Below are 72,089 nucleotides of genomic sequence, written 5' to 3' on the forward strand. Positions count from 1 at the left end.
TCATGTAGTCTCCCTGTAACCTCTGCCTCCCAGATTAAAACAATTCTCCTTCCTCAGCCTCCTGAGTAGCAGGGATTACAGGTGCCCGCCACCACACCCGGCTAATTTTTGTATTTTTAGTAGAGACGTGGTTTTGCAATATTGGTCAGGCAAAAGTCCTGACCAGGTCTCAAACTCCTGACCTTGTGATCCACCCACTTCAGCCTCCCAAAGTTCTGGGATTACAGGCATCACTCACTATGCCCAGTCCATGAAATCTTATTAGTGAAATTTTTGATGATAATTCACTTCATTTTCACTATGGCAATGTCATACATAATTCTTTACAAAGATAAAGAATGATTCTGCTGGATTGAATGTTGAGTTCAGCAGATTAATGTTACAAAAGTATGTTTGTTTTGTATGTGTGTATGTGTATGTAGTGTATGCATATGTAGGTGTATAGATATATATATACATATTATCACATGTACACATTTTCTCTCTTTTGCACATATGCATGCATTTATATATTGTTTTCTGATATTTTATAAGCTGATCAATACTTATTGGAGTGCATCTTTTGTATTCAATAATACATGCAAAAGCACCTAAAGGGTTTTAATATACATTTTATTTGGTACATGTATTGTAGTGGATTTGGAGAAAGATAAATCTCTGCATCACTAGTCTAGGGCAATTTCAGCTCTGCTACATTCCCTCTCACTCAGCTGCCTATTAAATTTATTTCTTGCTATCAGCAGGGTATGGTTAATGAGTGTTAACCAAAGAATACTTTAAAAAATAAGAAAGCTCCAGTAAGCTATAGAATTTGAAAAGACTCAGTATGAAGCTTAGCACATGAATATGTTCATTATTCTTCTCTAACATCTCTTTTACTTTTTTTGAGAGAATTTGATGAAACTTTAAAAAAAAGTGGCCTTTGACACCGTAAGAACAAAAATGTCTCATTTAACGTATTTTCCAGTCTTTCATCAATAAAGTCTCAAAAGGTCTGCAAAATTATAACAACATTGCTTACTTTAGCAAGCTTTCAATATATTTTGGCTACTTAAGTAAATAAGAATTTCTTCATCATTGACTTAAAATGATCATTTCAAACTTGTAGTAAATCTCTTGATTTGGGTTCTTCCTTTAGAGAAGGAGAATAAAGATCATAGAGTTATACACACAATATGACTTTGTCACACATAATATACATATAAAAGGATATGCAAAGAGACTGAATGATTTTGTTAGCAAATATTAAAATGGTAAGTCAAATTTTGTTGGCGAGGGTATCTGAGTCAATCTTGTTAATGAGAAATAATGAAAAGTCTAGAGCTGAAACGTGCAGATGTAACACTTTTTACAGTTGAAACATTTTAGGCAAACACAAGGTTAAAACCACATACATTATTTATATCAGAACATTATTAATCATAACTGTACCATAGTGTTAAGTTTCTCAAACTAAGAGCATTGTTTTGTTATAACAATCTACATAAATTTTCAGATAAATAATTTTCTAGAGCAGTGCTTTTAAAAATCAGTGGGAAAGGGCCCCTCCCTCTCCTGGTTCCTTTCTTCTGTCTCTCCCTCCCTCTCTTCTGCTCTTTCTCTCCCTTTCTGTCTAATACTTGTAACCCATTATAGATGAATACTTTTGTAAAATATCATCTATTTGCTATAAATCCCCTGACTTCTACTGAATCCCCTTATTTGGCCCAAAAGACCCTCATCTTCCTTTTTGCCAAAAGCATTCTCTGTAATTTCAGCCTTCTAATGAATAATGTAAAGAACTATGAAAAGTCTGAAGTTTTACACCGTTTGTAAGCTAACAATTTAACCTAGCACAATTTCATAGATCAGAGAGGAGACGGAACTCCTGTGTCAGAGACAAAGGACTTTACTTTTGGTACAGTAAGAAGCAGAGCAGCATGTTTGCATGTTTCCCTTGTCCAAAGTTCCACAGAGATGTGTAAATAGATCCAGGTGGTTGCATTACAGAGAGGAACCTTCACCTTAGGAAACTCAGAATTTTTACAAAGGAGAATAGGCATGCCTATCCTTTTACCAAAGGGAGTCATTATCTTATACTAGACAATCAGCATGCCTGCTCTTTGCTCTAGAGGAAGATGCCACCTTTAATTTCCAGGGCTTTTTGCTATACAAACACTCTTAAAATGACAGTTTTGAACAAAGGCAGTCAGGACTCTGTCTCAGAAAATGTAAAGAAATATGAGAACAGTGGAGAATTAGCTGTCAGCAGTGGGTTTTGTCTCAGATCTTTTTATATAACACCTGTGTTATGGGTGTTCTTGACATCCTGCCTTACTCTTCAAACTTAACATAATGCTTTATGCACTTTGAATTCTAAGTGACTGAGTTTTACCTATTGTTTATATCCTTTCTACTGTCAGTAAACATATCCATTTATAAAATTTAGTGTACCTGGAACATTTTTAGGGAATGGTCAGTTCTGTTTGCCTGACTCTGTCCTGCAGAGAAGGTGAAATGGTGTTTGTGCGTTTACATTGTGGGATATTTTTGTAAGTTAATTTGGTTTTGTTAAAGAATGGACATACTCACCCTATTTCCTTATGTAAGAATCAGTCATTTAATATGAGATCTTTATGTGTCCTGATAAAATCTGTATGTCTTTTTTTACACATTTAGTTTGACCTCATTTGTTCTCTTTTCTATAAACATAAGTTTGGCTCTTTCTGTGGCCATTCCAGTCCTAGTGATGAGAATTTTGCAGAGGTGTGTATTTAATTGTACGATGTTTACTTTTCCTATTGCTTTAGCTTGTTACACAGCCCTTTATATTTGACTACAGTTTATTATTAATGTGTTTTTATTAGTTTCTAAGCAGCAGGGATAAAGTGATAATGGCTGCTTAATTTCTTTTGTACCTTGGCTTGTAGAGCACTGGTATATTACAATGGCAAATAAACATTGTTGGATTATTTGATTATATTTCAGTGCTTTGTAATAATATTCAGAGAAAGAAGAGAAACTTGAAATAGAAAAAAACGTTTTTTACAGAAGCGATGCTGCAATTCTTGTTTCTTTAAAAGAAATTGCTCTTGTGTTTGTCTTAGCCACCAAAGGGCTACATATCCTAAGTCATTTTAGGACTCTGTGGGGCATAAACTATACACTTGAGATGTTTTAAGCTTGAATTCAAATTGAGATTCCATGGATCACAGAAATTTGCAAATAAAAAACTCATGATGAACGTGATTATAAAAGAGCAAGTTTGGAAATGAGACAATAGCTAGAGAACACTACAGCTACAGAAGTAATAAAAACATTTTCTTCTGCAAATTGAGGAACATCATTATATTTATTCTGTAAAAATAATATGAAAGTAGTACATGCATATTGAAGCTAACAAATCAGTCCCAAGTGTAAGGCAAATATGCTTAAACTTTTCCACCATACTGAATTAACCAATAATAACAGCATTGACTTGTATTTTTCTATACCTTTACGAATTGTCATATAAATATGCATAAAATATGCACACTTCCGTGAAGGTTTATGGTTATCCTTTTATGATAAAGGCTGTTATACACACTTATACATATATTTATAATTTATATAATGATTTGCTCGGTATAAAATTATAATGGCTCTGTTTTTCAACAAATGACTATTCCTTTACTTCGTTAAATATCAGCTAGTATTTCAATAGTACAGATTTGATACAACTATCAAACAACACCCTTATTGTTTCATTTTCTGCTATAAGCAAATATAATAAAATGTTTGCCCATAAAATCTCTTGTATTAAAAATTTCTGCACATAAGTTCTTACATGCTGGATATTTTATTACCTTAAGGCCGTTTCACAGGAAAGGATTTCCAAGTCAAAGATTATTTATCTTAAATTTCAGCAACTACTGTGATTTTCTTTTAATGCCAATTCCCAGGATATTTCCAAAAATCTCCCAAATTTCTACTGTAACCATCGATATGAGAAGTCTACCTATCACTAGTGGCTATTTCTTTTTCAAATAATGTTTCAAATATTTATTTAACTTGCATTTATCTGACTCTGATTACTAAGATTAAGCATCTCTTTATACGTTATTAGCCGTCTGGGATCTCCTTATGTGAAACGCTATGTACTTTGGCCACTGTTATTGATTATTTATCTTTTAATTAGTTTGTATTGGTCATTTGTATAGTGAGCATATCAATCCCATGTCTGCTATTTGTGCCGAAAATATTTTTCAAGATGAAATTTTCCATATACTAGTTATTGATATCTTTTGCCATACAACTAAACAATTTATGTGTAATGCCATATACCTTTCATTTTGCTTATGGCAGCTGAGATTTCTATATTGTTTAGAATGACCTACTGAGCTACCTATTTGTAATACTTCAAAGGTTTTTTTTCCCCCTTGGTAAATGCTTGTAACCTTACAAATGTGAGGCAATTAAATATATGAAAGACCCTGTAAGTCTGGAATTGGAGCTGAGCAGATGTGTGAGTTTGTGGAAGACTTAGAGCTGCTTTGTAATACACTTTTTTCTACCTATATTTCCAGAACTTTGAATTTACAATATGGCAAAGTAGGTTCATATTTTAGAAGTTAAATATTATATTTTATCCTATTCTTCCAAGGAAAGCCGTGATAATACATTTATTTGTCTTTGTAGCTTTCCAAGGCCTTGACTGATCTGGTTAGTTATCTGTGAAATGGGACTAATGCACAAATAGTAGGTTTCTCTGTATTATTTGAGTTTTTTTTTTTTTTTGAGGAATGAACACTATAAATCAATGTAAAATTGAAGATGTTATAATCACATTCTCAGTTTACATTCAATTTGAGTTTTCAAATTACCTTGTAGCTGGATGCAGTGGTTCATGCTTGTAATCTCAGCATTTTGGGAGACAGAGACAGGAGAATCATGGGCAGTCAAAAGTTCAAGACCAGCCTGGCCAATGTGGCAAAACCTGTCTCTACTAAAAATACAAAAATTAGATGGGCCTGGTGGCACACGCCTGTAGTCTCAGCTTTTGGGAGGCTGAGGTAGGAGAATTGCTTGAACACAGGAGGTGCAGGTTTCAGTGAGCCAAGATTGCACCACTGCACTCCAGCCTGAGCAAGAGTAAGACTCCGTCTCAAAAACAGCAACAAACTAACATAACTTTTATTATGATAAAATAAAGATGCAAGAAATACAAAAAGAATTCAATAAAATATTGGGCATTCTCTATCTATATTTCTATATTTACATCTATACCTAAAACAGCTGCTGTGTTCCAAATATTGTACTGGGTGTTACACATTGGACCTTTTAGCAATCACAAAGCAAATAAGGGAAATCCCTTGATGGTTCACAAGAGTTCTCTAAATTATTTGTTAATGAGTGGGGTGAGGATTCCCACCAACACTGGGGCAGGAAGACTAGGTGCAATCTTCCAATCTTAATCCATAAATGCAGTAGATGATAGAGAAGAACCCATTAGAATTGAATAGCAGAATTGAATGCTTTAGATGCTTATCTATAATCGAGTTCAGTTTTTATTTGTCTTTCTCTTGATAGAAAAGCAACGTCTGAATATCCAGTCTTGTTCTTTCTCAAGTATTTCAAATTTACAGTTAAATGAGATCCAGCTTTCTATGTAGACTCCTTGATTAATTCCTGCTATGTTACATACATATCAGGTATAAGTATTTAAAAGTATAAATAAGGCTCTACTGTTTCTAGTTCAAAACTTCTCCATGACTTTCTATTGCAAAAAGAAAAAAGTACGGACTATTTTCAAAGCTCTGCATCTTCCACCATCTGCTTACCTCTCTGACCATGTTATACGACTCTCCTATCTGTTCAATCTTCTCCAGACATACAGGCTTTCTGTCAATTCATCAATAATACCAAGCTTGTTCCCTTTGACTGACCTGGGATTATCTTTTCAGCACTCTTCATGTGACCAGCTCCTCTTCGTGTATCCGCCCAAACAAGTACCCTACCCTCCTGACACATACACTAACCCAATATGAAGTAGCCACCAGTCACTTTCCATTGCTTCTTCTTTTTATTTTTTTAGTTTATTTATTTATTTATCTTTTAGAGACAGGGTCTCACTATGTTGGTCAGGTTGGTCTTCAACTCTTGACCTCAAGCAATGCTCCTGCCTTGGCCTCCCAAAGTGCTAGGATTATAGGAGTAAACCACCATATCAGGCCTGCTTCTTATTTTTAATTCCCTGCTTGCAAACATGTTTTTATATATGCGTCTTTTGTCTTCCCTAATAGATCTATATGAATTTTCAAAAGAAAGAATTTAAAACATTGCCCAGAGTTTCACAATTAAGAGATGGAACTGGTGGCTGGGGTGGTAACTCATGCCTGTAATCTCAGCATTTTGGGAGGCTGAGGCGGTAGATCATGAGGTTAAGAGATTGAGACTATGCTGGCCAACATGTTGAAACCCCAACCCTGCTAAAATTACAAAAATTAGCCAGGCATGGTGGTGGGTGCCTATAGTCCCAGCTGCTTAGAAGGCTGAGGCAGGAGAATTGCTCAAATTCAGGAGGCGGAGGTTGCAGTGAGCTGAGATCATGCCATTTCACTCCAACCTGGCCACAGAGCAAGATTCCATCTCAAAAAAAAAAAAGATACGGAATTGGGATATTGGGATTTAAATACATGTGGAGTAAATTCAATGCTTATGCATTAAGCACTGTTTGGTATGTTTGAGAACAGTGTGGTAGAGTGTGAAATACTGCCTAGAAGAATACTCGAAAGTCAAATAGGATAACTAGAGTTTACATGGTTTAGTAAAAAAGTCATTGTTTGAAGTTTGCAGAACCTGCTTATTTTCCTGGAGTGATGGGTCAGATACCAAATTGTATTCAACTGCAGGTTGAGAAGGAAACCAGTTTTGATAAAATATATGTAGTGACAATATGTCTGAGAATGAAAGGAGACTTCTGAGGGAGGGAAAACTTGGCTCCTAGATATCGATGAGAAATCAGAAGATTATGAGTTTAGAAGAGTGGAGCGGTGAGAGGGATATTCCACAGAGCCAGGTTCCATGAGGATGAAAAGAATGAAATGTGACGTGTCAAAGAACAAATTTACAATAATTTGAGAAAAAGAAGGTAGTTAATGTAGCAATTAACACTAAGTAATTTGAAGTTAGAGCAAATTTAAACTTTGATTATCATAAAAGTTGCTTTCACCGTGAAACAGAAGACCCCATAGCTTCTTTAAAGAGTCATACAGATTTGAGAAAATCAGAGTGAAATACTTATTGGTGTGGTTAGTATGTAGCAGGAACTCAATAAACGTTAGCTATCATATGTAATGGTTGAGCAGCTTATCCAAAGATATTCTTCTGGTAGGTACTGACCAAGACTTGAACTCTGAATACAAAGCTCAGTGAGTTAGTACAAAGCTCTAGGATGAAGTGCTCCTTAGATATCTTCATGTGGCTTTACCTCGAAAGGGAGCATGTTTTCTCTTGCTTACAAACACAGGCATAGCAACCCTTCCAATATTGCCGGTACAACATTTTACCTGAGATGTGGGAAGGGAAAAGCAAACACCAGCAAAGATGTGCTGGGAATGAATCATTGAGGGTTAAATTAATAGTATTATTGTAATGAATGCTGAACTCTTATTTATCTATACCACAGGATTAATTGAGGCCACCTAATCTGAGGGCACCTGTGTCACTCTTCAGGAAACAATTCAGTTGCAGACTGTCATATTCTTTCCTGCAATAAACATGCAGTGAGTGGCAAATGAGATTCAAGCTTGAAAAGACAATACTGATTAAGGTCTGAGTTAAAATCAGAATGCAGGACACAAGTTGTATACTCCACATTTGCTTTTGCCCTGCTTTGGCACTGTTTATATTATATGTTCTGTATATTTGTGTTTTTTCTCTAAGAACATGGACTATGGAGTCACTTCTACCAGATCTAGTCCTTGAACTTTAAGGTTTTGGAACTTTAAGGAAGACAACTCTCAAAGCCTTATTTCTAATTTTATATTTTCAATTGCTTACTTCATTTCTCAAAACCCGAAGCAAATACTGCATCTGTAATAGTGATTTTTATTAGTAAACTATAATAATACTTTCTCCCCTTTAAATCTTCTAATATCTTAGTTTTCTTGTGATAATTTTTTTATCTTAAAATATCTTTCAAGATAGACTGTGCAAATCAGAAGCCACCTCCAAATTACTTTTAGTCACACATAATTATTAATTGAATGACTATTATACTAGGTCGTCACCCTAGAAATGTTTTGATAGAAGTTATATAAAACTTGGCTGATCTATTTATTAATTACACTTACCAGTGAAAACTAAAGTGGAGATTTGATGAGGGGCTTTGGCAGTTATCAGGTTAATTATATTTACAAGATCACTATTAAAATGCCTTTGAATATTCCATAGTCACTTATTAAAGGCAAAAAGAAGGCATACATATTAAACTATTGCTCATTATTTACCTGGGTTTGTTTTGCTGTAATGAAAACAGTTACCGCAATGACATAACTATATTATTTTGAGATACAGCATATCTATTTTTTCATTGATAAAATTTTTCAGAAAAAATAACACCTTTTCTTTTTATTTCTACAATGCCATATCTGGAATTACCATTTGTTCCCTAGAATGGCATATTTGTTTTCTATTCATAATATGAAATTCATTTATCTTTAGCTTGTGGTTCACTATTAGCATATGTCAAATTTATCAGTCAACTACGTTGTCATTCAAAAGAGTTCAGAAAATTGTGTCTTCACTTAAAAGACCTAGTAGTACACAATATCTCTTATATTTATGGTCAATGTCATGCTACTCCTAACTAGACATATGAAGCCAAATAAATTTGGATGTGCCATACTGATTGTCAAGTCTATAGTCTATAATAGGTTCCATTCTGTACCTCCATTATAGATTTTTTGTCATGCTGACATTGTTAATAAAGTGCTTTCAGTTACACTCAAGGAAGAGACTGAACACATCAGTGACATTATTAAGTATTGTAAACTGGGCTGGGCGTGGTGGCTCAAACCTGTAATCCCAGCACTTTGGGAGGCCGAGGCGGGTGGATCACGAGGTCAAGAGATTGAGACCATCCTGGTCAACATGGTGAAACCCCGTCTCTACTAAAAAAAATACAAAAAATTAGCTGGGCGTGGTGGCGCGTGCCTGTAATCCAAGCTACTCGGGAGGCTGAGGCAGAGGTTGTGGTGAGCCAAGATCGCACCATTGCACTCCAGCCTGGGTAACAGGAGCGAAACTCCATCTCAAAAATCCTATTTAAAATGTGGTTCTAGTAAACACTAAACAAAATTCTCACTTAACAAATGTTACATTATATGTACTGTTAATTATCTAAACTAATATATCTAATACATTGAAATTATTTTTGATTCATAATTTGTGTGAAAGATAATAGAAAGATTTACTTTTTTACAAAAAAATCTTTACTGCATTCTAGAAGCAACCCATCATTTTCTATAACATAAAATATGTAGAAAAATAAAAACCATAATTTTCCTTATGGCTGCATAAAATTAAAAGTACGTAGAGAAATATATTCTTAAACATTTTTCACTGGTTAAATTAAACACAAAGTTAGATGGGTTTCTAACAATACATTCTGTTTCTTCAATACATTTTGCAGTAATTTATCAAGTCTTTTTCACCAAATACCTTCCTTGATCTGCCATGATTATTTGTATTTAAAAATTGAATCTGCTTCAAAGGTTTCTGGCTTCTTATTTTTACAAGAGATCTGGTAAAGAAAAATATATCTGTTGGAAGTATAGAGCGTATCAGTAAAGAATAAATGTAGTATCTATTTATACACAACATTAAAAATAATTAGTCAATTATTTAAAAAGTCTTAATTAAGGATAATATGCTTGCTTTAGTTTTGTAAAAATAGAGTTTGTGTCGTTTGTAGGGACATGGATGAATCTGGAGAACGTCATCCTCAGCAAACTGACACAAGAACAGAAAATGAAACACCGCATATTCTCACACATAGGCGGGTGATGAAAAATGAGAACACATGGACACAGAAAGGGGAGTACTAAACACTGGGGTCTATTGGGGGGAAAAGGGGAGGGCCAGTGGGAGGGGGAGGTGGGGAGGGATAGCCTGGGGAGAAATGCCAAATGTGGGTGAAGGGGAGAAGGAAAGAAAAGCACACTGCCATGTGTGTTCCTACGCAACTGTCTTGCATGCTCTGCTCATGTACCCCAAAACCTAAAATCCAATAAAAAATTAAAAAAAAAATAGAGTTTCCTCTTTTTCTAATGGTAAAACCAAACAAATAGGAGATATAGTAGGTTTTATTTGTTTTGTGTAAAGGAACAAAGGTACTGGATATAAATTAAATTTCTGAAATTATAATTAAGCCAAAGTATTGGTTTCTATCAAAAAGATTTATGGTATTATCCAATCATAGTACTTCACAATCATAAAATTAATTCTTAAAAAGTTAAAATTTACATATACTTTTTAAAATAAATGTCTATTTCAGAGACTGTAATACTGATAATACCACTGATTTTCTTTATCTCTATGTGGTGGTTTAGATAGACCTGAGATGTATAGCTTATGATAAGCTAATTATTCTCTCAAATAATGTCTTGATTTTGGTAAACTATGAGATCTGCAGGGTAGGAACTCTCTTTATTTTTGTTTTATAGTTATAGCTCCTACTTTTAGCATGGTGTCCAAACAGAAAAAGAAAATCATAAATGTATATTAAATAAATGTATTAATAAATTTGAAAACTATGCTTTTTTATTATGATTTTATTAGTTAAGGATTTGAACACCTTATGCATTACATGGAGCCCCAATTATTATTATTAAGACATTTGCGATAAAAACGAGAAATGTTAAGTTCCACAACTATCTTAAATTAGACTAAAAAAGAAATGTGACTCAAAGCTTCCAATGTTCAAGTCAATATGGGCCTTGCCTCAAGAGACAAAGAAGTACTTTCTTTAGATATATAATTTAAAGGTTTAGAGAGAAGCACTCATTTTCCATGGAAATAAAGTTCCCCAAATTGCAGTTGTCCAGTTATAGAGGTTTCACAGACTCTCTAGGAGGAACTCACTTTTTGTTGAGTTTTGCTACAAACATTTAGACTCAATTTTAAAATGTCACCTAATTTAGCATACCATCAGAAAAACAAGACGTATTTATTCAGTTTTTGGATTTATTATAAATGTTTTCTTTCTTGGCTAAATGCCCAGCTCTTGCCTACTAGAAAAGTAAAGGAAACAAGGAATTATTAGCTTATGTTAACTGTTTAAGCCCTAGTATTTCCAAGGCTCAAAACATCACAAAAACTATTATTTAATAAGGGTAAGACCAAGTTGGAAGGTCACAGGGAAAGGTGTTTTTCAAAAAGGTTTTTAAAAAGCCGTTGATGATGAGTTTCACAATACCATCCCGCGATGTGCTTGGAGACCTCAGAGAAGCCATTTGACACCTACAAAGCCAGATCCTGCTCCCGTGCAATCTTGATGACATCCTGTTCTTACTAAGAAAGTACAAAGTGTGACTTTAAATAATATCTTTTTACATATAGGTCTAAATTTACTCCCTCAAAGGAGCATTGCCCTTTAAAATGGACAGCTTGGGAGAGGGTCTATTTATTCCATTACACAAAGATTTTGGAAAACCTCTCAAATATTTTTGCAAAGATGTGAGTCATGCAAAAACAAAAATCAATCTTAGAACTATTAAAGTCACAGACTATTTGGGGCCAAAAATGGCACAGCCCAGATACATCACTTACATTATTCATGTGTCTTGGTCCAAATGAGTTCCATCTTTTTCCTCAGATGAAATCCAAATTTAAAGTGCAGCACTACTGGGTAAGTCAATAAAACATACCACAGACTAAAAAGCTTCTTCCAAAAGAAGTTTCCTAAAATGCCTAAAGAGTTGAGCCCACCAAACAATTGGAACTATAAACTTTACTGGAATACAGGGTTAAAAAATCAGCCATATATATGTTTTAAGTTTGCATTTGATAAATGGAGACTGTGCAGTGAAACTTTACGTTAGAGTTTCTTGCTTTTTCTTAAATTCTAAAACATGTTACACATACATAAAATTTTACTGTAAGAAATAATTTAAATTTGCGAATCTTTAACCACCTACTGTGAAAGGCTTGTGGTTTCAAGTGGGAGTCAATAAACAAATGCCTGGCTCTTCATTATGCCTAGTGATTGATCAGAAGCAGAGCCTTGACACGAAGAAAGGATTCTAACTAGGGCCTGTGTCTGACTCTCTGATATGATGTTGGGTCCAACTACACAAATGTCAGTTTGCTCAATGTAGGTAGTTATCTCAGACATTAATAATCTAATGCCAATATTTTAGACAAAATACCAAAGTTTCACCAAGGCAGTTAAAAGAGAGTTGACATGTGAAAATGAGCACAGAGTCATATACCAGCAATGAAAAGACTATCTTCAGAGAAAATAATATAATACATTTTCTTCTTCCTGAAATATAGGTTTAAATTGGAAGTTACTCTATTTTGCAAAAGTACGAAATACTGCAGGCAATATTTTTCAAATATTAAGATAAATTAATTTGAGGGATTTATTGATTTGTATCTTATTTTCAATTGCCAAAAACATAGGCAGAACTATTTTTTTCTGTGAATTTTTCAGATTTTTAAATGATTCTATTTCCTGAAAATAAACTCCAAATAAAGTCAGACAAATAAGTTCAATATATGTCAAGTTAGATCTTAAACACATTTGATATTTCAGTTTATCTGCTGAATATCACATATCATACTCAAAAGCTAATATTAATATATGAGAATACCTAGAAACCATAGGTGCGATTAACTTGTCTGTAATACATGACTTCTTAATCTCATTACTGGAAAGTTTCTGTTTTTCTGCCACTACATCTTAGAGGAGTATAAAATAAAATGATAACCTCTTCAAACTATTACATACACAAATATGAATTGTGTATTTATGATTTGTCAGCAAATAGTAATTGAACATCTACTTTTCATAACATTCCATATAGGATACAAAGAAATAGTTCATGTCCTCAAGGAATAGTTGGTTAAAAAAAAAAAAAAACGACACATACATAAAGTACATAAAGTATTTTCTGGCAATACAGTCATCTAGAGCTATGTGAACATTTAAGTTTCAAAGAAGAATCAATAGAGTAATTACAAGGTTATCAAGCAAATGAGAGAAGAGTGCTAAAAATTTTAAAGTTTTTGAAATATTTTTTGTTCTAAACATACTATTAAATTATTTCCTAATGATGAATTCCAATGAGAAATACCAGTTTTAAACTGTAGCCTGTAAATGTAATGCATAGTATTGACTAATAGAGTGAAGAAAAGTTAGGGAAGAACAAAATGGACAATAACAAACCATTAACATTTGTTTCTTGATAACATAAGCAATGAGTTGTTTCATAGTTAAACTCCAACCACTGTTACAAGAGAATAATTTCAGAATTGTCATGGCATTCAAATGAATTTGATAAATATTACAGCATTGAAACATATTAAAGAATAAAAGGTTTATATCATTTTATTCAGCACTTATGATAAAAAAGCAGGCAAATATTTTATTTCTGTTTATAGTTCCAATTATTGTAAGTACTTGGCTTAATTTATTATCTTCCTTATTGAATATGGAAAGAGAAAAATCTTATGAGAATGAATGTTACTGTGAAATGCTGGTTGAGAATAAAGTCGATATAATAGACAAGATTATTTACACTAAGCTGTTTTGTGCTTTCACTGAAAATATCAGTTGTCTTCTGTGGCCAAAGATTTAAAAGTTAGGCTTAGTATTAAAGTCTGAGTTGTTAAAAACGGAACCCCAAATTGATATGGGCATATGTGGTATGTGAGAGTCAGCTCATTGCTATGAGGATTCTAAGAAAATCCGATCAGTTGGTATGAAGTTCTGTTTGTGATTATTTGGATTTACATGATGAGGAAAAAATAACATGCATATGTTTGTTTCCTAATATTTATACAATAAGATCAAAAAGAAGGAGTACTTTTTTTTCCACTGGCAGACACATACTATGAAAGCATTTTAGTTTCCAGTGTTTATAAAATTTATCTCCTTAAGAGAATTATGCCCCTGAGCCAATAAGAATCCAGTCCCTGTCTCTAACAAACAGACTTAAAAGTATGTAGTAGTAGTAGAGAAGAAAGAACTTACTTCTGGTATAATAACTTAAGGTATACTTCTGATCTGTAGAGGGAGGAATGCATCACATGGTATCTGTGAGCACAGATCTCCCAGCAATGACTTTTATCATCTGAAACTGCTTCTGGAGGTCTGTACGGTGGACTAAGATCAGCTAGATTAATGATTTTCAACTGGGGTTTATTTTGGCCTTTCCCCAGAAGACATTAGAAATGCCTGGAGACATTTCTGGTTGTCGGAACTTCAAAGGGTGGGGGTACATTGCACTGCATCTAGTGAGGAGAGGACGGTGATGCTGTTAAACATCCTGCAGCATAGGAAACAGTCCCTCACGACGAAGAATTATCTGGCCCCAGATTTCAGTAGTGCTAAGGCTGAGTAATTCTGAGCAGAGGGATTGATTTCTCTCTGTTGAGAAATAGCTGAATTTGGGGGTCCCACCGACTGATAAAACTACAGTTTAAGAAAAGCCTCATGTGGCTGCTATCAGCCCACCCTACCTAGCCATAAAAATTTCCATCTTAATATCCAGAAATAGAGCTGTGATACACAAGTAAATGTCAATCCTTCTTTCTTTGTCAAACTAATTTATTCTCAATGTAAAGGACCTTTTATTAAGGGTGCTCAGTTAATTAGCTCATGGGAGTGGGTTAGAAAGGATGAGTTTATCTTTTTCTCTACCTGGAAGTCACATGTTGACTCAGGGTTCATTTGGAGTAAGTAGAGAAGAGGTAAGATCCTCAGACATGGAGAAAGTAGAAGGTATTTCTAGGACATTTGGGAAGAGGGGAGGGGAACCATTCATTTTAAAAATGATCTAGGGCTATTCATTTTTTTTCCTTGAGGTGTCAAGTTATTTATCTGTAAAATATTCTGTTAAAATACAGGACCCTTCTATTTATCATTTTACACATCAGATGATTATTCCTTTCCAGGTTTTTCCAGAGACATAAGAAATGTGAAAAAGACATTCAAATAAATATGTTTAATGAAAAAACAAAGATGTAGCTACAATATTATTCCTTTCTATCAGTGACATACTACTTTTCTCTTAAAGAGCATGCGTAGAAGAATGCTTGGCAGGTAGCAGGTGCTCAATAAGTATTTGCTGAAGAAGCAAATGTTTCATTATCCAAAATACAAACTTTCTTTTAATACATACTTATCACTGATTTTATGAAATTCTGCTTAAGCCCTGACTTTTCCTTCTTCAAAATTTTTCTAACACTCATTTCTTTATTTTCTGAATGTGACTCCCTGGGAGACACAGTCATTCTTGCCATGGTTTTCTGACTTTTTTATTTTAATTTAATTTAATTTATTATTATTTTCTTTATTTTAGAGATTGGTGTTGCTATTGTTTACCAGGCTGATCTTGAACTCCTGACCTCAAGCGATCCTCCTATCTTGGCCTCTCAAAGTTCTGGGAATATAGGCATGAGCTATCGAGCTTGACTTCATTTTATGTTTTTAATATTAATATCTTTTTGACTACTTTGTTGTCAAATTAGTGTTTTTAAAACTGTCTGCATACTTTCTAATACTTTTAGTACATTTAAGTGTTCTCTGTTGTATAAAATGATATACCTTTGTAGCTAAAAAATATTTAAAACTTTAATATACTTTCACTAACTAGCTTGGAATTTTACAGTTTATTTAAAGTACTATCTGCTAAAAGTTAATTTTGGCAAGATAGGTAAGAAAGCTTGTATGTCATTGAATAGGCTTTTCATCAATGAGAAATAAAAAGACTTTATCCATGTTTGACATTAACTAGTTGTGTGACTTTGGATAAACCTCTTAGATGATATTGGAGCTATACCTTAGATATATAATGCTTTATGTTGCTATGATTTTGAGAAGAAAAAAATATTATCTGATATTTGAATTCTTGCAAAAATATTTTTTACTCAGTACATTATTTAAAACAATTACGAAGAAGCTTAAATTTGAAGACACAGGGCCCTGTGTTGCCTTCGTTACAAATAACTCTTATAGAAAATTATGTTACATAAAGTACTTAGAGGATGAAAATAAATTATTTACCACACCACTGAAGATAAATTATTCTTTCATAAAGAAAAAGTTTAAAAATGAAATGCTTTTTTACTCTCTCATATTGGCTTTAATCAGTCCAGCTGCCTCTTAGCAGTCAGACAACCCATTTCCCTCTTATCACTGTCATTGTGTTTGAATCACTGTGGCCCTGAGATGAACTGCTACAGGAAAATGGCTTGAAAGAAATACATACATATACATTGGCATCATTCTTCAGTCTCCTCTTTTTGGTAGCAGAGTTTTCAAGCCAAGTTGGCTCCTGTTCAAAATTAAAAAGGAAAAAAAAAAGCAACAGTTAAACAGCTGGTCCCAATTATACTAACTTCAGAGTGACTAGATGCTTAAGTGTCCAAGTAGCCAACTGCATCTCTGATACAATGGGCTTGCTACTTCATGACTTGACCACAGCGCTTAAATTTAGTTTTCCCATTGCCTACAATTTCTTGTGTTTGCACAGACTCACAGAAATCACTCCTTCAGTGTGTATACACACCAGTGGATATTTTATTGGGAAAAGAAACAAGAAAATCAGACGTAAAAGTTTAAGTAAACATGTGTCTGACAATATATTTTGACACTATCCTAGGGATATGGAACTTTAGAAAGAGAAATAGACTTGGATAATGACAAAATAAAATGCACATCACAGACTATTTTCTCCAGCATCAAAAAATATTAAAAATGCAGTTTCTCTCCAGTTTATTTATTTAAAGAATGAGAAAATCAAGTGGATTGCAAATGGTTGATTCATGTAAACATTTTTCTTCAGAAGGACATATAATTTTCATAACATATTGTTATATTTGTACTCTACGTTTTGTAAAGTTCCCTCATATTTAAGGAGCTTAGACTGCAGCCCTAGCTGTTTAAGATGCTTATTCTCTAGAACCAGGAAGTAAATGTTGGCAGTAATATTAAATATAATTTAGATAGGAAAAAATCCAGTTCATAATTTTATTCCCTAAGAAGTGCAAGTTCTAAATTGTCAAGATACTGGTTTTAATATGTTCTACTCTGAAATAGAAACTCTCCTAAGTTTACCATAGGGAAAAAAAAATCCTTTGCTCTCCATGAAGACAAGCATCTCACAAATCACAAAGAGGATTTTGTAACCAGGCAACCAAGGTCAGTGAGACTGTGACCAAGGTTTGGAGAACCAGCTGAACACACACCAGGCAGAGAGAGGATTCGAGCTGTAAGGAAAAAAATAAATGCAGTAGTATTTTGAAGCACTCATTTTTAAAACCTATCATTCCATAACACTGTGCAGGTGTACACTATGAAAAGCAACTGCTTCAAGCTCACATTTTGAGAAATAAAATTATATTTTATTCAATGTATTTCCCATTACAAATGTACCCTTATTAGCCAAGAGACTGGCAAATGAACAACAACAAAACACAACCTTTAGACATTCTTCTAACATGGGTGATTTCACTTGGAAAGTAATGAATTCTTGACTTTCCTAGGCCAAGATAAACGGTTATAAAGGATAAATTTGCTAACCCCTATGGTTAGGAATATTAAAAATAGATGAAATTCTTTCATGAGTTCTCCTAAACTGTTTCCAAGTACGTAAAATTGACATTTGTTTTTTTTTTTACATTGACACAAAGCATAGCATATTGATCAATACTACAGAATTATGCTACCTATCAGAATTTTAGAAGGCAACAAATAAGACAAAATTAAAATACTGTTACTGATTTTCAGTTGACTGAAGCTGTTTGTTTCAGAAGCTCGAACATGTTAGTTTCAATAGCTCAAAAATTGTCACAGTCCTGTAGGCCCAAGTAATTGTGCTAGAAAATTGTATTGAATATTGCAGTCATTTACATTGTTAATGGTTGGAGTGTCTCATAGAGTAAACAGTACTGTGAACAGCTTTAAAGCTTGTCTGTGACTTTTGAAGCTCATCTAAGTCTCAGAGGAATGGATTTGGTAGGTAATTCGTATACATTTGGCTATGATTCTGTTTGCTTACTTTCCACCAATGTCTTCCATAAGACATATTCATATCTGTGTTAAGAGACTGCCAATTGCCTAAGGTGTACACCAAAATGCTCCGAGAAGCTATTGCATTATCCTGGTTCAATCAACTTTACATTTAGTTTTACAATATTATATTTAAATTCTTCTAGTCTAAACCTAATGATAAAATTTCAGATGCAATTTTATCAATATACACATTTTTCTAGGAAATATATTACCTGCTTGAAGAAATGAAAAGAATGTAGAATGTATTCATGAAACCAGAATGTCAAATTTTCACATGCTGTAAAAATACAGCAAGAGCAAATATGAGCATTTTTAAAATCGTGCATTCACCTTCTCTAATTCTTTTCATTTATATTTTTACTGATTATATATCTAACTAAACTTCAGTGAGGTCATAATTAAATGTAATTGGATAATCTTGTTTTTGGTTTAAAGGGGAATCTGTAATCATAGTAATGCTGTGTTCATGGAACCTGAGCGTTATCACACGAACACAGACACCTGACCAAAAGCTACAGGCAATGGTTCCCGTGATATTGAGAAAATGTTTGCATCCCTAATGTCTATAGGTGAAATCATAAGCTATTTGGTTCAGCCAGTATTTTCTGAACTTACAACTTTTCGCCCTTAGTGAATTGGCAGAAGGGAATATGACATTATACTATTGCAAGAACTCTAGATACAGTTGAGAATTTATGTCCCTGTGGGAAGAACAGTAGGAAAGTAAGATTCAGTAATTCGACCTCTGAACTGATAACTATGTCTGAAGACCATCATGTGCTACACTAAAGTTCACTTAAAAACTATATTAACAGCCAGATTGTTTGTAATGCATAAAAAAGTCATTGTGAGCAAGCTAGATATGGATGAAAAATATCTAGATGTATGCATTGCACAGATTTTGCTTTATGACTGGCAGTAGGGATTCCATTTTAAAGGTCTACTTCTGCATTTCTAACATCAAATCTCCAAAGGTGTCATATTATATTTAACTTCTAAGCAATAAATGAAAAGTACTTCTTAATGTTTTCACGGAAGCCAAATGTAAGTGAAAACAAAGAATAGCAGAATTTCAAAAGAAATGAACCATAAGCCAAAACATATCAAGAGCATTACTTAATGAATGAGGCTTTTTCCTAATATATTCGCTGTGTACAACCACATATCCTTTAGTAACAAAATCAAATTTAAAAATGTTTTATTCCGAAGTCATCCTTTGGCTTGGTGAACAAATTTTGTTAAATGCCATTTTAGATAGAAATCATTACTTGGAACAATTATCATTTAGTAACATAATATTTGAGTTTTAATAAATATGTAAATATATTCTCTTTAAATATGTCTATAATATTTACTGGGTCTTTTCTCCTGCCATAAAATGAATGTGTTTCAAAACAGATTAGCCATAAGGTTTTCATATATTTCTAAAATTCACAATAAATGACATCTGTAAGCCAGATGGAATTAATGAAAATGTCCCTTTATTTCCTGTTTTGCTCAAGAGAAAAATGATACTGATTACTTTGACCTCAAAACAACTAGAGTTTTATTGTCTGCAGATTGCATCATTTTTCGCATTTGCTCCTAGAACAAAATGATTTCACATTAACAGTATTTCAGTTGTTTTTTACTTGTTCTTAAGAAATTGATGCTTCAAAAAAAAAAACATATTGAAAGTTAAAAAACTTTCATGGATGATTCTGGAGAACATTGTTCTCAGCAAACTCACACAAGAACAGAAAATGAAATACTGCATATTCTCACTCATAGGTGGGTGATGAAAGATGGGAACACATGGACACAGGGAAGGGAGTACTAAACACTGGGGTCTGTTGGGGGGAAAAGGGGAGGGACAGCGGCGGGAGGGAGCTGGGGAGGGATAGCCTGGAAAGAAATGCCAAGTGTGGGTGAAGGGGAGGAAGGTAGCAAAATACACTGCCATGTGTGTACCTATGCAACTGTCTTGCATGTTCTGCACATGTACCCCAAAACCTAAAATGCAATAATAAAAAAAAAAACTTTCATACCAGCCAGATAATAAGTGCACTGGGCTCCTAGTACAAACCTAGCTCTCTTAGCACTAAATTCTGGTAGACAAGGAACATGAAGATATAGCAAGTATTAGTTTGTGTTTTAAATTATGTATTGACATATTTCTTTAATAGTTAAATGCAAAGCTTTAAAAGTTATTTCTTAAAATATCTAAAATCAGATATTCCATACTAGAAAAATACAAAGGCAAAATCCACAATTTCCAGGTCAGTTCACTTGCAAAAATAACTTTTAGCATAAATAATTTGTCTAACACACTTAGCACTTCATTGAGTCTGTCTAGTTTTAGGCATAAGTGATGCAATGGATGTAAGAATGCACTTACTTGGAGATCTTGCCAAGGAAAACAATCATGAAGAGCAGGAAGACAAAACTCTAATTCTAAAGAACAAATGTATTAAGGAATACATTACATTTACAAATGGAGAAAAGTGAGGCAAATGCATGAGGAAAAATATTTTTATGAGATTTGGATCTTTGGATACACTTTTATTTTACACCTAATGTTAAATTTTGGATGTTTGCAAATCAACATTGTCTACCAAACTATTAAGGCAGGGGCCATGTTTTATTCATTTCTGTATCATGAGAATTTGGCAGACCATTTGAAACTCATTCCAAAAACAATGCAAATTTGATTTTTAAAAAACGGATAAAGTTTTTTAATCAGTTCCATCAATAACCATCTGTCAACATTATTTATAGCCTACTTATCAAAAATCAATTAAAGAGTAAATTTTAAATAATGAAAATGAAAAATTCTTTGTTAAAATATATATAGTTGATGTTTTATACTTACTTTATTATTCATAAAAACACTAAAGATTATTATTAAATGTTTTATTTTCATTGAATCAAAGATACAATGGAATGAGTGTCTGTGTCACAATTCTTAGATATTATGTTGCATGCACATGTTATCTTTGTAAAGACTGAAAAAATTTTGCGATAAATTGTTAATGGTATCATTAATCTATGTGCAAAATATTATCATGTTAGTCTTTCTGGTAAAAAAGAAACATGGAGGCTACACAATTAACAATCACATTGTAGACTTTACAAAGACAAAATGGCATTTCGCTAAAATCAGACCTCTTATTTTAGTGTGTGTGTGTGTGTGTGTGTGTGTGTGTGTTTGCTTACAATTTTGGCCTGAAAGATAATCATAATTATTTCACTGTTAAAAGAAAAAAAAATGTTAAAGTATTTACGGAGTACTTAAGTCATTCTGAAATTTAATGAACAATATAAAATTAGTTACATGGAATTTTCAAAAGAGTTGTGCAAACATTCATTACTGACCATGATTACACAATTCCAGAGTGGTCTTGAGTTGTGCAATAGTGTGTAAATATGTGCATGTTTGTGGTAACATTTATCCATCAATCCTACCAACTATCTCTCTATTAATCTTTTGATATTACTGATAGATATTACTATATATTGTTTTTCTTTACATAAACAATACAGAAAGCTGCAACTTAATATTCATGAGATACTAAATTGTTAATCTTTTCTTAACTAGTCACTGTTTTTTTCTCACAGTTAATTAAAAATATAGTGTCCCAAGAATGCTTGACACTTTGATTAAAATTTATACCTATTACATTTATTAATAAGTGTGTATAAATACGCATACATATAAAACAAGGATATACTGTCACCACTACAAAAGTAAGAAACAATAGAATAAAAGCATATACTTAGATCCCCAAATGTACCCATAACCTCAGATGTGAATTCAAAATCATATTTTCCAGATCTACTCTCTTTTGGTTGGCATTTGCCTGATGGTTAAACTAACAAAATGCATGTTGGGATTAATACGGTCTCTGTATGAATCTTTCTCTGACAGAGTTTTTTTTTCTGATTATTACAAAATGCATGGAGCATAAAATATGTATAGATAGGTGTGATTAAATTTTAATATTAATGTATGTTTCACACCTTGAAAGACAGACTCTGGGAAGACTGAAGTATTAAAAACCACCCTTTAAAGTACATCATTGTTTTAATATCTGTCCTGGTGTTACTGCAGTCTCTTATTTTCAAGGAATAATTGCCACTCTTCACAGCAGTCTTGCAATCCCTAGCCATAAAAGAAGACCATTCACATGGCAACAAACTATACAATCTGCAATAATGTGAATTTTCATTCATTTTTCTCCCTCTTTACCACTTTTTATGCTGGTTTGGTTTTTAATAGCATGATCCTCTGGCATTCTGGCAAAGAACTACTGACCCTCAGTCTGACTCCTACAGCATGATTGCTTCCAGAAGTGTACAGATGTGATTTCATTTTCCCAGTCTTTTTTTTTTTTTTTTTACAATGAATACATGGTGAAGTGAATTTTGGATGCATTCATTATTCCATTAATGGAATTATTTTTTTTAAAAAAAGCGCATGCTAAGGAATGTGGAAGACAGTTATGAATGATAGGGTCTTTCTTTCTGTTTTAAAAGATTATTTATTCTTTTCATTGTGTTTTGGCCCTGAGAGTGAATTTAATATTTAAATCAGATTCCAAAAAATGCTCTCACGCAAATATTATCTCCAAAATGTGGAGAAGGATGTATTAATTTTATACATATACACATTTTTCATATGTATTACAATATTTGCAAAATTAGTTCTCATTTATTAAAGTTACCAGTTAAAATCCCAAACGTTAAGTATTTATATACAGCAATTTCTAATACGAAGGGTTCATAGTTTAACAATCAAAACATTGCAACAACTGACCTTTCTGTGAATCTTTAAACAAAAATAAATATTATACTTAAAGGAGCCATATGTCTTAATTTCTGAAAATTAACTTCTGCTTGTTAAAACACATAGATCAGGGATCAGAAATCGGCAGTTTTTTTTTTCTCTTAAAGGGACAGAGAGTCAGTGTTTCAGGTTTATGTGCCATATGTTCTTGGTCACAACTACTCATCACTCCTATGGAAATGTAAAAGCCACGGTAGGCAACATGTAGATAAAGAGATGATGTGTCCTAGCAAAACTTTACTTACAAAAACAAGTTGTTTGTTGTAGTCTGCTGACCCCTGATGTAGAAAATTTTTCAACATTATTGAATAAATAGACATTGAAATCACAACTGATCTTATAAATTTCTTTCTGAATGTTACAAAAGTTTTAAAAAGATAGGTGAAATTATGTGTTATATTGAGACACAAATCTGATCTAGAATCAGAAGAATCAGAAAGCCAACATTTAAAGATAGCAGATTGGTGTTGATCTCCCCTCAAGAAAACCAATGTTATTTTGATAAAATATTTACGTTTTAAATTTGTGATTTATGAAGACAATGTATTTTCTTTTCTAAATACTTGTTTGCTATGAACTCAAAATATAAACAAGAGATCCAGAAAATAACCCTAAGCTCAAAACATTCATTTTCCAAATCTATCTGGCTTTATACAAATTGGGAGAGGAGACTGCTCTACTGAATGATTTTTTTTTTCCTGTAGTAGTTGGGGATAAAGTTCTACATATATATCAGATAAACTTGTTAAGCATGATATTAGATCTTCTATATTATAATTGATATCATGTCTGCACATGCTTTCAATAATTGATAGAGATATGTTTAAATTTCTCACTTTCAGTTTAGAAATACCTATTTTTCTTTTTAGTTCCATAAGTTTTTGCTTTATTTATTCTGAGGCTACATTACTTACCTCATAGAAATTTAAAATTGTTTTATGTTTTTGGTGAGTTGTCTCTTATCATTATGAAATGTTACTGTTAAACTTGGTAATGCATCTTGCCTTAACATCTGACATGTCTGATATGAAATACACTAGCTTTCTTTGGTTAGTATTTGCAAGGTGAATTTTTTATCTTTTAATTTTCAATATTTCTTTATAATTATATTGAAGCATTATTTCTTCTAATTATGGTTTTCTTAATATTTTCTGATAATCTTTGTCATTCATTGGAAATATTTAATATATATGCATATATATTGACACGAGAAACAATAAGAACTTCATGCAATCTGAACAAAATCTTGTACATTAAACATTCTTATTTTTAACTTACAGCATTCCAAGATATAGGGTAAGTGCCTGAAATAGAGTCAGCCATTAATTATAGAGAAGATTGATAAAATCATCTTATAAACAAACAAGTCCTCCTCTTTCTTCCTCTACTTTTAAATGTCACTGGTTTCTTTGATTAGGAACTTTGAGATCATATTTATCTTTCATTTCCTTTTTATATAACATCCACTTAGGTAGTATTTTATTAAATTCTATAAATTTAACTTGAAAATTCTTTCTATATCTGTTTTTTTCTGTATGACTCCTCCCTATTCAGAGGAATTCAACTCTATTTTAATAAATCCTCTTCTTCTTTTATACTTTTCTGAACTCAGATACATCCTACATTAGTTTGAGATTAAATATAGAATACTCATATCAAAATAGTGCCCAATTCATAATTGAACACCAATTGTCATTTGCTTCTTAGAAGATCGGCCCAATCTTCTATCCATCCACACTCAGTATACTTCCATATTACACCACAGCAGAAAAAGACTTTCTCTGTACCTGGTGTGTCTTCTTTTAATCATGTTATTGATCTTTTTAGAACATATTTTCTTTCTTATCATTTACATGTCTTGAGATTCCACCTATTGTTTAAGGATAAACTCAAATATCACACCCTTTAGAGGCTGCTTCTTGTACTCATAAGTGGTGGAGGTGTAGCTTGCTTTGAAAGATCCTCCAGCACTTTGCTTGTGTCTCAGTAATGGTACTAATAACATGCAAGGCATATTATACTTATTTGGTAAAGTTAAAAATAAAAATATGTTTTCTATTTTTATCAAAAATTGGAACTTTTGAGAGCAAGGACTTGGTCTTGTTCATGTTTTAAAATACATACCACACAAATATACACACACATAATGCCAAGAGTATTCTATATTCTCCATGTGCATTAAGTTAGTGTCCTTAGTGTTCTTAATCAGCCTTGAAATAAAATATTAGGGAATATTTTGTGCCAAGCATGTCAACAAGTCAATTGTCCTATTAAAAAGAGCACTTTTGAATTAAATAATTTAAAGCATGCATAATATGTCCATCTGTAAAATATTATTTCTTACACTAAAAAATTAAGGAAAACATTCACAAAAATGTATCAAAAATTTTGGAGAAGAAACGAGGATAGTGCAAGAGAAGTAAATCATTGGACAACATCCCAAATGAACATGGTCACAAAAGTCTTCAGCAAAATTCTAGCAACAAATTCAACAGCACATGAAAAGGATAATTTACCAAAATCAATTGGAATTTATCTCTGGGGTGCAAGGATGCTTCAATATGTGCAAACAAAGAGTGTAATACATCAAATTAACAGAAAAAAGGACAAAAATCATATAATCATCTAAACAGATGTCAAAGTTTAATATCCTCTCGTGTTAAAAACCCTCAACAAATTAGGCAGAGAAGAAATGTACCTCAACACAATAAAAATCATATATAATAAACCCACAGCTAACGTCACACTCAATAGAGACTGGTTGAAAGCTTTTTCTCTAGAATCAGGAGCAAGGCAAGGTTGCTCACGTTTACCACCACTGCTCAGCAGAGTACTGGAAGTCCACACCTGAGCAATTAGGCAAAAGAGAGAAATAAAACATCCAAAATGGGGAGAAAATAAAATTGTCTCTGTTTGTAGATAACAAGATATTATATATAGAAAATCTTAAGGATCCCACCAAAAAATTGTTAGAACTAATAAACAAATTCAGTAAAGTTGGAGAGTATGAAATTAACATACAAAAATAAGTAGCATTTTTATATACTGATAATAAACTATCTTGAAAAATATATCAAGAAAATACTTTCATTTACAAAAGTTACAAAAAAGCAAAACACATAAACCAGTGGAACCACAATGGAGCATCCTGGAATGAATTCACACATTTACAGTCAACTGATTTTCAACAAAGATGTCAAGAACACACAGTGGGGAATGTACAGTGTCTTCAACAAATGATGCTTGCAAAACCATACATTCAGATGCAGAAGAATGAAATTAGACACTCATCTTACTCTCTTTATAAAAATCAACTCAAAATGGATTAAAAACTTAAACATAAGATCTGAAGTTGTAAAACCGCTAGAAGAAAAAAGAAGGGAAAACTCCATGGCACTGGTTTGAACTATAATTTTTTGGATCTGATCCCAAAAGCACAGGCAACAAAAAATCAAAAATAGACAAATCAGATTATATCAAACTAAAAAGTCGACACAACAAAGAAAACAACCAACAGAGTCAAGACCTATAGAATAGTAGAAAACATTTTCAAACCATACGTCTGATAAGGGTTAGTATCCAAAGTATAAGAGGAATTCAAACAGTTCAATAGTGAGAAAACAAATAACCTGATTTTTAAATGGGCACAAGACTTGAACAGACATCATGGCCAAGAGATTTATGAAAGAATGCTCAATATTACTAATTATCAGAGAAATGTAAATTAAAATCACAATGAGATGTCACCTCACAACCTGTTAGCATAGCTATTATCCAAAAGACTAAAAATAACAAACGTGGGCAAGGATGTGGAGAAAAGGGAACTATTTTTTACTGTTGCTGGGAATGTAATTAATAAAATCATTATGGAAAACAGTATGGAAGTTTCTCAAAAGCTAAAAATAGAACTTCCATATTATCCACCAATCCTACTACCAGGTATGTATTCAAAGGAAAAGAAATCAGTGGGTTGAGATATCTGCACTCACATATTCATTGCAGCATTGTTCACAATAACCAACATACGAAAACAACCTAAGTGCCCATCAATAGGTGAACAGGTAAAACAAATGTGCCAAATATATATATACACAATAGAATATTATTCAGCCTTAAGAAAAGAAAAGCTGTCAATTATGGCCACATGGATGAACCTATACAACATTATGTTAAGTGAAATAAGCCAGACACTGAAAGACTAATACCACATTATGTATCCCAAAATCTAAAATGCAATTATAGATAGATAGATAGATAGATAGATAGATAGATTAGATATAAAGAATAGTGGTCTAGTGGTTCTCTAAGGCTGGAGAATGGGGAACTAGGGAGATTAGCCAAAGAATACAAAGTTTCAGTTAGAAAGTATAAATTTAAGAGATCTATGGTATGTCGTAGTATCAATAGTTAGAACATATATTGTACACCAGAAAATTACTATGATAATTGATCTTAAGTGTTCTAACCACAAAAATGTGCATGAACTTTGTTTAGCCATTTCACAATATATACAAATATCAAAACATCATGTTGCACACCGTAAATCTATACAATTTTTGTCAACTTAAAAATCAGAAAACTGGTACAGAAAAGAAATTATAAAAAAGCAAATTCAGTCATGATTAAACTGTTGCATATTGAATATGTATTATGTGGTGATTAGCGTGCCAGGAGTAAAATATTAACCAAGGAACAATGACTCTGCCCTCGTGCATAGAACATTTTGGTGAGAAAAAGAGCAATTTTTTAAAAAATTAAATACTTGAAGAAGTTTGTAGCAACAAATTATGCTGAAGCTATAACATGCAGCATGCTGGAACAACATAGGAAAGGGAACGAGCTAGTTTAAAGAGTCTGGGAAGATACTCTTAAGGAAATTAAACTTCAAAGCTAAAGTATAAGGAGTTACTTAGGTATATGGGAACATCTGTTCCACATTAATCAATTGACAAAAGAACCTCATGTAGAAGTATCATGTAGAATTATTTATAATTATAGGACAAGAGAAATGAAAAAAAATACTGTTAGCCAATAATGGAGGACTGGTTAGGTAAGTAACAGTACAAATGGCTGATGAAATATTATGGAGTTATTAAAATAATTTAAAATGCATGCTAATATCTATGTTAAGATAGCTTAGTGGATATCTATGTTAAGTCTTCAGTTGATTGGACAAGCCTCACCCACAATAAGGAGGGTCATCTGCTTTACTCAAAGTCTACCAATATTTAAATGTTAATCTTATTAAAAAAGAAACACCCTTGCGGAAACATACATAACAATGTTTACCAAATATCTGGAAACTGAGACTAAGCTCATTTGGCACAGACGATTAAATCATCACAGATGGTAATTGTGCTACTCCTGTTTCTACTACTAAGTTCTGGACCCATGCATTCTTCCTACTAGAGATTAGTACCCCCTCAATGCATATGCTGTATCCTGAAGAATGTTTTCAGAGTGTTGCCTTTGAGCTGATGCTTTACATATGCTTTCAGAAGCATTCTATAAAGCCAAGTTTCTCTGGATGACTTGTGTATGATATGACCAGTGGATCATATGGCTATGGTATTATTCTCATACTTCTTGTATTATCAAATGAGGCCTCTGGTTGAATATTATACAGTGTTGATATTACACAGAGGATTTGTAGGAAAAAGAGGCAAATTGATACACAGAATAAGTATTCGTTCTTGTGAGGAACAATGACTAACTCTTCCAGAATGGAAGTGGCTCAATGTAATCAGCTATCTACTACATGAGGATTAAAGCCATATTGGGTACTTAGCATTGGTCTCTATTACTGACATATTGGACTTTCAGATGCAATAGTGGATAGGGATTGAGAAGTGGGAGATTATGCTATTGGACTCAGACAGGCCCTTGTCTTAAACACAGTCATTCTGTTAATATGTCTATCATGCTAGTTCTAAGATGGCCAATGATGAAGACTAGCTAAAGGTGACTGGCCTGCTTATTTGTCTACTTAGTTGTTCAGTGCCTGCTTCATGGTGGATTTGTTGTGGCTATCATTATCAAGAGATACACAAGTTTTCACTTTTCATGCCCATTCCATATATGCCATGTCTTTTCATGCCCATTCCATATTCATGCCCATTCCATATTCCCATGTCTTTAACCCAGACCCACTTGTTTCTGATCTTCCTGCCCTTTCTCTTCTATGCCCTTGACCAGATGTCCAGGCCGTTTGTCACTGACTAGTAATTTCAACTTGGGTTACCTTTCCTCTATGCCAACTGGATACCAAGTACACAAATCACAGCTCTGTCTATTAGCAATATTTTCTCCCATTCTCTTTCATGGTGGTCCCTACACGTGTCTGGGATGCAGCCATATCTATTTTCAGCTTGCACCCACACACAGAGCCTCTTGCTTATTTTGCCCAATCAGTGTGAGGTTATCAATGTTATGGATCTGTATGCTCTTTGGGATGTCTAGGTGGTCTAAACTTCTTTCAACCATATTATTAAGTATATTAGGAGACATGAGAATTAGCATAGCCTTGAGGATAAATTGTCAGTGAATTTTATTGTATAGGTAAGTGAATACAAACTGTTTTTGTTCTTTTCTGGATGGAATAAAATTAAATCTATTTAATGATTTACTAATTCTCAATATCATGTACTTGATGACTTATTATTCTACTCTAGCAATGATACAACACACACCACAGTGCTTGGGAATGGGGCTTGGTTAATCCAATTAGAATCTACATATATTTTACAGAATCCACCTGCAAGAGACAGAGTGGTGGATTAAACAAAGGCAGGCTAAAGACCATTGCTCTGCATCCTGTGGTCCTTTAATGGTAACACTAATCTCCATCATCCCTCATCCCTAGATAAAATACTGTTTTTGATTTAAATTTTGGCTGCTAAGCATGATAGTAACAGAGGTTTCCACTTGGCCTTGCCCACTCTTGGGTACATAGTATTCGCCTCTATTGCTGACATATTGGACTTTCAGAGGAAATAATGGACAGGGATTGGAAAGTGGGAGACAATGATATTGGACTAAAACAGGCCATTGTCTTGAACACACATGTTACTTTGTTAATGTGTTCATCATGCTACTTCTAGGTGGGCCAATAATAGAGACTGCTTAAAGGCTACTGGCCTAGTCATTTGTCTATTTAGCTGGTGGAATGATTCCAGTAAGAATAGATTCTTATTCCTAGATCCCAACAGCCTTGTGTGGGGATCATTCCACCTGCCCAATATCTCCTGCTGAACGAGGAACTTTAGTGCCAATTTAAGTCTCTGGGTATCAATGTAGACTAGACCCAGAGCTCTACAGAACGTTTGGGTATTTTCCTTTTCACTATACTCATCAGAATAAGTGGCTTTAGGTTCTTCTGGAAAAGAAATGGGGTAATGATTACAATGTATATGTGCCACAGTATGGCCAGTCTTTTCTTGCAGTTACCTGAAAATTTCTTCATGAGAATTGGCCAAGTAATGCTGACTTTTTCCTGGGACAACTGCCTTCAACCTTCTGTCTCTTCATTCTTGCCTTTTTCTGGTTGTCAATTTTAAGAAGCATATTTATTGACTATGTGTCTTCTTTTCCTGTAGAGATGCCATTGTCTATGAGCCATCCTCAAACACGTTGCCAGTCAGCAATTTTTGGCTGCTCCTTAAATGTTGATGTGAATACACTAATTTCTGGCTCCTGATTTCTGCCAGCTAAATACTGCCATCTGACTCCTTTTACTTCTTGGCACATCATTATCATAGATGTTAAAGAGAAAGCTCTGTGATTGCAGAGGAGGGCCACTACTGTACTTTTTGTGTAAGGCTGGTTCTCCTCTCACCAGCACATTCCTGATGGCCTTGGGAAATGGCATATGTTTTGGAATCTCACATGGAAGATAACAAGATAACATAGTGGTATTATTTGGCCTCATATGATATTTTCATTTCACCAGGCCCACTTCACTTGGCCTTTTTATTCCTCTTCTACTGTGAATCACAGGAGCTTGAACATTTTAAATTTGTATTGGCTTCTTCAATTTCCCTTCAGAACTATTGCACTCTAGTGGTGAATGTGTCCCACTCCCTGGGGTCCTTGCTAGGGTGATAAATCCTTGTATCCCCAGAATGTGCCCCAAGTCATGTTGGATGCTTAGTTGTATCCTTTATTCCACAGCTGTATAAGAAGTTTTTTATTAGCTACTATAGAGTCTCTCTGGCTGTCATGTTTAGTCTTTTAACTAAATTCATATTATTTTTCTGTAGGAAAATAATCCAAAATTACCGTAATAAGTTCTGATGCCCTTTAAGCATTGTTGCCATAATATTTTTGAATTAGCTGAATCATTAAATCTGTAAAGGCATTTCTCTGTACAATGTGCCAGGGACTATGTTTTCCATATTTTTCAAGATGACATCCTCTTTGCCTGACAGTTAGTGAGTGACCTATTACCAGACCCTATTTTACTGCCTGTTTTCTGGCACTCCTTGCATTCATTTCTGTTCTCTGAGAAGCAGATAACAGACAGGCTTAGATATGTAAGTGCTTTTTCAGAGAAAATCATCTGAAGGAAAATGAGGAGTCAGAAGAGATTGGGAGACTGCTTAGAACTTGATGTAGGTCTGACTCCTGTGAAGGAGATGTTGAAGGAAGGAAAATCATATAGAAAAGTCTTAGTCTATAGTGCAATCCTAAGAAAGTTTCACTGAAGCAGATTGGGAGTTCTCAAGCCAAAGGTGCACACTACAGGGGTGTTTGTCTCTGGAAGTAGTAGTCTTGCCTTAGTGAAACCAGTCCAATTTCCTGATAGAATTAATGTCTACACTTTTCTTTCGAATAAATATAGAACTGGATTCTCCCAGTCTTAAAACCTGAGAAAATTGCATTTGCCTTATGGAAGCTTCTTTCTCAGAAAACTGAACATTAGGCCTCCCAGATAGTACCAAGAAACTAAAATTTACCAGATCACTATATCTGGACAATGAGACACCAGACCCTTCATCCATTATGACTGCTTCATTGACCACCTGTTGCCTATTGACCAATTCCACTTCCTTACCTCTTCCTAATTCATATATTTCCATATGTAGTTACATTTCTTCACTGCTATATAAACCCCTAATTTAACTCAGTGAGGGAGGTAGAATTGAGATGTAGCGCTCAACTCTGAGCAACAGGACCTAGACCAAACCCTTGGCATTTTGGTAACATTAGTATTCTTGCCATGCCCAGTCACCAGTTGGGAGTAGCCTGTGGATACCACAGCATAATTGCAGTGTTGATTTTCAAAGCACAGCAGCTAAGACCATAGTCAATTTCACTCCCCACAGTCAGAGATTTGAGAGGAGCATATTCTTGACTGCTAAAATACAGAATGCTTTTCTCCCCTTTGCAATGAAGATAAACCTATTTACAGCCATGTGCTAAAACATCACAGAACTTCTGTTAACATAAGCTCCTGAATAAGTTCATGGAGGATGGCATCACCCATTACTATTGACATGAAGAAGAAATACACTTTCTGTTTGAGTAATTATACATTTTAGAATCTTTTTTTAACACAAGGTAACTTAGTTTAGTTGATACTTCTGCTCAACCAACAATTCCTTTTTATATTTACATTTACCTTTCTTCTATTAACTTTTGCTGACATCTAATGAGCTCTCAGTTTGCATTGCCCCTACTGATGCCCACTTACTAACATGTATAATGTGCTTTTTAAATTTGATCAGCACTAACCATTCCTTACTCAGAGGTTGTCTCTTGCCCCAGCAGGAAGCATACCTTTGAGACGAATATTATTTGAAATTCAAAGCAAAATTAAGCCCAGTTTATTGGTCATCTATTAAGATTACTTGATATATAGATATATCTACCCTGTTTCTTTCTTTTTTCTTTTTTTTTTTTTTTTTTTTTTTAGACAGAGTCTCCTTCTGTCACCTGTGCAGTGGTGTAATCTTGGCTCCCTGCAACCTCTGCCTCCCAGATTCTAGTGGCTTTCCTGCCTTAGCCTCCTAAGTAGCTGAAATTACAGGTACAGGCCACAAGGCCCAGCTAATTTTTGTATTTTTAGTAGAGAGGGGGTGTTACCATGTTGACCAAGCTAGTCTTGAACTGCTGACCGTAATGGATGATCCACCTGCGTTGGCTTCCCAAAGTGCTGGGATTACAGGTGTAAGCCACCGTGTCCAGTCTCTACCTTGTTTTAACATCTGATATTTGTGTACTTCTGAATCCTTTGCATTTGACTACTTCTTGAAACATTCTGACTGTTTTGACTTGGTAAAATTGTCTATATATTCCTTGACTTTTGCATGCTGGCTATTGTCGTTTTTCCTTATCTAAACCAGGGGTAAATATCCTCCTCTGAATGCTAACTTCACATCTTCTCTGAATTGCCCTGTTGATTTCTTGTTTGGAAACTATTGAATCTTACATTTCTCTCTGCTCTCTTATTTTATGAGCTCTTGTTTCTGGGCCATCTTCTGTGTAAATGTTTGGTGGTTCTAATAGGGAACCCTATATTGTTTTCTGTTCCTTGTCTGGTTTCCAACTGTTTCCACGGCATCTGATTACATAGGACCCCATATTAAGCCAGCTGTTTTTCTCTCAGAATATCCTCCAATATCTTTATCTTAATCCAGGATGATCTGTCCTTGAACAAACAATATAAAACAGACAACCTTCATAGCTTCCATTAATTCTTTCCCTTCCTTGAATATTATTTGATGACTCTTTTATTTAATTGGTCCTATATTGTCTGTTTAATATTTTTTCTACACATTTCTAATTGATTATTTTTATGTCATTAAAATGTTTTGGAGTAAATAACATTTTTGCAACTAGTATAAAGAAATCAGAGGACAGAAATGAATACATATATGCAGTTAAAAATTATTTTTATTTCATAGAGTATGAACACATTTCATGTTCTAACATTTTTCTAAATTCCCAATCTGGAGGCTAGAAATATTTATACTGATAGTCTAAATATCCCCGGATTGTGCGTTTTTATTCTAACTTTATGTAGAATGAAGCTAATTAGTATAAAATATTTCTCATTAATATAGCACAACTATTCCAATCGAAAGGATACTTTGGACTTTCAAATCACTGTGGTTGTTATTTACGCTGTCACGATGTTCACGGCAATAGATACAGAACAACTTGTATGAGGCCTGCAGAGTGCAAAGTAATATTTGCTTACTCTGTCTTTTAAAACTCGGTATTAATGATAGGTCTAGGAAATATGCTATATACAGTTGGCCCTCCTTATCCATGGGTTCCACATCTGTGGATTCAGCCAATTATGGATCAAAAATATTTGGAAGAAAATGTATCTGAACTAAACACCTTAGATTTTTTTTGTCATAATTCCCTAAACAATGTAGTATAATAACTGTTCATGTAGCATTTATACTGTACCAGGTATTAGGAGTGATCTAGAGATTATTTATAATGTATGCTGTGTGGGAGGATGTGTGTAGGTTATATGCAAATACCGTAGTATTTTATATTAGGGACTTTAACATCTGCTCATTTTGGTATCCTCAGGTTTCCTGGAACCAATACCTCCATGGATACTGAAGAACAACGTACCCTTTTTCTCTCCTTATCTTGTAAAGTTCAAGCAACATGAACTAAGTCAAGCTCTAACTTTCAGAGTTAAAAAAAATTAATGTTTGTTTATTCTGACACATTATAAACATATAGATGTCTTTGCAATGGTTTACACCAGTTACAAGATACTGTAATACAATGTTCAGCAGAAAGGACATAGCGCTGAAGTTAGCCTTCTCTCCCAATTGAACCTCAATGTCCTTGTTTACAAACGGGAGAAATAAAAGTTAGAATGTAGACTAGCTTTGGAGGCAACGCCGGGTGTTACATGTAAGTATTCAGTATTGTACAGGAACAGCAGCAGGACTGCTAAGTACAGAAAAAGTGACAATTGTTCTGGTGAGGAGGAGGGAAAGAGGAGAAAAAGAAGAAAGATGCAGGAAAAATTAAAAAATAGGGGAAGGAAAGAGGTGAAAGAAGATAGGAATAAAGAAATAAAAGTCTCTTCATAGACTTGGATATTCACTGGTTTGTAATCCTTACATCATTTAATATAAACTCTATAGTAAATTAGTTGTAATACACTCAGAGTACATTTTTCCTGTAGTTGCAAACATTTTAAAGAAGTTTAGAAAGTGGATATCAACTTCAATCAATGGAAAAATTTGATATTATATTTCGATGTAATTTTTAAAAATTTCTTTATCTTTTAACTTGTCACAGAGCTGGCTATAACACTCCTTGGCTGTGTAGTCAGGTAGATCGTTTAGATTTCTTTTATAGGGGTAATTAATACTTCTCTGGAGTTTATCTTAAGGAATAGGTATGTGTCAAGAGTTTTCATTTATTTAAATTAAACGATGAAGTAAACTTTAAAGTAAGCTTTTCTTAAATTAACTTTCTTGACCAAATTAAGCTTTAAATAATCTTATCATGTGATTATAGACTATTAAAATAAATATAGTACAAATGATTTTAGTTCTCTCTTGCTTGCTCTTTCTCTTTGCTAACCTCTTTCTCTGTCTTCTTTTTTTGCCAGTTTTTCTATTCTCCCTTTTTCTTTCTCACATATATATTAAGACAAAGGCAGTGTTTTCTTTTTAGTTTTAGTATCTGTAGTACCAAGCTGTAAATACGTACCTGTTTATCATTATTTGTGAATGAACATAGATGAGTATAGAATTCAGCATTTATTTCAGAACTTATATTATTTGAATGATATACTATTAAAATATTTCTAAAAGATCTTTGTTTACTTGTATGTTTAGCAAACACTTGAAAGAAAGCTGTTTTTTCATTTGTTTCTACTTACAATATAAATGCTGTCATTCTAAATCATTGTTGAAAATAAAATAGAACAAAAGCTAATACTAAGCGGAGGTCAAAATAAAAATAAAAATAAAAATAATCCACATCACGTTCCAAATGCCTTTTATCACACTCTGCAAGGCACTGAAATAGAGTTTTCTATTCCTGTCACATTCAGTTGCAGGATTTACCAGAAGTGGACCTTGTTCCAGTTAGATGAAGTAAGATTACACTGAAAGCTGCTGATCTGTTTTTAGAAGAATTGTTACAATCCTTGAGAGAAATAGCTTAGAGTAATAGAATTTTAGCAAAAATGAATCTTCTACTAGCTGGGAAAAATTGTTATAGCCCAGAAACTTGAGATGCCAAACTTGCAATTTTGACCATGATCTATGAAATTGGGGCATAGAAGGGAAGTACATTGAAAGACTTTTTTTTTTTTTTAAAAGAAAAAACAAAGTTAAGCCACTGTGAATTTCACCATTTCATTTTTTTTCCCTAGAAAACAGTTATCACTAATACTCAGAACACAGGTACTACTAACCATCGCAATGAACTTGCATGGACCTCCTTCTTCCCTGGCTAACCAAACAATTAAAGGAAGACAAGCATTTAGGCTATCCTCTTCAGTGAAAGCTATGTCTTGAAGAACTAATTTTAAAAATGGATGTTTGGTTAAAAACACTAAAGTGATTAAGCATCAGTGTGAAATAACTGCTGAAGATCAGTCACCGATCTAAAAGTCACTGTAGTTTACTTCAAATTTAAGAATTTATTTCTTAACAAAATTATTTACGTTTTAACGAAGTATATTCAGGTGAAGTTGCTGTAGGCAAGAAAAGGACTTGGGAACCAAACACAGCATTTAACTATAAATGAAAAACTGTGTCATTTACACAGTAAAGCCAACAAAAACATGAGAAATAAAAACTTAAGTTCAGATCCACAGTTGCATATTAAAAACTACGGTTATGGTAGTGGGGAAAAAATGAATCACAAATTACATATTTTGTGTAAATTCATTGTAAATTTAGTCTAATTATCTTTCTAAATTCTGTCTGCTGCTTACTATTAACGATGTCAATTAAGCAAAATCAAATCAACAAAAAGCAGTTAGTAACTTTTTAAACTGAAGGACTTTCAAACTAACAAAGGATTACTGAGTACTCAAAACTGATGGCAAAGCCTGGTGATAAGGAAACTTGTCTCCTCACTCTTTTCTTCCATCCTTTCATTCCAGCAGCGGGCTCCCATGCTCTTTGTGATTATACTGGCAAGTGATGTCTTCTCCAGGCCAAACTAGAGCATTTTTGACACAATTATTTTGGGATAACCCAAAATATACAATCTAGCAATATTGCAGTCCAGATTTTTTTCTTCTTTTTACTTTCTCCGAGTTACTGAAACCGTCCCCATAAATTTAAAAATTAAACAGGGAAGAAGGGAGGGGGAGAAATGAAAATAAACCAAGCTTATAGCACGTTCAGCCTTAATCACTAGGCAACTTGCTCTCTGACTCTCTTCCTTATAGCTGTTTGGTGCCTGTGGCCCAGAATCACTCAGACCTTATCACAGGATTATTGTTTCCCTTAACTGCTCTGCATATAACAATTTGGACATTGTCAAATGTTGTTTTCCCTTTGAGATGTTCCTTCAAGTTCTGGGTACCAACTGGTCTGAAGTACCCCAGAGGGAGCTGACTTAGCAAATAATACAGTTTCCACATCCTGATGATTTCATTTCCCTTGTCCTAACCAATCAACCATCTGTTTTTCCAGCACCTTGTCCTCCATTATTTCCTTAAAATCTCAGCCCAGAATTCTTTGGGAAAACTGATTTTATGCTCTTTTCCATTTCTCACTTGGCCACTCTGTGTCACTGAACTCTTCCTTTGCTGCAAACTCTTCTGTCTCGGTGTATTGGTATGTTACTACACAGTGGGCATATGAACTTGGTAGTTCTATGACATTACTGGTTATACAATCTTCAAAACTGATTTACCATTTAGGGCTAAAATTCTAAATACACGCTTATAACAAGATCATAGCTAAAATAGACATGTAATATGGGCCTTAGAGGAAACATACAGTGTTCAATAGGACATACCTAGATCAAATGACTCATTCTAAATTTCTAAAACTATAGTAATAGTAAATAAAAACTTCCTAGTCCATGAAAAGACAACTTTCTGGAACAATAAGCTTTGGACAAAAACAGTGCCTTGTTAATAAGTTATTCTGGGAGTAAAACTTAGCTTTTCATGTGGAAATAGACTTCTTTATAAAACAGAAAAATTATTTACTATACACTTTAGGATTGTTGGTATATAATTATCTATTTGGACATGCCTAGCACAGAATTTGTCATATGATAAAATTTCAAGAACTATTAGTTTATTTGTGAGTGAATGTTAAAACTCATTTCATTTACAGATACAAGCAGTTGCATACTGAAGACACAGCAAACTCCCCAAAGTAAAGTGGCCAATAGCATTGTAGATGTAACAATTCTAATGGTCCTAATTATCTTGTTTTTGTAACCTATCGCTCTTTTTCCAAAACATGTTCTCAATAACAACGTTCTTCCCATGCATTGTACAGTTAATTTCTCTTCCCCACCTCTATCTGTCAGGGTAGCAATATGATCTCATGTTCAATTATTTTGCGCAAGTCACTGTCCTTCAATGGATTATCTAGACCCCCTAACTTCATTCAAAAATGTGACTATAACTATGCAAGAAAATTATAAATACAATCCTTTTACTTAGTTTCAGCTGAGGTTTCTAGACAATACTGAGCTGAATCATTTTCTTTTTTTCTTTAGCAGCTTAGGAAAGAAATTTTGAGTCAGAGAGAAGGCTTGTGGAGTGGGAGAAAAGAATTTTGCATAGAGAACTCTTGCTGTGGTCTGAATCCCATTTCTTCACCCCACCCCAACTATAAGAGGCTATGATAGACAGGCCCCTGTGTCTCACTGCATATAGAGGAGGTCTTCAAGTGGATCAAAAGGAGAGCTTGAAATATGTCTCCTGGGACTTCATCAAGGACCTGAATTGAGGCCACACAGGTAAGAGAGGGGAAGAAATTTTGTACAGGAATTCAGCACATGATCCAAGATTTTACTGCAGAAAAGAATGTGTGAGTATATATACTCCAAATGAATTCACTCATGATGCGTAATGATAAAAGGTTCGTCTTTGATTTTATCAGTGGAAATCACCCAAATGGGAGAGAATATCTCAGGTCAAATAATTGGTCAAATTTCCAGATGCTAAAGGATGAGCAGGGAGTTGCAAATGACAACCAAGTAAATTATTGCATCCAGCCTGAGGAGACTGCAGGCTAGATATTCTCAGGGTTAACTAATTTCCAAAGAACTCATGAAAACTTTTCAGGAGCAGAATTGCTCATCCAATTATGTTCTTCTATTTATGTAGGCACAGTGGTTCTAGTACCCTACAGTGAAGACAAATTTATCTGTCTCAAATGCATTATTATTTTTTTGAGATGGAGTCTAGCTCTGTCACCAGGCTGGAGTATAGCGGTACAATCTTGGCTCCCTGCAACCTCCATCTCTCAGTTTGAAGCAATTCTCCTGCCTCAGTCTCCCAAGTAGCTGGAACTATAACTGCACATCACGATAACCAGCTAATTTTTGTATTTTTAGTAGAGATGGGGTTTCACCATGTTGGCCAGGATGGTCTCAATCTCTTGACCTTGTGATCCACCTGTCTCAACCTCACAAAGTGCTGGGATTACAGGCATGAGCCACTATGCCTGGCCATATGCATTATTTTAATACCACTTTTATTTCTCTATTTAGAATGCACAAAATAGTTCTACTCAAGAGTGTAATGTTGTGCTGCTGACTTGCTAATGAATTATTTGCTTTCATATATAGAAATTAGCAATGCCATAACACTACAAGTGTAAGTGAAGTAAGTACTTTCCATTCTTTTCCCATTTTCTTTCTTGTTTCCTTTCTCTTAAATACACCAGCTTTAAAAAGTCAAACCTTGAATTTACAAAATAGGGAAAGGAACAGTCAACATCAGATGAAGCAACAGAGAATTATTCCACCACATCTTCTTTTTTTTAAACTTACTCTGTTGTTTGATATTCCATTTTTTTAATTTATATATGTATAGTAGTTGGTAGCACAAACTTTGAGTAAAGAGAAGTCTCTCTCTAATTGATTATTATGTTATTACCTATTTTCTCTCTTGATTTAAATTTTGCAAACTTCTATACACAAGGAGATATAACAATGCTAATGTTCCTAATGATGCATTTGCATATATATAAATAAATACACACACACACACACACACACACACACACACACACACACACATATAGTTGTTATTTTTTAGAAGGAGTTTCACTTTTGTTGTCCAGGCTGAAGTGCAATGGCATGACCTCAGCTACCTACAGCCTCTGCCTCCTGGGTTCAAGTGATTCTCCTGCCTCAGCCTCCTGAGTATCTGGGTTTACTCAGTAGCCCTCCACCATGCCTGGCTAATTTTTAAATATTTTTAGTAGAGATGGGTTTTCACCTTGTTGGCTGTGCTGGTCTTGAACTCCTGACCTCAGTTGATCTGCCCACCTCAGCCTCCCAAAGTGCTGGGATTACAGGCGTGTCGCCACACCTAGCCTTGCTTTACATTTTTTATATGTTTATTAAGGAACGATCAATACAAAAACCTGTGCATATTTAATGTATACAATTTGACACTTTTGTTTATACACATGCACCCACAACACCATCACCACAATCTAGGTATAACTTTCACCACCAAAGTCTTCCTTGTATCCCTTTGCTTTGCTGTGTGTAGGTATGTGCAGTAAGAACGCTTGACATGACAGCTATTCTCTTAACAAATTTAAGTGAACAACATAGTATTAACTATAGGACTAAATTTTAGGCATAAAAACCAAATCGTGTTTTAAAAAACATAAAAATATTGCTTTTGAAATATGCTTTCTGAATGAATATTTACATTAGGAGTAGTTTAAAGCAGAGATTTAGGCCATATTCTACAATTTATTAAAGTATTAAAATAAATGAGTAGAATAAAGATTACTAGGTACAAAAGCTATATACCATCTTGTCATTTTTTTCAGTAAATGATAACATGTTATTCACTCAGACTGACGCCATGTAAGCAGATGTTTCTATACACAAAAGGAAAACCTGAATTGTTGAATTGTTCTGGTATAAACTGGCTCAAACAGACACTTGAGTGTTTAAGAGGGAATGCCACGACCAACAAATCCAGATGCTCTGTGAGCTCCACTAAATCCAACAGAAACATTGAGCTTTATACTTTCACCCTTGAGACAGTTTGAATTGAATAGCTATTTGCAGAGTTACGTGAGGGTGAGACAAAAATGAAAGTACCATGTAAAATAGTGTTTCAAATAACATATTGGTTTGAAGATATTTATTCCAATTTTTATAAGGTTCTATTTCTTTCCAACAAGTTGGTTCAGCTTGTTAAAAAGAATATTGCCTTTTAACTTTATTCTCCCTAAGAACAACATAAACATAGTTAACCTATATGGTCACATTCTTCTGAGACTCATAGTGAATAAAAAAGGGCATTGTGTGGACAGTCAGCAATTCTTTTCCTGCTTAGTACCCCTAAAACTGTGTAATTATCTGAGGTGTTGCTATAAATCCAGTATTTACAACATGCATTCCTTAGACGGTGAAGTAATTGCACATGTCATAGGGGAAAAATGTTTCATTTTTTTATTCTATTGAGACACTTTTTAAAAAAATTATTGAATTTATGCTTTGGAAGAGACATGAGCATAAATATTATACAATCCAATGTATGACACTCTGGCAATACTACTTTAAACAATACATCTAACAATAGTAGCAACAGTTTGTCTTATTTCTAATAAACATAATATGACTAATGACTTACTGCTATGATTTGGGGATGTCTTATGCTTTCAGGATAATTTTAGATATTCTCATATAACCTTGCTTTTCATTGTCTCTCATATAAAAATAAAATGTTTTATGTCATATCGCCTGACTTAAAACTACTCTTACCTCTTTCAATTTGCCCTGATGCAGAAGTTCAGGGTTATATAAAATTTGCTTCATTAGGAAATTGTAGAGCACATCAAGGTTGCCAATAAAATGTATTTAGAAAGTTATTGCCAAGGAAATGAATTCATTTTATTGGTTGCTGTCTGTTTTCATAGTCTGTTTTTGTACTTTGACACAAACATACACGCACACACACATGCATGCACAAACACACACTTATAATTCCTGAGCAATTTATAAACCAACCCACCTTTAAGCCTCAGAAGCAAATCATGTCCCTGAGGCTCTGTGCCAAGGTGACTGTGGGTCAGAGTGTAACACAACATGGAACTTCATACTTGACTGTGGTGAAAGAAGTCAAACTCCCAAAGCTCTAAGCCTTTGTTTTGCTTCAGTGTTTTTCCATGCATTCCTTTAAAAAACATTTTATTAAGAGCCAATGTGAAAACAAAGGAAATAATTTCTATCTTTTATTATTATTCTTATTATTTTTGAGAGAGTGTCTTGCTTTATTACCAAAGCTGGAGTGCAGTGGCTCCACGTCTGCTCACTGCAACCTCCACCTCCTGGGTTCAAGCAATTCTCCTGCTTCAGCCTCTAGAGTAGCTGGGATTGCAGGCATGCACCACCACATCTGTTTTTTTTTTTTTTTTTGGTATATTTTGTAGAGATGTGGTTTCACCATGTTGGCCAGGCTAGTCTCAAACTCCTGCCCTCAAGTGATCTGCCTGCCTTGGCCTCCCAAAGTTCTGGGATTATAGGACTGAGCCACTGCACCCAGGTGACAATGGAAATAATTTCTGCCCTACTGAAGTTTAAAGTCTAGTAGGGGAGACATATTAAACATGAAAACCAAAACATATACAATATGCATCCAAAACAGAATATATGCATATTATAGGAATTTGACTATAATGGCTTAATCAACTAGGGATTTATTTTCTCATATTAAAAAAGTTTTATTGTGACAGATTATAATCTCCAAAGATGGATACAGTAATACATTGTATCTTAAGTGTTCTTTTCACAATTGAGAGGTACAGCTTATGCTGTTTCCTCTTGAATATGGTGAGGTTCAACTATTGCAAAAGTAACACTATGTAAATTCCATGTCTAACTCATAAGGGAAATAAAGCTTTTGTCTGATCCTTTTAGGAGGCTTGATCTTAGAAAACAGCCGTCCTTCTGTACAGAATCCAAGCAGCCACATGGATTGGCCACGTGCAGGGTTTCCAACCCCAGCCCCAGCCCCAGGACAAGCTGAAGACTTAGCCAATAGTTAGCATCAACCTCTGTTATTTGGCAGAATGAGTTTTCAAATGATTGTAACACTGTCTTCAAATTTCCCTGATATTGAGTGAAGCAGAAACGAGCTCTCTCTGAAAAACCCTGGCCAATATGCAGATTTGTGAGTAAAATTAATGTTGTCATTCAAGTCACCAAGTTTTGGGTTTGTTTGAACAGACTTTGATATCTGTAAGTGGGGTTCTGGTAAATATATATATTTAACATATATATAAAACACTTAATTTTATGCATGTGTGTGTATGGCTTTGCAAACAAGTGGCAAGCAGACAAAAGGAAGCTTGACAAACCTTTAAGTAAGGGTTAATAAAACCAAAAACTAAGAGATTATTAATAGAAGCCCGCTGTCTCTCAAAAAGACTATCAATGAGAGCTTTAAGAAAATTAGATACTGGTGGCTGGAGAAAAGGATCCACTTGTTATAAGAAACCTTACAATCTTTGTTACTTGTAGTAACATGAAAAATAGGATAGCTGTTTAATGAGCTAGACCACCACTTGACTTTTTTCTTGCTTTATTCTTTATTTATTTTTAATTATTTATATTTATTGTACTTTATGTTCTGGGGTACTTGAGCAGATCCTGCAGGTTTGTTACATAGGTATACGGGTGCCATTGTGCTGAATCTGTTCTTCTGATCAGTAAAACAATAGCTTTTGCAAAAGCCCTGAGTTGTAGAATTTTTACCCCACTCTGGCCAAAATTGATACACATGGTTTTAACTGGGTACGATTCCATATTCAGGAGTATCAAAGTCTTAACAGTAAAAAAAAAGAGAAATATGGACACTAGGTGGGCAGCCATAATTATGTCCTAAAACGCTTATAAAAGCCCATGTGAGCATATACTAGGAATTCTGAAACTAGCCTGAGGACCTACAGCATATAATGCGAGATAGAAATATTTAGCAAGAATATATAAATACATATTTGTGACATAATTTGTTGATATTGATAGAGTCCTTAGGAGTAATATCGGAAAAATTATATTGGGGATAAGCATCATAAGCTTTAAAGACAAAAGTCACAATGAATTTGCTCATTTAAGCCATTACGTGTTATAGACACTTTTTTTCTTATATATACATCACATATTTACCATTTCCAATGGTTGCATTCCTTCCTTTTTATCTGAGTTACATTCTGGTGTCATTTTTGTGTCTTGCAGATATTCTTAAACATTTTTTGTTGCATGAATCAACACTTCTTCTCAGATTTAGTTACCTAAAAACATATATTATTTTCATTTTGAAGGATAGTTTCAATGATATAGGGTGTCTAATTGACTTTTTAAAAGTGTCCTAATATATTGCTTGATTATCTTTTAAGTGTTCATTGCTTCTGATGAGAAGTTAGGTATTAATTGCATTGCTGATGTACTTACATAAAACGTTATTTTTCTCTTGCTGTTTTCAAGATTTTCTTTTCTCATTTGACTTTATGCAGTCTATGCTGTGCTGTGTGTGTGTGTGTGTGTGTGTGTGTAGCAAAGAGAGTATAGAGATTTACATATACTCCCTTCCACCCAGTTTCTCCTATTATTGATAGTAAATTACTATGGCACATTTATTACATTATTTTAATAAATATTGGCACATTATTATTAACGAACTAAAGTCAGTACAGTTGGTCCTCAGTATTCATAGGATCCACATCCACAACCAACCAACCACAGATGAAATATACTTGAAAAAAAAAAATAACAATATAATAAAAACAATTCAAATTTAAAAATCAATGCAGTGTAAAATTATTTAAATAGCACTTACACTATATTAGACATAAGTAATCTAGAGATGATTTAAAGTGCAGGCATACTTCAGAGATACTGCACAGCTTAGCTCTGTTCTAGACCACCAGAATAAAGTGAATATTGCAATAAAGAAAATCACGAGAATTCCTTGGTTTCCCAGTGCTTGTAAAAGTAAAGTTTACACTATGCTGTAGCCTATTAAGTGTGCAAGAGTATTAGGTCTGCATACTTTAGGTAAGGAATATTTTGCTTCTTAAAAAGCTCTAAGGATGTTCTCTGCCTTTACAGAGTCATAGTCTTTTTGCTAGAGGAAGGTCTTGCCTGGATGGTAATGGCTGCTGCTAATAGGATTCGGATTGCAGAAGGTTGGGGTGGCTGTGGCAATTTACTAAAACAAAACAATGAAGTTTGCTACATCAGTTGACCCTTCCTTCCATGAAAGATTTCTCTGTAGCATTCAATGCTGTTTGATAGCAGTTTACCCACAGAACATTCAAAACTGGAGTCAACCATCTGAAACTCTGCCACTGCTTTATCAATTGAGTTTATGTAATACTCGCTACATTCACTTACTTTTCAGCTACGTATGTTTTCATATTGAAAGTGGATTTCTTGTATATAGCATAGATTTGTGTCTTGTTTTTTAATACATTCTGATAATCTTTGTCTTTTCATTGATATATTTAGACTATTGACATTCAAAGTGATTACTGACGTCAGGAGATTAATATCAACCATATTTATTACAGTTTTCTATTTATCCTTGTTCTTTGTAGTTATTTTTGTTGTCTACTCATTTTATGCCTTTTATGGTTTTAACTGAGCATTTTATACTATTTTCTTTTTTCTCTTTTTTTTAGGATATCACCTAGGTATATTTTTATTATTTTTTTTTAGGGGCTGCCTTAGAGTTAGCAAAAGACCTTTGCAACTAATATAAGACCAATTTCACATTAACACTGTACCACTTTACAGCTAGCATGAGCACCTTACAATAACAAGATTATTCTAATTCCTCCCTCCTTTCTCTTACATCATTGCTGTCGTTCATTTCACTTATGTAGAAACATATATATGAAATAATATTAGCGTACATAATTGACGACACCACTGCTATTATTATTTTGAATAGAGTTATCTCTTAGGTCAATTAAGCAAAAGAAATAATCTTTATCTTCACTTATTCCTTCTTGGATGCTCTTCCTTTTTAATGTAGATCTGAGTTTCTGATTTTTTCCTTCTCTAAAGAACTTTTAACATTTCTCCTGAGGCAGGTTTACTGACAACAAATTCCCTCACTTTTCGTTTGTCTGAGAAACTCTTCGTTTCTCCTACAGTTTTAAAGAACAATTTCTCAGGGTACAGAATTATAGCCTGTTTTTTTTTTTGTTTGTCTTTTTTCCCTCTCAATACTTGTCTCAGTCTTTTTGTGCTATTATAACAAGATATCAGAGACAGGGTGATTTATAAAAAAGAGAAGTTTCATATAGTCTAGGAGTCTATGAAGTCCAAGATCAAGGTGCTAGCATTTCATGTCTGGTGAGAAATTCTACATGCATCATCATATGGCAGAAGGGGAAAATGTTGAATCCTTACATGGCAGGAAAGAGTAGAAGAACAAAAGGATGAACAAAACCTAAAAGCTTTGGAACCTCTTTTATAAACGTTCCAATTCATGAAGGAGGAGCGAGCCCTCATGACTTAATCGCCTTTTAAAGGCCTCACCTGTTAATACTATCCCACCGGTGATCAATTTCCAACATGAAATTTGGTAGACACATTCAGACCATAGCAACACTTTAAATATTTCACTCTACTATCTCTTTGGATAGTTTCTGAAAGGCTACATATGATTTAAATCTTTGTTCCTGTAGGTAACAATTTCTTCCTCTGGCTCCTTTTAGATATTATTATTAATATTATTATTTTACTTTTGGTTTCCCTTTGGAAATGATATGCCTAGGCAGATTTTGTTTCGTTTTGCTATTTATCCTGCTTGGTGTTCTCTGAGCTTGCTGGATATGTGGTTTGATGTTTGTCATTGATTTAGAATTATCAGTCATTAATGTTTCAAATATTTTTTTCTGTTCTTTTGTCTCTTTCTTTCCCTTCTGGAATTTCCATCAAATATATGTTACCCCTTTTGTTGTTGTCCACAATTCTTGGATATTCTGTTCTGGTTTTTTTTTTTTTTTCAGTCTTTATTCTTTTCTTTCTTTAGTATTTAAGATTTTTATTAAGATATCCTCAAGCTTGGTGATTCTTTCCTCAGCAGTGTTCAGTCTACTAATAAGCCCATCAAGGGATTCTTCATTTCTGTTACGATTTTATTTTTATTTTTTTACCTCTATCATTTCTTTTTTTTCCCCTCAGGATTTTCATTGCTCTGCTCACGTTGCTCAACTGTTTTTGCTTACTGTTGACTTCTGTGTGTGTGTGTGCGTGTGATAGAGTCTCATTCAGTCTGTTGCTCAGACTGGAGTGCAGATTATGCAATCTTGACTCACTGCAACCTTTGCTTCCTGGGTTCAAGTGATTCTCCTGCCTCAGACTCCCAAGTAGGTGGGATTACTGGCGTGCACCACTACACCTGGCTAATTTTTGTATTTTCAGTAGGGATGGGTTTCACTATATTGGCTAGGCTGGTCTCCAACTCTACCCATCTTGGCCTCCCCAAGTGTTAGGAATTACATGTGTGAGCCACCGCACCCAACCTGCTTGCTGTTGACTTTATCCATTAGAGCCTTTAACATATTAGTTATGGTTGTTTTACATTCCCAGTCTGATAATTCCACATCTCTGACAGGTCTTGCTCTGATGCTTGCTTTGTCTTTTTAAGTTGTATTATTTGCCTTTCAGTGTGCTTTGTAATTTTTTATTGATAGCTGGGCATGATGGACCAGGTAAAAGGAACTGCCGTCTATAGGGCTTTAGTAGTGTGGTGGTAAGGGGAAGGAAGTGGAAGTGTTCTACTGTATGATGATGAGGTCTCAGTCTTTTTTTTATTTTTATTTTTTAAGTTTTTATTGGATTATAGGTTTTGGGGTACATGAGCAGAGCATGCAAGACAGTTGCGTAGGTGGTCTCAGTCTTTTAGTGAGCAGCTTCTCAGTTTGTTTCTCTCCCCCTTAACGTGGACAGGATAACTAGAAAGGTTCTTATCCCAAGGTAGATTAAGCTCTGATATTATTCTATCAGGTAAGGCTCTGGCTAGTGAGTTTCTCCTGAGCACAGGCCTTGTTAAGAACAGAGTGCTCTGAAACATTTCACAATGGCTCTCTTTCCCCAGGCTCTGCCAGAAGCGGGAGAGTCTTTTCCTCTAATATTTACTTAAAGAACCTGGTCAAGTTTCTGAAGATAAGACTCAGAAACATCCGGGGCCCCTCCATGACTAGGTCAACCTGGAGTGTTTAACTCACAGGTATGTCCACACTGTGCCTCCAGGAATTAATCACATTTCAGATTTTCTTGCCCCATCACTCGTTCCTGCAGAGGTTTCCGTTCCTGAGTCTCTGCACGAGTAAGCTATGACTCCCTCTGTTCCCTGTCTGGCTCTCCAATCTCAGGGGCAGTGGTTTGTCCTGTGTCCTCATCTCTCTTGTGAATCCAAAGACAGTTGTTGAATCCAAAGAACAGTTCTCCATTCTGTTCAGCTTTTAGGTTGTTATTAGAACTGAGTGGTGACGTTCAAACTCCTTATGCAGAATCAGAAATTGAAAGTTCCACTGTGCTCATTTATGTTTATTCTGCTTTGGGCTTATTGAGATCAAATTTGTAAATTTATATTTTTCACCAAATCTGTGATATTTTAGCCATTGTCTGTTTTTTTCTTTAGTGATACAGTTACACATATATTAGATGTGTATATTAGATGGTTAGATACCATATTAAATGTGTGTGTATGTTAAATGGTTAGATGCTTTTTACAGGTGTCTAAGAAACTAGTGTTTCTACTCATGTTTTTCTCTTTTTTAAAGTATTACATATTTTTATCTTGTCTCAAGAAAATTGAATCTATCTTCTGTCATTAAATCTGATGTTAAATATTCTAATATATTTTCATTAATCAGTTTTAAGCTCTGGATTTTTCCACTTTATAATTTTCCCTTCTCTGTTGAGAGCTTCTGTTCACTAATTAATTTCGTACTGTCCTTCATTTTTTTAAAAAAAACCAGTTTTGTATAATTATTAACCATGCATATAATAGTGGCCTTGAAGTCCTTATTCACTAAATATCATATTTGAACCCACTTAGAGTTGGTTTCTATTAACCACTATTATCCTCCTTAAACTATGAGTCATATTTTTTTTCTTTGTCTATTTGTTTCTGGCTAAAAATGAGACACTGTCCATCACAGGATTTTTGGCTGTGGATTCTTTGTTCTTCTGAGTATTGTTTATTTTTTATTCTAGTGAGCAATTAACTTGACTAAATTTAAAATGTGAGTTTTGTCTACCTGCAACGTTTAATAGCTGATGCCTCTGCTCTATTTTTTTTTTGCATTCCTGCAGCTCATTTTTTAGCCTGGCTACTTAGGGGCATCTCTGTGTTTGCACAGTCTACAGGTCAGCCATGGAGCTGTTTAGAATTTCTATTAAGATTTTGGGTTTCACTTTTTTTGTGATACTCTATCTTCTGTAATTCCCATTAACTTTCCAGCTGCTCAGTCCAGAGTTCAGCCCTCTGACCTTAAACCAGAGTAGCTTTTAGCCCTCTACTCCCCATACTGTGTCCAGGGAGGAGAACAGAGTCACAGTTGCTGCAGACTCTTGAATCTCACCAGTAGCCTGTGTATCTTTCAAGGGCGGAATCTTCCCTCATGTCTGTCATTGACGTTCAGGCTGCCTGAAACCTACATGGGGCCTGTGTAGTAATAGGTTAGACAGAGATTTGGGCAGAGTTTATAATAAAATTTTGAATTTTTGCCGTTCCATGGCTCTCTTTTTCCTTTCCCAAATTTAATCATCTGTCACCTTGAGGTGGTAAGTCAGTGACTTTCCCTCACTAGATCTCAAGTTGGAGAATGCATTCAGACTAAACAGCCACACCACACATTCACGTTCCTTCCCCAATAGAATAGTATTTCTTCAAGAATAAACGTTTCTCAATTTTTTTTTTGCCTGAGTTTGGTTGTGTCTAATGATTTGATGCAGTATTTTTAAATAATTATCATTTATGGGAGGAATTGACCACAATGTGTATTGTCTTTATCAGATGTCTCAAATATTTTGTTAACCATTCTAATTTCTCTTCAGCTGTAATAGCGTTTTTACTTATGTGTGTACACTTTTGTTTAGGATGATGAAATAATCACTATTGTGTATTGGTGTGGCACAGTGTACTTACTTATCTACTCAAGACTATCTCAAGTGGAATATCACTTTGATTCACTTACCTTAAGTCATTTGATTGAGATCATTTCCTTAAGTTTCCAAATTGCTCCTGTCCATGGCTGTCACATTTTCCCTAATAGTAAATAATTAATTCTCCACTAACCCCTCCCTCCATACCACTAATTCTTTCATGACCTAAATATCTAAATGTTTATTACTTCTTTAAATAAATTTCTAATATCCAGTTACTGAGTAAAGAATTTACAGAGGCTGGGCAGGATTAGAAGCAGTTGCACTTGTACATTCCGACTTGTCTAGCCATGGTAGGGAGGGAGATATTTTAAAGGAATAAAAACTAAAGGGTAAGAGCTATTCCTTATATCTTCCTTTCCACTCCAGTTTTCATGTAAGACAGATACCTATTGTGCATATACTACATCTTCCCATCTTGCTAATCCCCTGCCATTGTAAAGATAAGGTTCTAAATAAGCAATGATGTGAGATAAAAGAGCATGATTACTTATTTACTTCTTTTGAAACTTTTTGATTAGTCTCTTCATATACATTATGACATGTTAATCCAAATGGTGACCAAAAGCATTTACTAGTTCATCTTTTGACATGTGATTGTTTTATGTGTCTAAAGGGATTTGAAACTGAACAGTCAAAGCTTTGCAGCTTTAATATTTAAACATAGATTTATTCTAAATATACAAAGAATATATATATATGTGTGTGTGTGTGCGTGCAAATGCGTGTGCACTCATGATTGTGTGAAGAGTCAGTGTGATTGGGAATTTGTGAACATCTCGATATCAAAATTTATGATTCAAAGACTAAGAGTATGCTCTGTTATTTAACTGTTTAGAGGTCTAATATTATCTGACTAGAGAACAAAAGAGCCAAGCTGTAGCAGGCGAAGACAAGTCAGTGTGTTTTACAGCCTCTTTTTTGAGTGCATTCTGAGCTCTTAACAACATGACGGACACAATCTTTGTTGGGAATCTTGTGCCTTTTGATAGAAATATCAGAAATGAATAGAAAGAATGCTCAATTTGTGATTTTCTTGTTTGGTCATATACTTCTACCTCCAGCCATATGTTATTAATATAGCTAATGGGATTTTGGCATCTAACTGACTGGGAAGGGATGAAGTAAATGTGGAGACAGGCAAATGCCAATGACATGTGCAAGGAAAGCACTCAGTATTTCTGTTTAAGCAGCGCCAGCTCCATCAGCCTTCCCTGCAGCCTTCACTGACAGGGCTGGAGGCCCTTCTGTACATGGCCATGCCTCATGTATTCATGGGTTGCTGTGATCCCACAGCCCCTTTTGTTAAGAACTGAAAATACAGCATGTTGCTTTGCTACTCTCAGCTGCCATATGGCTTTGTGAAAACTGGCCTGAAAGGAAGCAGGAAGAAAGAAAAAAAAAACACTAGAAATAAAACAACCAACAGATGAAATTGATTTATTTTCAGCATTAAGAGATGTGGGCGGGGGCCTTTCAGAAACATAAAACTTTGCACTGAGTAGGCAAACAGGCTGCTCATGTGACAGCTCTTGTATACGCTTTTTAAAAAAATAGCATGTGGCAGAAAATAGAAGCCCCATTGTTTTACTTAACTACTGTATCCAATTTGAGTGAAATGGAATTTTCAAGCTTAAGGAAACTGACTACCCCGTTGCCATTGTACTTTCTTCGTTGGACAAAATACTTTAGAACTTTAACAAATGTATTCAGCATTAGCCTTTTAAAAGTTTATCTTACTCTAAAAGTTTTGCGAATAATTCTGAACTGTAAATCACTTTGAGTTTTTCTACTTCAGCTTCTAAATTTAGGCAGTTACAGCGCTCTTCTAAATTGCTTTAAAAGCCTAGTCGAATATATCTAAAGGATGGGTTTAGAAATGACATTTTGTCATTCTGTAAAGATGTAAAAAGGGTGCTAGAAAAACAAACTAATAAGGGAAATATATTTGAAAAGACAATCATATCTCTGAACAAATTTATTAAATTGAGATATTTCAATTTTAAGAATAAGAATATTTGAGTTCCAGAATATTATTTTATCAGACTATACTGTTTTCAATCATACATTTAAAATGATAAATAAAGGTTAGTGTAATTGAGGACACAAGTATTCAGAAATAAAGATTGTTTTATCGATTTATTGATATTTCCTATCTTATTTTCTTAGTTTGGTGCTTAAGTGTATGTTGCTGAAACACATATGTTATTTCCTAAGAGTTTCCAATACTTATATAAATAATTCTAACCACTGGGTTATCTGTTCTTTACCTTTGAACTTTTATTTTAAACATGGGCTAAAATATATCAGGTTCAAGTGAATACATAGGAGAAAGTAGGCTGTATACATTTAAGGGGATTCTTTCTTAATTTATTTAAAAACTTCAGAGAGATAGCTCCTTGTAGTTGGTCTGCATGACATTGAGTAGAATCATAGTTTAGCTCTATCACAAATTTTTTGACTTTGGCAAATCATGTAATATCATTTCACCGTACATTCTTTTCTGTCTCATAATTTCCCTAAATTAATATATATATATATGCATATTGAAAATAATATCTTGCTCCAAAGCTTAGAATTCAAATAGATAAAATTTGTGCTGCTTTGAAAATCTTCAGATGTCTACACAAAGTTGCTTCATGAGATTGGGTACTGTTCTTCCCCTCTTGGTGGGTGGGCCCTTGGCAATTTCTTTGGAGAAACTGGTTGCATAATTTGTAAAAATACTTATCAATCTAAAATTGAATTATTTCATGAGGAATGAAATTGATGGTATCTATTGATTATGGCATCTGTGTGTTGGTTGATTTGGAAGAGGAGGCTCAGGCCCTTACTGGTTCTATGGGCATCAGGTTATTTTATATACCATTTACCAGTCAGTTAAATTTTGAGTGCCTATGCTTTGGGCTAGATTTGAACATTTCAGATAAAGATAATATTTAAGAATCTTTAAATTACTTGCTAAAATTTATATTTATATACTACTTATATTTGATATGTATATAATATCTTTAACATAATATTCTTACTTATATGTTTTTAAGTAATAGACACATACATGTATTTAAGAAAGAAATGTATTGAAAAGGAATTTAAAAGGTAAAAATGTCTTCTCTTGTTTTCCTACATGAAGTAGATTTATTTTTATTAAGACCACATGGAATTTGGCAGTGTGGTTTAGAATTGTGAAACTCAAGAGGAGATTATATTACCAGAATTAAAAATACAGGGAAGGAAAAAGAGCAAAATTTGTTTCAAATAAAATACATATATTAAAAACCATTTTCAGCCTTGAAATGTGCAATTGCTACCAGCAATTCTTTGTGACTTTATTCTCTGTAGATCCTTCTCATTCTGCAGCTATACTAAACAACTGGCTATCTTCTCAATCACAAAAAATTAGGTTCCTCTTTAGCAAAAATCTGGGAAGCATATGGTGGTGTGCAAATGTGTGCATGTGTAATGCATCTTTGCCTCAGAGTTCAAACAACAGCATGTTGTTTATGGCTAACTTTGTGTACGTCCAATTTCTGCTCCACAAGTTTTCTAGCTAAGAGAAAGCAGAATTGTAGCTGCTTCTAACCTACTTTGTCATTACTTGTTCAAAGGAGAATGTACTGTAACAACTTGGTGTTTTGAATGGTCTCGACAGAGGTCAGAAAAATCCTCTCTTGTATGATGTTTTGAGCCTTGATAATATTTCTGCCATATTTTCTTTGTTCTTTCTTTTTAAACCTTTGTCTTAATGCTCATTTTTAATCAATACATAATAGTTGTACATGTCAATGTGGTACATATGATGTTTTGATACGTGCATATGTGTAATAATCAAATTGGGGTAAGTAAAATACCTATCACCTCAAACATTTATTATTTACAACACTAAGAAATAATAAATGTTTGAGATGATAGGTATTTTACTTACCAATCTTCTCTTCTAGCAACTTAAAATATACAATAAATTATTAACTGTAGTACCCGACTCTGTTATCAAACATTAGCACTGATACCCCTTTTCAAAGAGTATTTTTGTACCCATTAACCAACTCTTCCTCCCCTACTTCACTTCCCAGCCTCTGGTAACCACCACTCTACTCTCGACCTCTATGAGATCAAAATTTTTAGCTCCCATATAAAAGCAAGAAGATATGATATTTGTCCTTCTTTGTCTTGCTTATTTCACTTTAAAAATGTTCTCCAATTCCATCCATGTTGCTGCAAATGGCTTTTTTAATGTATTTACATATTTTGATTATACTTTAAGTTCTGGGATACATTGCTACATAGGTATACATGTGCCATGGTGGTTTGCTCCACTCACCAACCCATCATCTAGGTTTTAAGCCCACATGCATTAGGTATTCATCCTTATGGTATCCCACCCTTTCCCCTCAACCCGTAACAGGTCCTGGTGCGTGATGTTCCCCTCCCTGTGTCCATGTATTCTCATTGTTCTACTCCCACTTATAAGTGAGAACATGTGGTGTTTGGTTTTCTGTACCTATGTTAGTTTCCTGAGAATGATGGTTTCCAGCTTCATCCATGTCACTGCAAAGGACATGAACTTTTTCTTTTTTATGGCTGCATAGTATTCCATGGTGTATACGTGCTACATTTTCTTTATCCAGTCTATCATTGATGGGCATTTGGGTTGGTTCCAAGTCTTTGCTATTGTAAATAGTGCTGCAATAAACATACATGTGCATGTGGCTTATAATAGAATGATTTATAATCCTTTGAGTATATACCCAGTAATGGGATTTCTGGGTCAAATGATATTTCTGATTCTAGATCCTTGAGGAATAGTCAAACTGTCTTCCACAATGGTTGAACTAATTTACACTCACACCAACAGCATAAAAGTGTTCCTATTTCTCCACAACCTCTCCAGCAACTGTTGTTTCCTGACTTTTTTATGATCGCCATTCTAACTGACGTCATATGGTATCTCATTGTGGTTTTGATTTGCATTTCTCTAATGACCAGTGATGATAAACTTTTTTTCATATGTTTGTTCACTGCATAAAGTTCTTCTTTTGAAAAGTGTCTGTTTATATTCTTCATGCACACTTTTGAAGGGGTTGTTTATTTTTCTTCATGCACACTTTTGAAGGGGTTTTTTTTTCTTGTAAATTTGTTTAAGTTACTTGTAAATTCTGGATATTAGATATTTGTCAGATGGATAGATTGCAAAAGTTTTCTTCCATTTTGTAGGTGGCATGTTCACTCTAATGATAGTTTATTTTGCTGTTCAGAAGGTCTGTAGTTTGATTACATGCCATTTGCCAATTTTGACTTTTCTTGCAATTGCTTTTGGTGTTTCAGTCATGAAATTTTGCCTATGATTATGTCCTGAATATTGCCTAGGTTTTCTTCTAGGGGTTTTTAGAGTTTTAAGTCTTAATGTTTAATTATTTAATACATCTTGAGTTAATTTTTGTATAAGGTGTAAGGAGGGCTTCAATTTCTGTTTTCCACACATGGCTAGCCAGTTATCTCAGCACCATTTGTTAAACAGGGAATGTTTTCCCCATTGCTTGTGTTTTTTCAGGTTTCTCAAAAATCTGAAAATATGTGGTGTTATTTCCGAGGCCTCTGTTCTGCTTCACTGGTCTATATATTTATTTTAGTACCAGCACTATACTGTTTTGGTTACTGTAGCCTTGTAGTATCCTTTGAAGTCAGGTAGCATGATGCCTCCAACTTACGTTCTTTTTGCTTAGGATTGTCTTGGCTATAGGGGCTTTTCAGTTCCATATCCAATTTAAAGTCGTTTTTTTCTAATTCTATGAAGAAAGTCAACGGTAGCTTGATGTGGATAGCATTGAATCTATACATTACTTTGGGCAGTATGACTATTTTCATATTATTGATTCTTTCTCTCCTGGACCATGGAATGCTTTTTCATTAGTTTGTATCCTCTCTTTTTTCCTTGAGCAGTGCTTTGTAATTTCCTTGAAGAGGTCTTCACATCTCTTGAATGTTGTGTTACTAGGTATTTTATTCTCTTTGTAGCAATTGTGAATAGGAGTTCACTCATGATTTGGTGCTCTGTTTGTCTATTATTGGTGAATAGGAATGCTTGTAATTTTTTGCTCATTGATTTTGTATCCTGAGACTTTGCTGAAGTTGCTTATCAGTTTAAGGAGTTTTTAGGCGAGGACATTGGGTTTTTTAAATATACAGTCATGTCATCTGCAAACAGTCAATTTCACTTTCTCTCTTTCTATTTGAATATTCTTTATTTCTTTCTCTTGCATGATTGCCCTGGCCAGAACTTGTAATAGTATGTTGAATAGGAGTGGTGAGAGAGGACATCCTTTTCTTGTGCTGGTTTTCAAAGGAAATGCTTCCAGCTTTTGCCCATTCAATATGATATTGGCTGTGGGTTTGTCATAAATAGTTCTTATTATTTTGAGATACAGTCCATCAATACCTAGTTTATTAAATGTTTTTAGCATGAAAGGATGCTGAATTTTCTCAAAGGCCTTTTCTGCCTCTATTGAGATAATCATGTGGTTTTCGTCATTGGTTCTGTTAATGTGAATGTGATGGATTACATTTATTAATTTGTGTATGTTGAACCAACTTGATCATGGTGGGTAAGCTTTTTAATGTGCTACTTGATTCGATTTTCCAGTATTTTATTGAGGATTTTCACATCAATGTTCATCAGGGATATTGGCCTGAAATATTTTTTGTCATGTTTCTGCCAGTTTTTGTTATCAGAATGGTGCTGGCCTCATAAAATAAGTTAGGTAGGAGTACCTCTTTTTCTATTATTTGGAAAAGTTTCAGAGGAATGAAATCAGAGAGTGTGATGACTTCAGCTTTGTTATTTTGTTCAGAAATGCTTTAATTACTTGGGATTTTTTGTGGTGATAGACAAATTTTAGAGTTTTCTTTTCTATTTCTGTGAAAAATGTCATTGGTATTTTGACAGAGATTACATTAAATCTGGATTTTTGTTTTAGTAGTTTGGACATTTTAACAGGATCAGTTCTTCCAATCCATGAGCATGAGCTACCTTTCCAATGTTGTGTCCTCTTCAGTCTCTTGTATTGATATTTTATTGTTTTCATTGTAGAGGTTTCTGCCTCATTTTTATTTGTGATAAGAAGGCACATGGAAGTAAAAGAATTGCCTCAACAGCTAAACAGCTAAACTTTGAATCCTTATGCTAGTCAAAATAATTATCTTATGGAAGTTCTGGAGTTTTAAAAATCTGCCCCCATTTCTTAGTAATATAAACCTTCAGATTTATTTATTATTGTATAATTTTATCTCTATATGAGTCAAAACTTATTTATTGGAAACAATACAATGGTAATAAGCTCTAATTGAAAATCTTCAATTATCTTACATGGAATTTTCTTTTTTAAGTTTTATTAAAATATCTGACTGTGACTCTCACTTTGGAAATTATATTTTGATTATCTGATAATCATACTGAAACCACACCATGCTGTTATTGCTATAACATTCTCAGAAAATCTCCTTCTATATCTAAATTCTTGTTTCAAGACTTGGATTTTACCTCCATCAACACAAATTTAAACACGCATTATAATAGGTAAAATGATCCTATGTGCTATGACAACTTGAGATGATAAATCCAGTGTTTTCTAGAACATTCTTTAAAAAGCCTTCACATTTGTTTTATAAAAAAAATTTATAGAAAGTTTTATTGGGTCACATAGGATTGATTGATTTCAATGCTACTGCAACAGTTTGAATATAAGATTTTTCTGGCTGCATCCATGATAAAATTAAGAATAGTTAAGAAACCGAGCCTTAATAGTGATTTGGACTAATATAAAGTTCATTAAAAAGATGAGTTAGAAAGTGAGTATCATTATAAAACTAGAAATTTATTTTTGGTGAGCTAAGTTATTTTTGCTTTCTCCAATATTTTATGCTTCCAGTATTATTGTGCTGTTATGAATCTTCCCTGGAAACAAAGAAAAAAAGAATATAAATCTTTAAAAAATCATCAAAAACATATAATTGCTTAATTTCTTGTAATTCCTATCACTCTCTGGTTGATATTTGTGTTCTAAACAGATACATACTTGTGGAACAAGTGTTTAATTTAGAGGAATTACATTTTGTAATGCAATAGTTATTATGTCATCTACATAGGAGTAATATTTAGAAGTGAGAGGATCTGGTACCACAACTAGGTCCCTATTTCAACAAGACTTATAAAGGTCACACACAATTAAGTTCACATATAATTGGGGTATAATTTACTATTAGAACCCTTGTTTCCAATTTTATCTGTGGGAAGAAAAAATAGACAGATAAAAGTTCTCTTACTATGCAGCTATTTATTAAACATGTAATTTTGAGCAATAAAACACTTTCTGAGCCTGAAGTTCCATATGTGTGTCACCAGGCTAATGATATCAACTTTCTGTGTTGTTGTAATGATTTGAAATAATTCAACAAATTACAAAATGCATTGTCTAGATTATTGTAGTCACTCACTAAATGACAAAACATAATACCAGGCATATTTTTATTTTTGTGTGAAACTATAAGACATCGAGCATTGTGCCAAATGTTAAATTGCAGAAATTTATTTAACATTCTCAGTAATCCTATGAGGCAGTCTTAATCATTAATATCAATTTTAAATATGAAGAATTTAAGACCTAGAGACGCTATGTTGTTCAACGTCTTATGGTTAATAATAACTATGCGGATTAGTGTAAAATCAGTACTCTCTGACACAGCACAAGAGTTCTTAACTGCTAGAATAAACAGTCTCTATTTTGACATCCATCTATCTTTATTATTTATAGAATTATTTACAATTATTATTCTGTGTTTTTAATGATGTATAAAGTTATACCTTATAAACTAACCCTTGCTAATTTTAGGTCAGATGTGTAGTGATTATTACTCTACTTATCTTATCACAGGTGGCAACTTTACATTTCAGCTTCTAAATCTACCTAATTGATATAGAAGGGGCTAAATGGCATAATCTTGCAATATAGCAATTTAGTCAGCTAAGAAATATGAATCCTTAAGTTGCCTTTCTCTTATTTGACAAGATGTAAATTATCAAAGAATAAAGACTTCTGAAATAAAGGAATAACTAGAACATTTTGTTTTATGCAGGATGAAGACAGAATGATATTTGACAAACTGGTGAAGTTCTCTTTTTGAAGACCTAAGATTTTGACTGGAATTGCCAGAATACTTCAATACATATTTAAGCCTAGACAATAATCATTAGGCTAGGGATTCCATCCATCCTGAAGCAGGTGAACCCAACAGTAAAGTTATAGGGACCATACAACTTGAAACATCTCTGACTGCTTAATGATACCAGATGCTCTGCTGAAAAACTTTTGAAAGTGTTCCTTAAACCTCGAGATATTTTTGATTTCTGCTCTGGATATTTCTTGGAATAGAAATCTTAGACTACTATGTGTCTTCTGTATCTGACTCTACTGGCACAATTTCTCTGACTCATGACTCCAAGGTTGGAGAATAAGGAATCCTTGGCAGAGAAACTTCTGTGGCTGGCTTTTAAATGCTTTTTCCCCTCTTTGTTCCATGAGTCCCTTAATTGTTATGTTGAAGGTACTAGACAATATTTTTCACCTTTCCTTTTAACCTAATCTAGTATTAGGCTTTATTTATATAAGTTATTTGTATTCATATCTGAGAGATGCATAGCAATTTTGATCACTAATATAGACATTATGTAATTTACCAAAAAATAGTAATATGGAAATAACTTTATTTTTCTCCTCTCAAGATGCTTATTATGACTCAAAAGATCCCATGAGACTATATATTCTGTTCAACTTATTATCGAAGAAAATTCCATATTTTGTTTTAAGTCTGAAAACACAGTTTTGATATTTCCTTAGCATACTTGTGCATTTGCAAATTCTTTCAAAAAAAGCCCTACTCAAGGGAGTCAAATTTGTTTAATTTCTATCAAAAGTTATAATTTTATTTTGTTTACCCTGTTGATTTCTGTCAATATATTCTTATTAATGACAAACTATTGTGTTAATATTTTTACATTTAACTACATGCTATTTACTTGGAATCAATATTACCAATATACTGCAAAATTTATTATATGGTTTCAATAGTTGCATAAACATTTAAAGGAAAAAAATAGGAGTCACATCCAATTTGTCTTTTTTTTCTTTTAATGGAACAGGGATGTAACAATGCTGCTTAGAACTTGTTTATATTATCAGCATATTACATAGGCAACACATAAAAGTAAATCAATTTGTACATGAAAATTGATAATATAAATAAAGACACTGGGAAGTAAACTCTAATATTTCAGCTTTTTTGGTGTTTTAATTTATGTCTGTGTTTTTTTTTGGTTAATGGTTGGCATTTGGTCTTAATTTCTCCAGATTGTTAGTTTTCTTGATATCAGAAGGTAATTATATAATCCAACTCACCCGGCTGATATAGCATTTTCTAATCTGTCGTGAAGTAGGTACATTCTTCTTCTTCTGTTTTTTTTTTTTTTTTTTTTTTTTTTTTGAGATGGATTTTTGTTCTTGTCACCCAGGCTGGAGTGCAGTGGCACAATCTCAGCTCACTACAACCTCCGCCTCCCATGTTCAAGCGATTCTCGTGCCTCAGCTGCCCAAGTAGCTGGGATTGCAGGTGCCCGCCACCACACCCAGCTAATTTTTGTATTTTTGGTAGAGTTTGGGTTACACTGCCAGAATGGTCTTAAACCCCTGACCTCAGGTGATCAACCCTTCTTGGCCTCCCAAAGAGCTGTGTGAACCACCACACCCCATCGGTAAATTCTTAAACGGAGGCAGAATGATTGGCTGAGAATTCTGTCACTTTCTGCTCTTAAAATACTGTCTTCCTTACAACTTTGTGTGACTTTTGTAGATAGGCTAAAAAATTTGTTGGTTTTCCTCAACTATTAAAGTAGGAAAAATATTAGGAATTTCCGAGCACTATATAAAAATGTTAAGACAATAAAATAGATTATATTCCTTAAAATGGCAAATAAAATATTGATTCTTTCAGAAATTTTCTCAAAATTGAAACTGGACATGAGTCTTCCATTGTATTGACAGAAAACAACATTTGTGAAATATTAAATTTTATATAATTTTATGAATGCATCTTTTTAATGGCTGGCCTCTGTGATTTGGATTGAAGATGGATTAATCTATAAGGAATCACTTCATAAAACTATAAGTAACATTTTGTTTTTGTGTCATTGTCATTTTGTAAGTACTAGATTTCTTCTAGATTTTGCTTAATATGAGACTTCTATTCTCTTACACATAAGAGACCTCACTACACATTTCCCCTCCAAAATATAGTGAGCTTCTTGCAGCATGGAAATTTTAGTTTATAGGGTTATAGAGAAAAGAAATAGCATAAAAAGTACTTTCATGTTTCTTTTTTAAATGATCACAGACGTACTAGAAAATGCGTTAAAACACAAAACACAATTTTATTTTTTAAAAGTTGCAATTACAATATCTAGAAGACAAATAAAATGTAATTTGTAGTTCTATAATTAACAATATATAAGCTAAATTAATAAAATTTACTTTCATTATTAAAAAGTCCACTTGCTGTTTAAGGATGCAGTCACTGTAATTGAATTTTAGAAAACTTTGGAGTAAACAGTAGGCTCAGGCAGAGCTGAAACTGATAAATGCATACAATATAGAGCATATACTATGGAATAACCTGAGGATTAATAGAAAACCTTACCAATTGTTCTTCAGCATTGTGATAGAATTTACTCAAAATTTACTAAGTGACTCATTTAGTTCATTCCTATGTCATTCAACTGACATCCAACTTATGTAGACTGGACAACACACAATGATATTTTGGTTTACAAATCTGGTGAAAGAGAGTCACAAGCCGCTGAAGCACCAAAGTAAGGAAGACTTGATTGGATTGCATAAAAGCAAAATAAGTGGAAAATATGCAGGACTAACAAAAGCAGATTATCAATCAGGAAAATTAAGACCACCCCTCCATCTCCCTGAATTTCATTTCCTAGCAACAAACCCATTCCACAGCTGCGGTTAGTGTTGGCTGATAACTTTCAGCTGCTATTTTCTCCACTTCACCACTGCCCTATCCAGACCGATGATTGAAATGTTTCAAATGAACTAATATATAATGTTAGGCAAAGTAACTTTTATTGTTTCCTCATCCATGTGTAAATGCCTCAGCTATTGGTCACCTAGATGTCATTATGACACAAGCACAATAGCTAGATTTTTCCAACTCTATTTTTTTTTAAACAAAAATTATTCAAATCATTTGAAAGATAGAATTAATTAGCAAAAGTATAAAGGATAGCTTTTCTAATTAAGAATTATAATAACCTAATAAGAGAAATTTACATTGCAAAAAATCTTTCTGCCCTTCCTTTCTTAGAGTTATCTATATAACAGCCTTATTTACATTTTGATAAATTTTCTGCTATATCTATGTTGTATATGCATGTTGAAATATATATATCCTTTTCAGTAACTCTTACGTAATATAAAGGTAAGCAACCTTATCTGAACTTCTGAACCCAGAGATGAGGATAGTACAACCAGAAGAAAATAAATAATTCTTAGTCAGGTTCCTATATTCACAGACTTTTAATAGTGTTTTATTATATCTGTAAACAGAATGTTTTCATATTAATATTTATAATTATTAAGGTACTTTAGTGTAGAGAACACTTTTAATTCATTTTTAAGCTTAAGAACTATAAACAAAAATAAATAAATAAAAGAACTATAAACAATTATATGAGTTATAAATGAACCACACTTGAAACTGAGGAGACACTTGAACTACATTTAATTGTGTAGCTGTTATCTGTTGCCCCAATAATGTTGCATAATTTATTTTTATTTTTATTTTTTAGAGACAGGGTCTCACTCCATTGCCCAGGCTGGAGTGCAATAGCACAGTCTCAGCTCACTGCAACTTCCAGCTCCCAGGTTCCAGAGATTCTCCCACCTTAGCCTTCAGAGTCGCTGAGACTACAGGTGCTTGCTACCACACACAGCTAATTCTTAAATTTTTTGCCTAGATGTAATTCTTCCAATGTCCAGGCTGGTCTCAAAATCCTGGGTTCAAGGAATCCACCCACCTCATTCTCCCAGAGTGCAAGGATAACAGGTGTGAGCTATCACACTCAGTTTAAAATAAATCATTTTGATTGTGGTTGTATGTGTTGGTTTGATTATTCTGCTGACTTCGGCAGGGATGAGTTGGGCTAATGTATGTTTCTGCAGTCAGGTGCTGCTCAGCTAAAAGTTGGCTTTGCTAATCTTGACCAAGTCTTCTGTAGTGTCTGGGCTTTCATTGCCACACATGGGCCTATTGGGCTGTGCTCATGATTCTAATAATGTAGATAAAGGGCAAGAGAGAGGAAATAAAAATGTATAAGCCTCTGCCCACATCAGATGTGTGGCTATTCTGCTAGCTAAAGAGATATGTGCCCAAACCCAGGGTCAATGTGGAGGGATCTGACCAAATGCCGTCAAATTGAAGGCTAATAACGCACTGAATCTGTTTCAGTGGTCTGCCCTTGAGCTTAAACTTTCACCAGTATGTTTTGCTCACCACTATTTTATCTTTCATGGTTACACTGGTGAATTTAGAGGAATGACATTTGAAGGAAGAGAAGTAACCTGGTATTAAATATGTAGTCTGGGAATATAGCATTATTATAGGGTCTTTATGCTCTCAGGAGGCAAGACTCCAGTATATGTTTAAAAAACGTACAATCATTTGACTTGAGGCTCAAAAAAATTATGATGTGAATAAATTGTTTTCAACTCAGTTAAATCCAAAATGTGTAAATTATGTACTGTATACCAGATATAAAAGCCTATTTGCTAGACGCATGCTATTAAAGTAAAAAGAATATTTCATAAATCAGTGCTCTTCAAAATTTTAAATGTAGTTGAATCACCTAAAGCTTTTGTTAAAATTCTTATTGTGATTCATCGGGCCTGTGAAACACACAGAATTCTTCATTTTTAAACAGCTGCTAGGTGATTCTAATACTCCTGGTGTGGAACACCACTTTGAGTAGTAAGGTCACAGATTATGCTTTTAATAAACAGAGCCTACTGTGGGAAATGAGAGAGAGGCATGTAAACAGATAAAGTAACCTGTGTAAGTACAATAATTTAAATATGTACAGAAAAGTAGAGCAGAAGGAAAAGTTTGGCACTTTGCATTGAATCAGTCAATACATGAAGCTACCTAATACCATAACATAATAAGGGAAGTAGAAGTACTGCTACATTGTCAGGACACAATGAGAAAAGGTCAGGGGACTTATTGCAACTGACGCTGTGATATATCATGAGTGTGGCTGAAGGGGGTCATCTACATAACTACAGATAACTACAGACGTAAAGTAGTTATTTAGCACTATTATCCTTGAGACCACGCAAAAGAAGCAAAAAAAAAAAAAAAAAATGTAGGCACAGAAACTACTCTAGAGATATTTTCAATAGCACCCTAGGTTGAAAGCCTAAATTAAAGTGGTGACAGGTAGGATGATGATAATGTACTCAAGACATATTTAAAATATAGGAGCAAAACACATTAGTGATAGATTATTTGAATAATAATAAAAAAAAACTAAGTGGAAGAAACATATTAAGCCCCTCCAGTTAGATGTACTATGGATGCAAGAGAATATATATGTGAAGGCCATTATTTCTCAAAGGATAATGTTGAGAGAAAAGAATATAAATGATATACTGGTCAAAAAGACTTATTATGCAAGGAATTAGATGTTCTCTCTTAGATAAGGAAGCAGTTTAACACTTACTGGCAAAATCTGATTTTTATATACATATATATTCTTCTTTCCAATACATCTTTTTGTTATGTTTTAGAGTAATGTTTTACCAGATGCTCCATTTTTGGTGCCTCTTTTCTCGGATGTTTATCAATGCACCCTTTAGAGTTACTGATTGGCACCTAACTATGGTCAATATTAGGTGCTTATGGCCAGACCTGAATAATATTATTTTGGAAACCACCCTTCCTTACTTGATAAATCTGTCAGTCATAGCATTCACATTGCTACAGGAGACCTTGCAGCTTTGGGTGACTCATTCAGAGTTGTCTCTGGGTTACTGGTGCCATCAGGAAATACCCACTATCTTCTCTAGGATCACAAGTCATAAGGAGAATGTGAGCTTAGAGCTGCAATGACATTTTTGCAATAACCCTAATCACAGGAAAGAGAAGAATGAAGGACCTGGAATCTTCATAACATCTTCCATACCCCTGGATTCATTACTACTTAAGGCCATGTCTATCCTAGACTATCTCTACATAATCCCATATCTCCGTTTATAACGTTTAATCCATTTCAAGGCAAATTTTGTCTGTCGTCAATGAAAGAATTTGGGCTGACTTGCCTCCTACAGAAAATTAATAAAATTACCTATTTTTCCAGTTTCAGTTCTTTCTTGTTCTTAGGCACATGAAAACTCCTATTCTATATAATCATGTGTCTCATGCTAGACACATACATAGCTACACGTAAATTGTTATAAATAAATAAAAATAAAATCACAAAATTCTAATGTCTGCTAAGGACTGATGTTTTTGTTACATACCTTTTTTTTTTCATAGTTTTAGGAACACTTTTAAATGGAGGTAAAAGTACCATAGAGTGACAATTTTTTTCATGAAAGATACTAACTTTGGTAGTATGATAAAGAGGCCAAATCTTTCACAAAAATCAACAGGTGTTTTTTAAGGGCCATTATAATATTTCCAAAACCAAAGATATAAACAAACTAACACCACCAATGGAAAAAACAACAATCGTCAATAGAGAGTTAACATAGTTCATTAGCAGTTTCTACCTGCCTAAGGACAAATGAAAGTTAGCATAATTAAAGTTCAAGGAGTCTCAACATGAAGAGAAGGATCAGCAGGAAGTAAAGAACATTGAGTAAAAATTTCACAATTTTATCATTTAATCATCACCTGAACATAATGTCTATAAACACCCTTAGAAGTCATTCATTCATTTAAACTAATATTTGAAAAAATTTTAAAGTTGTATACTTAAGAAATAAGTTACATTGTCAAAGAGATGCCGTATTATCTGAAGTGAAGGTCCTTTCCAAAATACTATCATGTAAATTGCTATTATTTATTGAAACAGAATTATTACATTTTCAAATTTTGCTGACTTCTCAGCCCAGCTACTTTAAACACAACCTATTGATATTTTGAAAATACATGTATCCCAAATTTGGTATTTGAACAAGATATGTATGTTAGGACCTCTAAAGGCCAAAGGCATAACATAATCTTAGTTGAAAGCAAACTCCAGAAGAGGCAAATAATTCAAATGACTTCTCAGGAGCATTTTTCTTCAGTGAAAATACTATTTTAAAGAGAAAATTTCTAGTGGTCTAGATAATGAGTATAGATTTAAGTGCCTTTTTTTTTTTTTTGAGACAATAACAAATGTATTGGGCAACTTGCTTTCAGAAATTGTCCAACAAATATGTAAAGATTAGTTTCCAAATTTTAAAAATAGTTATTCTTTACCAGATGAGACTGATTTAAAAACAAAAACAATATAACTTGCCCATTCCTGTGCAATCTTTTACGTTAGAATTCATTCACCTAAGTATTGTGATTGAAATAAATTAATTTTAAATAATCACTGAAAAGAGCTTTCTATTTACTCTGTCAGTGTATGTGTGCCCTTGAGACAACCAAAGTGGAAATGCAGGCAAGCATAATCACATATTCATCTCATTTAAGTGAAATAATTCTTGGATGATATTAATGGGTTTGTTGCTCTACTATTCTCAATTTCTCCCATTTGAACCTTGCAAGAAAATTTTAGTGATGCCTGGATAGTCATATTACCGTTGCTTTATGATTCTCAGTCTAACTATTTATTCATAGACCCACCAATTTGTTCTATAAATTACTGTACCTTCATGATGGGCAAGGCAATATGCCAGGCATTCAAAAATACAGAAAGCTGAATAATTTACAGTTTCTACTTTCAGTGAGCTTACAAGCAATGAGTGTAGAACAGCTCCATGCAAAACATCTCTAACATAAGGTAATAAGGCTGTGAAGACAAATAGATCCCTGTAACCACGTGAGGCCAAGTAAGATATGAAGAAAGTGGCATTTAAACTTGACTTTGAAATATAAATAATATTTTAACAGAGACAAAGGAAGACAAATCAGATGAAAGGAATGTCATACAAAAATGCATAAAAGCTAAAAGGTGTAGAACATGTTAAGTGACTAGGTAGACTAAGGAGTAGTACCTGAAGGGGAAGAAGAGAGATGAAGCTAAAAGGATACATTGTGACCAGATAATAGCAGGATTTGAATGGCAGCCTATGAATAGTCATCTTGCACTGTAGAAATTTAAGAGCTAAAAATGTTTGATTCACTAGTTGTGGTGGTTCATGCTTCTAGTCCTAGCTCCCCAGGAGGCTGAAGTGGGAGGATCATGTGAACCCAAGAGTTTGGGGCTTAAGTGAACTATGATTGCACCACTGCATTCCAGTCCAGGAACCAGAGTGAGGACTTGTCTAAAAAGAGAGGGAAGGGAAGGGGAGGGAAAAGGGGAGGGAAGGGGAGGGAAAAGGGGAGGGAAGGGGAGGGAAAAGGGGAGGGAAGGGGAGGGAAAAGGGGAGGGAAGGGGAGGGAAAAGGGGAGGGAAAGGAAAGGAAAGGAAAGGAAAGGAAAGGAAAGGAAAGGAAAGGAAAGGAAAGGAAAGGAAAGGAAAGGAAAGGGACAAAAAAGTTTGAAAAAGTAATGCTAAGGTCAAGCTATGGTTTTGATATTGTTATTGGATGGATGACCTTCAACTTTGAGTCAGAGAAAATAGGCTCTTAAAAAAGTCTTAGCAAGAAAAATGTTAAGTTAGGATAGTGACACTGAAAATGTAAAAAAGACATAGGAGAAGAATGTGGTAGAAATAAAATCAGTATACCCTGGAGACTGGGTGGAAATTGAGGAAGCAAAGGCAAGAGACACAAAAATGCTTAGGTTTGGTATTATAACTCTAGGTGGCTAGAAATGGTAATTAGCACTTATATGAATTTAAATGGAGATCTATCAGGGTATAACAAGCGATATGTAAAAACTAGTGTCATGTTTTTTGGCTAAAAGATTTGATTGGAGAGAAATAAACAATTTATTGCAGAAACGAAGTCCTGGCTGATTATCACAGTTATCAAAGGAGGTTAAAAGGCAAACACAACAAACCTGCAAAAAGTTTCTAGGTTCTATCCTCAGGAATTCTGATTCAGTATGTCTAGATAACATCATATGTGATTTTTAATTTTTTAAAAAAAAATCTAAAAATTAGCTAGGTTTGGAATTAGAGCTTTGTAAAATACTGTGAATAAAATGATTAAATAATAGTCCCTAGACCATTCCCTTCTCTTTCTGGAAGGAGATGATTCAGAAAATGGAAAAATTTATTTTCAGCTTAGAATCTAATCAGAAAGTAACTGCCACCTCCAAAATGTAATCTAAAATATTTTTTCCCATTGCAACAGAACAGTTGGAGTCTTATTTATTACAGATGGTGAACAAAAACAAATGACTTTTATTAGAAAGGCAGAAATGCAAAGTACTATGCAGGTGTTTTCTTAGTAATTATTATAGAAAAACAGCACTTTGCAGGGCATGTGGAGAAAATCAAAGACTTCTTCCAAAATTAACTAATAATTATTTTTCTTGAAAAACTTAAAAGAAAGACACATAAAGGGATCAAGACTAAAACTTTAGAAACAGAGCAAGAGAAACAAAATTAAGGAAACAAAAGGTTGAATAAGTAACTATTCACTGACAGCAAATTAAAAAAAAAAGTAACCCAAAGGGCAAAAACTGTAGGTAAGTCAAGGGATAAGGACCAAGCAAAGTTTTATAGGAGTTTAGTATTGTCAATGGGTTTTGAATTACCAACTAGGTATAGAAATCCAGCTATCTCCAAGAAATCACTTTGACTAGAGTGGCTGATATTAGGTACTCAATAAAATACATCTTAAATGTATGCAGATTAAAACCAATATTATAACAGTGGAGAAAATGAATGAGTCATAAGAAAGTGATGATTCTGAGTCTATATTACTATTTAATTAAGATTGACATTAATTTTTTTTAAAAAGATAGTTTACTTAGAAGGGATTTTTAGTTTTAAATATGCAGGCATATCTTGTTTTACTGTGCTTCATCTTATTTCACTTTGAAGATATTGTTTTCTTTGTTTGTTTGTTTTGAGACAGAGTCTTGCTCAGTTGCCCAGGCTGGAGTGCAATGGTGCGATCTCAGCTCACTGCAACCTCTGCCTCCCAGGTTCAAGCAATTCTCCTGTCTCAGCCTCCTGAGTAGCTGGGATTCCAGGCATCTGCCATTATGCCCTGCTAATTTTTGTATTTTTGTAGGGATGAAGTTTCACCATGTTGGCCAAGCTGTTCTTAAACTCCTGACCTCAGTTGATCTGCCTGCTCAGAGAAAAAGATATTTAAAAAATTATTACTGTTTAAAAAATTATTACTGTTCTTTGGCAATGCATTTGAACACCGAAGAGCTCTGATGAAGATGTATAAAAAGATTAATGCTGTTGCCATGCCTGCTACATAATTTCCATTGTGCAGCTCAAGTATCAAGAAGTAATTTTCTTTCAAGACTTATTAAAAAAATACATTTTATAAGTCTATAGCTGTCCTAGATAGTGATTCCTTTGATGGATCTTGGAAAAGTATTCTGAAAATAATTCACCATTCTAGGTGCCATTAAGAACATTCATGATTAGGCAGACACGGTGGTGCACACCTGTAATTCCAGCTTTGGGAGGCCATGGTAGATGGATTGTTTGAGCCCAGGAGTTCCAGACCAACCTGGTCAACATGGTGAAACCCCAGTCGCTACTAAAAACAAAAACATTAGCTAGGTGTGGTTGCACATGCCTGTAATTCTAGCTACTAGGAGTCTGTGGCATGAGAGTCATTTGAACCTGGGAGACAGAGGTTGCAGTGAGCAGAGATCCGAACACTGCACTCCAGCCTGGGCAACAAAGCAAGACTCAGTCTCAAAAAAAAAAGAAGAAGAAAAGAAAGAAAGAGCATTCATGATTTATGAGAGGAGATCAAATATCAACATTAGCAGGAGTTTAGAAGTGGATTCCAATGCTCATGGATGACTGAGGGGTTCATGAGTTTAGTGTTTAGAACTTTAGTGGAAGATACAATCGCAGATGTGGTGGAAATAGCAAGAGAACTAGAATTAGAAGTGGAGTTTAAAGATGTGACTAAATTGCTACAATCTCACAATAAACGTTTAATGCATGAAAAATTACTTCTTATGAATGAACGAAAAGTGGTTTCTTGAAATGAAATCGTCATGATGAATATGTTGTGAACATTATTGAAGCAACAACAAAGGATTTAGAATATTATGTAAACTTAGTTGATAAAGCAGCAGGAGGATCTGAAAGGATTTACTCTCATTTTGAAAGAAATTTTACGGTGGGTAAAATTCTATCAAACAGCATCATGTGCTACAGAGAAAGTTTTTCTGAAAGAGTCAATTGGTATGGCAAACTACATTGTCTTATTTTATGAAATTTCCATGTCATCTCCAATCAATCAGCAGCCAGGAACTTAAGACCCACCATTAGCAAAAATATCATGATTCACTAAAGGCTCAGATGATTATTAGTATTTTTTAGCAATAAAGTATTTTTTAAGTTAAGTTATGTATGTACACTGCTTTTTAGATATAATGCTATTGCATATTTGACACAGTATAGCATAAATGTAATTTTAAGTGTATTAGAAAGCCAAAAAATGGATGTGACTTGCTTTATTGCAATATTTGCTTTACTGTGGTGGCCGAAAACTGAACCTGCAGCATATCTGAGGTATACCTGTGATATACTTTGAATGATTCTCCCCTAAAAATCTCATGTTGAAATGTAATATTTAATGTTGAAGATGTGGCCTAGTGAAAGTTGTTTGAGTAATGGGGATAGATCCCTCATGAATGGCTTAGTTCCCCTTTTTCACGGTAATACGTTTATGCAAGAGCTGGTTGTTAAAAAGAGTCTGGAACCAACTCCCCTCTGTCTCTCTAGCTTCCTGAGACCTCGCCAGAAGCCTGATAGATGCTGGTGCTGTGCTTGTTGTACAGCTTGCAAAATCATACACCAAATAAACCCCTTTTTCTTTAAAAATTACCCAGTCTCAGATATTTCTTTATTGCAATGCAAATCAGACTAATACAGAAAATTAGTACCAAGGAGTGGGGCATTGCTGTAAAGATACCTGAAAATGTGGAAATGGCTTTGGAACTGGGTAATACACAGACGCTGGAAGAATTTAGAGGGCTCAGAAGAAGACAGGAAAACAAGGAAAAGTTTGGAATTTCTTACAGACTAGTTAAGTGCTTGTAACCAAAATGCTGAAAGAAATATGGACATGTTGACAAGGCTTCAGATAAAAATGAGAAATTTATTGGGAACTCAAGTAAAGATCACTCTTGTTATTCCCTTAGCAAATAAATCAGTTGCATTGTGTCCATGTCCCAGGACTTCATGGAAGGCTGAACTTAAGACTGATGACTTAAGGTATCTGGCAG

Source organism: Callithrix jacchus, chromosome 3, assembly GCF_049354715.1.
Source record: "Callithrix jacchus isolate 240 chromosome 3, calJac240_pri, whole genome shotgun sequence".
Taxonomy (NCBI): domain Eukaryota; kingdom Metazoa; phylum Chordata; class Mammalia; order Primates; family Cebidae; genus Callithrix; species Callithrix jacchus.